The following is a 72,089-nucleotide window of genomic DNA, read 5'->3' as shown; positions in this document are numbered from 1 at the left end:
CCATGAAACAAATTTGGCAGTGGTGCCAGCTGGTGTATAGTAGTTTGCATTTGCATGAGAAACAAGCACAAAATGTACCTAAGCCAACCAGCATTTGATACCTGCACTGATCAGAGGTGAAGGCTGGGGAAGGGTTAGGTTTCTCTCAGTAAGTGCACACACAGAAAAAGGAAAGCCATTAACTTGCAAAGCAGACCATTGAGGATTGTTGCAGTTCCCCGAGTCTTTCCAAGACCATTGAATAATCTCAGCAACCTAAGTATTTGTACAGATTTCAACCAAGAGCAAATGAAGGCCTTATTGTGGATTCCACCTACAAGGGCAGCTTGTGTCTCCAGCCTTGTTCCTCACATTGTGATGGAAAGCTGTGTGAGTATCAACTGTCTGGCTCTTACATGAAGCAAATGAGGTTCTGCTGTTTGAACCTGCAAGGGATATTGCAACATCCAATTTCCATTGGTTTTGGACAAAACAGTAAACCTGAAGAGTCCCTTAGCTATATGGAAGGACTTATAAGATAATGAGGATCAATGGAGACAGGCAGCTGATTCCAGGGAAAGGCAGATCAGCTCACACTCATCTAAAGGCTGCAAAGTATAAATGATGGTGTTTCCACACACCAAAACCTGGTAGACTTAGTTTTGTCTGATATAAGGGATTTATTTATCCCACAGGCATAGCAGACATCCATGCTGGGTCTGGAAGCATAGCAGCTGTATTTATATTTGGCCTGATCTGAGTGAGTGGAACCTCTTGGAAGTGCACCACTGTGTTGGTACAATCAAATTTTCTTGAAGCCCGATTGAGCTGTGCTGTGTAGACTTATTCCCTTGAGTCATAAATACCTTAGGGATTTAGGATTCTTTTGCCTTTTACAGTGTAAATACCTTTCCAGTGGTTTATTACTCATGGCACGTGGCTGGTCACTCACTTCAGCACATGACTGAGTCACCATCCCTGGAGGTACGTGCAGATGTGGCATTAAAGGACATGTGGTTGGTCTCAGCAGTTAGGACAGTTGGACTTCAAGATCTTTTTCCAACCTAAATGATTCTACAGTTCTATTCTATGAATGTTTTAGCCTTGTGAGCAGCTTATAGAGGAATGCATGTATGTACAGAGAGCCTGGGACACACCCACCTCCTGCACCCCAAGTCCCCAAGTGGCTGATATTCTTCAGTGACTGCACAAGACTTATCAGAAGGAGGGGAAATCAAGGGAAACTGTCATTGTGGAAGAGCCACATAAAAACCAGAGATGGGTGTTCAGGCCACTGGAAGAGACAGTCTTCTGCTCTTGACTTACTCGTGTGTTAGCTTTCTGTCTGTGTGACTACGCAACACTGAATCATCGTTTTTCAGCAATCACCTGCAGCCATGAGCTTGGTGAGACAGTGCTGCTGCTGGTATATGCACTCCTGGAGTGGGAGAGAGGACAGTCTCTCAGCTGAAGAAGACTTCATAATTCTGCTGTTCAAGACAGATATTTACAACAGCCAATCTTGCTGAACACAAAATTGTGGCTGAAGTCAATAATCATATTTCATGTTCATTTGAATGCCTGATTCTATTGCTGTTTAGCTTTGCCAGCCTATTTAATGTTCTTTGGATGCTTCTCCAGCAAAATCCTGCCTGTTTTGCAGTTTGCTGCTGTTGGAACAGAACATCAGTTTGCAGCTGAGTTTTCTTGAAGCCTTTGTGCGGGTAAGTGCTTTATTTGTTGTAATTTTTTTAGGGGATGTCTGGGAGCTAGCTAGTTATGAAGGATAAGGCTTTGGAGCTTGATTTAATAAAGACATGGTGCTTGATTTAATGAATGTATGAGACATGTAAAACAGGTCATGCGAGACCAGAACTGATGACTAACACTGGTCATGTGAGACCTCACTCGTCCTTGGGCTGCCTCTAGTTGGAGATGCCTAAACTTGCCATGTACTTAATTAATTTGTCTAAATGAGGCATGTATTGCGTTAGCAAGTGCTGTAAGGTGGCCAAGATATCTGCACAGATATCTGCAAGGTCCCCAAGATATCCTGTGACACAGGACCTCTGGGACACAGGCACGTTTGGAGTGGGAACTGGAAGCCAAGGATAGTCAGGACATCTTAAATGACCCTGGATGTCTCTGTGTGGGCAGCTGAGTGGAGACCAGCCAGACACACTGCTCTGCTTGGCTTGGCATTCATTTTTGCTTGCCTTGGGAGCCTGAGCAGCCCTGCAAACTCAGCAGCACACATGCCTGAGCCTGCTCCAGCACCCTCCAATTACTCACTGGGTGCCCAAGGACAACTTCAAGGCAGAAGCTGGAGCACTTCTGGGGGAAAATAGCTTTGATCTCAACAAGCAAGAATTGCATCTGGGTCTGCTGTAATCCTGGGCAAGGGCTCTGACCACCAGTCTGCTCCAGCTGTTCTTTGAAGAGAGCATGGCTGTGGCTGCTGGGCTCCACTGTGTCCAGAGCTGCTGTCCCATCTGGGATCTGTCAGAGCAGAACTGCAGGGATTTTCTGCTGAGAACACAGGGATTAAGTATTTTGTAATGGCTGGTTACTGCTGTGGAATAGCATTCTGTAATCACTTGAATGTGGCCTGAATGGCTTCTGAGGTACATATGTGCTTTTTTGGATCTCAATCATGCCATCCTGTATAACATCTTGTAAACCTTTTAGTTCTTGTTATCTCAACAACAGGTCTTGATCTCTTGGCAGTGTGGGTGAGGATCTCACCTCAGTGTGGGGGAGGATTTTAAGAGGAAGGTGAGAAAAAAGGAAGAATGGACTCTTTGTGTCATTCATTAGTTTAATCTTCTCAGTTTGGCAGTTGGCTCTGACACAGTGACCATTCTCTTCTTGCTCCAGTAAAGCTCTCTTTTCTGGGCATTATCCCACTGGTGCTGGGAAGGTTGCTGAAATTTGCTGTTTCTCAGTTTGGGTCAGGGTATGTCATCCCAGCAGATGTCTGATCTTCTGCCTCATTCCTGGCCATGTGTGTTAGCTGTAAATAATGCTGCTCACCCAGCCTGCATGCTTTGCTACTTAAAACCTGACAAAAACAGGACTGCAGTGCAGTGAAACATAAAATGTATACTAAAGGCAAATTTATCCTCTGGGGTCCCTCAGTGACAATTCCATTGACTGCTGAGAAACTGATCCTAAATGTATGCTGCTCATTTAAAAAATATGGTTAAGGAAGAAAAAAAGCATAGCAAAGACAAAAGAAGGGGCTAACTGATAAAGAAATTTCAGAAGCAGGAGGAATGCTGAATTACAGTAAAGGACTTGATTGCTATGTAGCTTGGAAGTGCCTCATATTCCCAAGCCTGGAACCCTTTCCTCAGACTTGCAATCTGTATTGCCCTGGGAGCCTAGAGTGCTCCTACTCCCTCTTTAACCCCTCTACCCTTACCTGAGCCCTTCTCCAACTTCCTTAGTTCTCCATGGTATGATCCAGCTGAATTATAAACCCACTTTGTGGGATCCAGATAGAATTGCACGCATGAAGGACTGGTAAAAATCATGTTTTCGAAATGCTCACCATAAATTCAAATCCTTTGAAGAGTTAACATCCATTTGTTTTCCCTATGAAATAAACTTTCAGTATCTGTAGTGCTGCAGTCTCAAATCAAACACAAACCTTTGCACTTCTATCAATGGCAGCTGCTGATTAAAATCACAGTTTTGGTTTCCCAAGCTACATAATCCTACTAGTTCAATCTTAGACCTACTTTTCTCAGCACACTGTATCCATTATACCAGTGTTGTCCTCATTTTTGAAAGTTTGTGATTTTTGGCAGTCTGATAGCATCATCCTTGGAGACAGTCTCTTTTGCTGTGAAAGGGATCTGTTTGTTGTAAAGAGTTATGTGGCTCTGAGAGCTACATGTATCAAACTTAGCTGCATTAATTAGCTGATGCTGTGCTTGTAAACTGATCATAATGATGCTTATCACAATCTTAGTACCATTATCTCTGTTTTGCAGATAATGGAACTGAGCCACAGAATGGCAAAGCTCAGTGTAAGGCTCTTGAGCTGCCCATCCTGCTCTCACTTCTCCTTTGCCACTGAAACAGTAAGCAGCTTGGAGCAGGAAGTGTCCAAGCAAACTCTGGATGGGTTTGTCTGTGAATGAGAAAAGCTTTCTGGGAAGCTGTGGAATGATTGTTTGGAGTGCCAGGCCATGTCTTCTGGAACAGAGGACTCACATGTCAGAGGCTCTTTTGCCACCTAAAGTCCTAAACTCTATTTACCATTTACCAAAGTCCAGTTTACCATTTCCACTGGCCTTTATGGCTTTTTGACAATGATTTGGTGACTTGATACCAGTTGAGTGTCTCAGTGGATTTGCCTCTTCTGATGCCATAAACAAAGCTTCTCACTTAGTCAAGACACATTCTTTAGCATTCAGCCTCCAAAAAGGTCACTTTCTGAGACTTCTCACAGATAACAAACCAATTTTCAGATCAGTTAAAGGTTATTGTTTTCTTCAAATTGCACTAACACACTATTGATGACATCCAATGAGATGGTTCTTTCCATTCACCATGGTTCATGGTAGCAGAGAAATGTAATTGCTTCATGCAGTGGAATGGAGCAGAGCAATTGAGCTAAAAGTTTCAGGCACTCAGTTGGGTTTTAATTTCCTTGTTGCATTAGGACTCAACCAACGCCAAATAAAATCCAGATCTTACTTTTTTAATTGGCTGGATCATTAATTTGAAATATTATTAAAATTTTATATTATTATTAATTTTAATTATTTCTTACACAATTCACTTAAACACCAAGTGCAAGAGGTGGCTGTGGTACTGCCCATGTACATTTCTTCTGAGATTTTCATGGGCTCCCTCTGATAGTCAGGTTTGAGAAAGCTGACACCTCTGTGTTTTCTTCTGCTGAGCTGTAGCTGGTGTTGTATTGATCACTCAAAATCAATTCACCCATCCTGGGCAAAAGTACTTTTGCTAGCTTTTAAAATGACAGTTTCTCTCTTCTGATGTAGCTTCCAGTAATGTAATTGGAGGAAATATTCAGTCTGCAGCAAACCATCATTTTGATCCAAGCTGGCTGAACAGAGCATTGTGTTCATCCAAAAATGTTTGCAATTATGATTCCAATAGCATTCATGTAGTATTTCCTACAAGCTATTCCAGAAAGTATGACACTTTAGTTCCCTTTTATGAAAATCCTTCAGGAATACAATAATGTGATTACCTTCCAAGGGATTCATGGAGTTGTTCTCCTCAGTAACCCACCACAGCTCCAAGTACTCAATCCTCCAGGACAGACTGTGCTCAAGACTCCAGATTGATTATGCTGTTCATGACGCAGGAAGCTCTGCTGTTGTTTGGTTATTCTAAGATTAGCTAAAATTAGAAGTTGACCTTATGTTCCTGAACTAATTTAAAGGTAAAAATTCAAGTTACTGATTCTGTTTTCTTTTCTGGAAATATGATCTTGAAAGCCAAAGCTCCTTGAGCTGTGAGTCAGTTCTTAAGTGATTTTGAAATGAAAGCTGTCTGGGCCAATTGATATACAGGAGCAATAAACCCTCAGCAATCTCCAAGGTAATACCTTTACATGTATACTGGGCATCTACAGATATATAAGATTTTGAAAGCTCAAGAAGATGTCAAATCTTTGTTTTAAATGCTTGAAAACAGCTGGATAAATTCAGTAAACAGCAGTCAGAACTGCTGACTGCTTGGATATACCAAAAGCACATGAAGTTGAGGAGATACTCTTTGCATCTCTGGATGGTCTTGACATCTTAAAAAAAAAAAAAAGAGAATAAGAAGAGCAGGGAATACTGACTCTTTTACAGCAATAGGTTGGTAAGATACATTATTGATGTTTCAGAAAGTGTGTAAGGCATAAAGTGCTCACAGCCTTTTTCTTAATATCAGTTTTGGTTTTTCTCAGAGGGCTCCAAAACAAAGTATACCTAAATACATCAGTCAATAGTCAGTTCTGAAAATGTAAGCTGATTTGAGAGTATTCTGATACATCTTTCTGGAACCCCTTTGGGAAAAAAGAATATAGTTGGAATGCCCACATTCTACATCTAATTCTGGGGGTGAGCATGGTATTATTTTGGCATAGGTGAAATCAGTGGATATGAATGTAGAGAAGATATGGCAACAATGGCATTTTCTATGTTTGCAATACCATTCATTTCAGGCTCTCTGAGACCTTCAGAAAGATTTTAGTCCGGACACCAAGTGGCCAGGAGATGGTGTTAGTGATGTACTATAAACAGACACATGTGGCACAGAAAGGCAAAGTGACTCATGAAATCTGATGGAGACATCTCACCCTCCTCTGAATGGTGCCCATCTTTTGGACCCTTCCTTGGCCTCTTCTGATTATTTTCATTGTCTATAATAATTATTATTTAGTGTTGTTGTTTCAATATGGCAAGCAAGCAATGATATAAGGGCAAACATAATTTTCTTGTATCTTTGTCAATACATTCATTAACTAATAACGTAGATAATTTATTAACAGATAAGTAAAAATAGAATAGATCAAAGCCTACATCACTCTGGAATAGCAGATGTGAATGAAATAAGTTCAATTATCCAGATCTTTTTAACTTCTCTTGCAAGCCTTTATCTTGTGGCTAGGAACAAGTAGTTTGTAAAGATGTTCCTCTCTAGGACAACAAATGCTGTATATTTCTTTCCTTCTGCACCTTCTGGCAGGAGCTGGCTCAGCTGAGATCCCCAGCTGCAGGGTGACCTCAAGCCTTTCAGTCAGCTTTGTGAATTCCTGTACCAGTTCATTTCTCTACTTCCCAGTCTTCATTTTCCTCATGTGATTGCAACCCTTATGGTCTGTCCAATATGCCACTAAACCCACAATGTCTGAAGGTGTTACTATGTGATGTCACCTTCTGGTAGTCTCACCTTCCCACCTCTTTCCATGTTTCCTGTCCCACCACCCCACTGAGCTCAGCAAACACTGCTGCTCCATCAATCTCCTTCATTTCATGACTTTGCCCATGCTACTTAAACATGCCTGTGTGTGAAATTTTGGTTGTAAATCTTTCCTTCCAACAGTCCTTTGCTTTGTGCAGGGTTTCCATGGTGGTTTCCTGCTGGCTTTTCACCTCTGCTCCTCTCACCAGCAGTATGACATTGGCCAGAAATGGCTCTGCAGGCAGGAGGTGGTGTTGGGCAGACAGTGGTGGTCAGCTAACATGATTCCTTGGCAGCAGGCTGCTGCTGTGATCTCAGGTTAAACACGCATGGGTTTGCACTTTTCAAAGCTATTTTGATCATGACTATCCAAAGAGAAGGAAATAAAGGCTCTTGTGCTTCCTGCATTCCTGCACAGTCACAGCCAGCCTGGACCCTTCAGTCTCAGTCCAACCAGGCTCTCTTGAAGTGAAGGGAGGAGGCCAGGTACAGCCGTGCCCCAGGGGCTCAAAGCATGAAGAGGGAAACTGTACCTTGATATTTCATTTCTCTGCCTTCCTCAGGGAGGTTTCTGAAGCTCAGTGTGCAAAGGGAACCTGGCCCTGCCTTCCCTGAGGGGTGGACTGCCCTTTCCTCTCAATTTGCACACAGGAGGGGCAGTTCCTCTGGTTCTCTTATCTCTTATTTGCCTGTCCATGCCAAAGTTGGGGGCATCCTGACTAGTGGGCAGTGTAGCTCAGGTGAAGGGACAAGGCCTGGTATTTGTATCTAAATGCTGTATATAGCCATCTTATCTACAATGGTGATTATCTTTTAGATGTAACATACTGGACAGAGTGTCCTGGATGGCTGGGAAAAGAGCCATTGGGATTAAAGGTCACTGAGATCAATCATATGATGATTTATTTAAGTGCTTGACAATTGTGAGTTTTCTGCTTGGCAAGTATGCTTTTTTAAAAATTTTATTTTAAATTATGTGATATTCTCTGCAAGACTTTCTGTCTTGCAAATATCTTAGGTCTAGGGAGCTTGGCACCTAAATACTTTTTAAAAATTGATCTAAGAGATTTAGATTACTAACTCATATTTTTTAAAAAAAGTTAGTTAGGGATCTAAATCTAGTAATTTTCAGGATTGCATAACTGATGGACTTTTCTCCACTATTATTAGTACTGGAAAAGTGTCTTCCTCTATATTTGCCAAATAGATCTATTGAATTTTGAGTTTCATGCACTAAAGCCTTTTAAAAATTAACTCCTATCTTTCACCAAGTACCTTTTCCAATGACACTACTTTGTCTGCAGTGATAATTTACAATGAGGCTGTTGAGCTCACCATGTATTCTTCAGATTGGGCTTTATCCTGCAAGTACAGGAGCCTCCAGAACTGCTAAGGGCAGCTGAGAATTACTGCCCTGAGAATATTGGCAGAGAGGGCCATTTGGAAAAGCAGTGTTCACTCTGAAAAGGGTCTGTTGTCCTTAAGTTACTTAAAAATGAAAACTGGTAAGGAGATAATGCTCCATCCCATCAGGAAAGTATATCTTTAGGATATATCTATACTTCCATAGAATTCATTATTTCCATTTTTAAACCAAATTCTATAGAGAATGAATGTGAAAATATTGCAGTGCTCTTCAGGATTGAAAGTCTGGTATTTGATCAGTTGTGCTTATGAATCTGAAATTACTTCTTGTTTGGGAAAGTTTTCTCTGTCACAGAATTCTCTGAAGCAGAGCCCTTTTCTCTCAAGAGTGATATAGACTGAAACTAGGGAAAACACATTTATTGTGTTTCTTATTAAAGACTGCTCTTTAAGAAATTGAAAATGCCTGAGTGTGTCCATAAAATTGTGTTTGAATACAAAGGACTGGTTAATACAAAGTGAATACAAAATTGGAAATTTGTGTATGAGAGTGTAAAGAAGCAGAAAATAGGCACATGTGGTCAGGCTACACACATATATGGAATCCTAAGGAAAACAGCAGTAGAATTCAGGAAATATTTAATCAGTGGTTTGACCATACCTTTGGCTCAAGCTTGGTAAATATGTGACTACTCAAGGTAAGGATGCCAGAGCAAGAACATTTTTAACAGGTCACTGACTGTTATTTTAAATGGACTCCTAGCTTCATGGCTCTCTTAGATACAATGTTAAGAAATTCCTTGTGTGGAATGGCATCTTGTTCTGTTGAAATATTTTATTATGTTTACCAAGCTAACAAATCTTTTGATTGCAATTTAATTTCATACAATTTAATTGCTACTAGTAGGATACCCTTCAGGAGTTTACTATCTTCATTCTTGCTGGAATTCCTGTTGCTGTAGTGACGATGTTTTCCAAACATTGTTTTGGAAAAAGAAATCCAGGGTTCTCATTAATATATAATTATGATAATGAATTACGATAGCTTCAGTTTGTCTTCCTGTAACTGTGTGTGTAGCTACAATAACATAAGAGCCTTTAGGTAACATTTACATTAATTATATTAATTAGAGAGTTGTTAGGGTAGTATTACCACTTTATAGCCCTTGTACTCACTATTTTGATAGCCCATGTGCCAGGACATTGCTTCCTCCAATTTTGGTGAATAAGGACTGTCCCAGTTACCTGGGAAGAGGACTGTGAGTGCACCTGTGGCTGTGCAGCAGAGGACCCCATGTCCAGTCATCCCAAATGACCAGTTTCAGGGCATGGCAGCCTTTACTTTCTTCTGCAGACATGATGAATGTGAAATTTATTTCTGAGAAACTGGAAGAAATCAAGAAATAAAAAATAATTTGCATGTATTGGCCAGAGACATTAAACTGCATAAGACCCCAAATAAGACTGTGCTTGTGTTTTGCAATTTTATAATTTTTCTTTTTTTTTCCAGTTTATTTTTTAGTGCTCATAGTTATTGAACTTGAGAGTGTTAACTGCATCCATTTAGACAAAAATTAAAGTGAAGAGTTCTCTTCTTTTTCTATCTTATTGATAATTTCTTTTTGTCACTGTGATGGAGGGTACATATCTACATGCAGAATACATTATAATTTTGGAAGATGGAATTAGTCCATTTTTTATTCATTTCCCTTTTACTGATAGTGTTTAAAAGACTGCAGGATCAGCACTAACATTACAGTTGATTGAATGGCCTTGGTGGGACTTCAGTCACAGTTAAAACAGATTCTATTGCAAGGAAAAGAAATTACAGAGCTTGGTTTAGTGAATGATTTAAGACTGATACAGGTATGCATGAAGAACTAGGGTGCCAAAGCAGCTGGAGAATTCTGGACTGGTCTGGTAAGACAGAACTGGGATTCTGTCTGGTCTCCAAGACAGAACTGAATTCAGCAGTTGTGTGCAGATCTCGATAGCTCAAAAAACACAATTTTTAAAATTATACAAAAGAAGTGTGGTTTCCTTTAATCATTCTAGAAGGCTCTGAGAGGCAGAGGTAAAGGAGAAAGGGGCAGGCTGATCAGTCCAGGTACTAATTAGGGCCAAGGTCTCTTTTGGAAGTTAATGAGTTTCTAAATAGCTAACAAGCAGCTGATAGGGATCGGAAGAATGCTCAGCCTCTGCATCCTGCTTTTATTTCTGCCCTAAAATGGGAGATACCTTTAGGAGATACAGACAGTGTATTGTGGTTAAAAGTCTTCTATAGAAATATCTGCTTCTCAAGTGAAAATCCTTTTCTTACACAATGCAAGGGATAATTTAAATACATTTTTGGTCTCCTGAGATTCTGAATGATTTACAAGAGTATTTCTTCAGCCTTACTGCAGTGCTCAGGATAGGACTTGAGTGATTTGAACTTTTCTTGTCTCTCTGACCCTGCCTTTGTCTATGCTTCTGAAAGTGTCTGACATAACTGCTCTTGTTTGCACTTCTCCCTCATCCTTGTAAGCCAGGTGGCTTTTGCCATCTTCCTGACCCTGCTGGGTAGACATTGCACTAACACAGCTTTTGCATAGCATTCATTTGATTTTGAAAAACATTGAAAGGCAAAAGAAATGCAGCCAGATAAGTGAATGAGAAAAAAAGAAAAGATGGGAAGCCAACTGAGTGCAAAATGGGGGGATCTGCTCTTAGGGCAGACCAGAGAGGGTGTTCAGGCACTTCATCAGTGTGTGCATGGCTGTGCAGACACGGTGTCCTGAGCAGAGCCAGAGGTGCAGCCCGGTGTGTGTGTTGAGCTGTGAGTGTGATACACCCTTAGCTAAGCACTCACCTGGGATACAGGAATCAGCCATGCAGAGACAGTGGGGATTTACTCACTCCAGTTCCCAGCTGAGAAGGGTCTGGTATTCCTGAACCACTTGCATGGCAGATCTGACCTCAGCAATTTCCCCCACATTCCCCCCCCCCACCACGAGATTCTCTGCTACTCATGTCTTAATAGGTATTTAATAACATGCATGAGTCAGGTAGAATATTCTTTTATCTGCTCTAAGATTCCCTTTTATTTTCACCACCTTACCACTTTGTGGATCTGCATCAGGAAAGACCAGTGCATTTCTTTGCAGTTTGAAATACTTGTCATTCTTGTGGTGGCTCTTTTCTGAGTCGCAGCTTTTCTAACCAATATAGAAGTAATATTAATATAGCAACAAGTAATTAAAAAAACTGGAATCTATTTGGCTCACACTACAATTGAGTATGATTCCATAGCTGTAATTAACTAGGCAGTGTCTGGAAGTGTGTTGCATCCATCACCTGCCTCTCCTGTGCTAAATTTCTACTCCCTGTGTTGTTCTTACCAAGAGTAATGAAAAGCAAGGCTTGGAACAGAGACATTTCTTGATTGAATGCCATGGAGGCCAGGAATCTTCCTTGTGCTGTTCTTGGTAGCTTAAGTCCTAGGATCTTACCACTGAGGGCGTTCAGCCTTTCCAAATAAATTGCCTGCTATCTACTTTTTAGAAAAAATTAATTCTCTCACATGTGTAAAACAGGTAGCTGCTAATTCACCTAAAGGTTATAGTCTGCTTTTATGTGATGACAGTTTTTCTTAGATGTAATGGCCTAAAGATATGGTTTTACTTATGCCATGCTCACCCCTCTCTGGTAACTGCTTTTGGTTAATAATCTTTGGCTCAGGACTCTGGTTAGTAGACAGTACACATCACAGCCAACACCTATATAAACTGGTTATCTGAGCAGGATGTAGGTGTATGGGCAGAATGTGAACTTCTATATAATTCCCTTTAAATTGGCATATGAAAGGGAATTGCCAATGAGTCATGTGCTATTTGCAGATTGGTACTATCCAGAACCTGGTGCCAAGGAAACTGACTTATTCTCTGTTATTACTTTGCTATTCATTACATTGTGCAATACATCAGTTGCAAACATAAATACATTGTGTAGTCCATGGATAGGAATAAATCTTGTTATGTTCAAGTACGTACATGCCAGGTACTAGCCCTGCACAGGGAATTGTGCAGTTTCCTTGGACTTTTCATGTTCTATTCATAGTACTTTGATATTTTGGGGTGTTTTTTTTGCTTTTGTGTTTTTTTTTTTTTTTTTTTTTTTTTTTTTCATTTGGCTGCTTCATTTTTGATCCTAACTTTGAAGAAATGACTTGAACAAAATATTTTGGACTTTTTTCTGAAACTCACAGTGCTCACTGAGGGTCTCTCATGTATTTTCAGCTTCTGGGTATCTTTGACAGCTCCAGAAACTTTTGGGAGGACATAATTTCCCCTTGACTTTCCCACCAAGGTTCTTCAGCTAAGGTATGTTTGTTTGTATTGTTTTTTTGTATTGGTATTGTTATGTGTGGAAGACAGAAAGACTCTATCATATTATAGAGAATATGTAGAATATATTTCTGTTTTTTACATATTCTTGTGTTCAGACTGCAAAAAATTGGGGAACTCTGGGGTAGTACAAAACCCCTTTCCAGATCTGTGCTCAGGAAGGACTGTTGCTTTTCCTTGGATCTCTCCTAAGGCTCACTCCTGATTTGTGCAATGGTTTCTGTGAAACAGCTTTCTGATCCAACTGGAGACTGCTCCAAATCCATTCCCACTGCTCCACTGCTGGTTCCATCAGTCCTTGGTTGTTACTGGTGGGATCAGTCATTTAGCAGCAGATTCTGCCAGCTGTGCCCTTGCACTGATGGTGAACTTTGTCTTCATGTTAATTTAGGACAGTGACAGACATCATTCCATGCAACCCTTTTTTTTTCCCTACAACCTCTAGAGGCCCTGGGCACAGGCCAGCTGTGTGACCACAGACATGGAATATCACCCTGTGCCTTTGGCTGCCCTTCAGCCTCTGCCTTATATTTTTAGCTTTCAGTCCTCTTACCAGGAGAATTGTTTCTCCTTACAATATTTATACACACTGGGTAGATTAGCAGTTCTGCTCACTCCTCCTCTGCTCTCTAGTAAAAAGCAAATATTCAAAAATGACTCCTTAATTTTGATTAAGGAAGAATTTGTACTTCCTAACACTGCATGACAAAACATCTTTAATGTTTAAAGCACTTTGTTTGAACTGGCATCTAAACTTGTATGTCTCTGTCACACAGCAGGTGCTTCAGATCACTAATCTCCTGCAGTCCAAGCTGGTATTTATTCCTGTCCACACTCAGATCCTTTTACTTGGCATAGCAAAGCATGCCATGCACCCCACAAATTGTGCTGGTGAGCATATTTAATTGTACATCAGCAGATTACCTATAATTAACTCCATCACAGTGAGATCCTTGGATATCCTCATTGGGAGGATTAATGTCTTCTCCAAGGACAGAAGCAACCCTGCATGGAAGATGGAGCTGCAAGGTTCTGCTGGCAGAGATTTGATCTGGTTCAAGCCTTTGATGATCACTCTGAAGTTGTTTATATTTCAAAGTCCAGGCTTTGACTTCCTTGAGCTGTAGCACTGGGTAACTACAAATATCTCAGGGTTTCCTATCAGTCCTGTGCATCTAGATAAACTCTTCCCTGATTTGCTCTAATACCAGACTGTCAAGGTGGTCAGCTGGGATGAGGTTTGGCATGATCAGAAGTCAATGGTTTGTCTATGTTTGGAATAGTCACTTAAATTTTATATCCAGTGCAGAGAAACTGGTCCTTCAAAGCCTGTTATGAGTGATGCATCTGGATGCTTGAGGCATCTGCTCTGGGATCAGAAGGTCTGTGCCCTAGAAATGAATGTTTCTTCCTGGTGTGAGAGACAGATATAAACATCTAGGCTGCACTGGGTGAAGCTCACCCAAATGTATTGGTCCTTCAGTCCAGTTCAACTTTTCCTTAGCCTCTCAGTAATCCCTCAGTATTAGCAGGACTCAGCAGGACTTAGGACAATTTTCCTGGGCTGTAGGAGGCGCAGACAAAGCAGATGAAAGACCAAGGGGTGGCAAATCATTTATATCACTGAGACTTGTAAGTCACTCCAGTTTTGTGCTAATAATGGTTTTTAAAAAAAACCTCCAAATTATCACCCCTTCTGACTGTACTAGAGCACCACCTGCTACCTTGCAGACCTTGTAGGTCTCACAGATGCCCAGGGAGGCAGAATCAGAGCTCGTCTCAGGCTAGAGCTGGGGCTACAGTTGTGGTCACAAGGTATGCAATCCTTCCCCAGATGCTTAACTCCTCTGGATTAAGAACCCACAACAGTTTTCTGTGTTGCTATTTTAGACTTTCCCACTTGATTAGCACCATGTCTGTTTTCACTCATCTGAGTATTTACTAGATATATCAGCAAGTGGATTTTCCTAGGTAATAGTATATAATAATCTGATTTCTTATAGGGGTACATTTAAGAAGATTAAATAATGAATTTTCTGATTTGGAGTGAGCTGTGTCTATCCTCCTACCTTGTCTTTTATTGCCATTGCATTTTCAATCTTATTCTTTCCAAAATGAATATCCAGGGGTCGAAATGGAAATTTCAAAGGTGTGTTATGAACACTAAGGCAGCTGATGAAAAAATGTGAGAAATTCTCATAGCTTTCATTCTGCCTTGTTTCCTCTCCATGGAAAGTGTTGGTTTGAAGTATGGCACAGCAGCAGCCACCAGCTCATCCCAGTTGCTGTGGAGAGGTGTCTGCTGCAGTAAATGGCTGTTAACCTGGTGCTGAATGGCTGTAGGTTTTTGTTACCCCACTTTGCTGGATAGCTCAAATGTGTGTATCTGTGTGAGCCTGCAATTAGGACAGCTGAAACCACACATGCATAATGAGCTGGAAGTAGATTTCCAGCCTTGCACCATGGCTCCTGTGAGTAATGCATATGTCACAGGCCTCTTCAGCATCACTGAAATTCCTCTCCTGAGAGGGAACCATTCAGCTCAACAAGTGTTTGAGGGTCAGGACTTTAATTTGTATTAATATAATCTGTTAGTGCTTTTCTGCCTCAAATTGTCCTGCATGTCCAAACTTACTGGAAATATTGCTCTGTGTGTGTGCAACGGTGTTCATGTAAACAGAACAGAGAAAAGTTTGTCTGTGATCACAAACTCATCCACAGATTTCAGAGAGAGAAAATTGAAAATCTTTTCTATTCAGAAATATCACTGCAGAGATCTGGGGAGATGCATTTAGGTTCATGGGCTCCTATCTCAGGCAAATTCTCTCAAGGTGCATTATACCAGGGCAGATGTTGCAGAACATATGACAAAGATCCTGGCATGGAGAGGAGAATGAAGGCAGGATGCTGCCTTTGGACTGCATCTCTCCTCGAACACAGTAATATTGTTGATCTCAAGCTATCACTATTAAACTGTGAGCTCATCCTCTTTCTCCATTAGTGTTGCAGTATTTCTGACCTGACATCTTCATTTTTCAGCAAGTGATTGGGACAAAATTGCTCTTATTTTTAGATTTAAATGAGAGATGATTAAGAACAAAAATTCCCCATAAAGATTAACTTTATGCAATAATTCTATCCATTCTTTCGTGCAAAAATATCCAACCAGCTCTAGTGCAAGACACTATTAAAACCTGTTAAAAACACTTTTGATTTGGTTGGCTCCTATATGTGACTGCACCATATTAAGGTTAATGCATTAAATTAGTCTTAAAGCTTATATTGGTTACAGCTAAAATAGCCAAAATATTTCAGCATGAAGATATGAAAGGCTTTCCAAAGTCACCTGAATGGGTGCATTGTGTGATACTCTCTAGCACTGTTGAAACCAGTTCCAGTCCAACCCCTCTGATTTTCATTAACCTTGAATTGTCACCAGTAAAAGTTAAAATGTATTAAATACGTGCTGAAAACATCCTTCACTACGTTGCTGCAATGGTGCTGCTGCAGAATGTGTCTTTGGCACATTTGGTGCTCTGGAACTTCATGGCATTTGTTCTTGTATGCTTTTTCCTTGGTACTTTTATTGGTTGCAGGCTTTCTGTCATGAGGATTTTGTCTAGGTAGCTACAACATACCCTTGGGGCTTTAGAATCAAGAATAAAAAGATATAAATTGTCTTAGTGAAATTATGTTTAAAGAATTATCATGAAGTCTGAAGCAAATTAATGCTGCCTAAGCTCATTGAGTATGAACTTGAATTGGCATCAGAGAATAGTTCAGGTTGGAAGGGACCTTCAGAGATCATCTAGTCCAGCTTCCAAATGATGAGCAATATGGTAATCCACTGTGTTAGAAAGGTGGTAGTGGATGAAAAATGTTTGGATGGGACTGTAAAATGAGGTGTTTTAATGGAAAATATGTCAACATATGGGACACATTACTTTTCATTGACAGGTGTTATCCAAACCTGTTATTAATTGAGCAATCCAGCCTTGCTTGTTTCTTGCTGTAAAGGCTGCAGAGGCGATGACAGACATGTGTTAATCAAGTGTCAGTGGATCACATATTTCTCTCTTTTGCAGGACTTAACATTCATCAGTCTAAGAGCATCTCAAAATAACAGCTAATTATCCTACCCAACATCCTACCAGGCTGGTAAGTATTCTGCCATTTTACAGAGAGAAATAATGATAAAAATAATAAAATTTTCTGACTGGGAATCATAAACAATTACGTAAAGAACATTCTTCCTCCACCTGTGGTAAAGCACCCGCACAGAATGTATGGACTACTCAGCCCAGCAGCAATGAGTACCTCTACAGGAGAAACTACCAGGTGACATCCAGTCATCAAACTCAACTTACATCACTCAGAGTAGATGGTAACATGCCAGTGTCCCATGCAGAAATGTCACTGCTGGCTTCAGTAAATTAACAAGATCATATTCATATATTTATGGCTTGGGGATGACTTCTTCATGCATGTAAACAGGGATGTTTTGCTTCCAAATCAGTTTCAGGTATAATGTTGCCTTAAAACATGATCTGATAATCAAACTGTGAAAACCTAGAGGCATGAGTAGCTTAACAACATCTTCATCTAATTAGAATTTTATGACCACATGCACAATGAGGGAAATACAGTCTTACTCAGCACTCTGTGATTAAAATGATTGACTGGAATGGACATTTAGAAGCCTTGTTATGGAATATATTTATCTTCACAACCATAGTGGAAGAGCACTTGTTGTGCACTGAAAGAAGTTGCTGCAAGTCATTTCAACAGTTGGTTCATGTCCAGTAACACTTCCAGATGGGACCTCTTGACTATTTTAGCATGAATGCTTGAGAAACAATTGGATGCTTTGGGAATGAGGTTAGGTGATGATTTATATAGGAATGGTCAATAAACACCTTCGACGTATCACGAGCACGCGAAGCTTGTGCAATGATCTTCACACTTCTTACCCAGGATAACCCATGTTATCTGTCCATCCCATTTGAGTGTTGTAAGAACAGCTGTATGCTCTTATATATTCTGGTATCACAGTAATGGGAGCTGTAACTGCCTCAGCAAGACAGATAAAATAGCAGAGGGCAGAGATCATCCCTGGCACCTCTCCTGGGTACCTCCTCTCTATGGGTGAATCATTCTTTATCCAGGTAGATTTTTATATATGTCCTTTCTCATGAGCACATATGTGGCTGGATTGGCAGGCCATGGTAATGCACTGGTTATTTTGCTATATTTTTTGCATAAAAGAAAATACAATTAGAGGTTCCATACAGTGCTCAGGATACTTGCAGAAAATAAATGAGAAAATAAATGTTTCTCAGGTGTCTCAGAATGGAGCAATATGTGAAACAGAGCAGCCTGTTTTTTTTTCTGAATCACTGCCTGTTTTACAGTTATCTTTTTAAGTGCTACTTCTTTGCTATTTTTTAATTGAACACAAGAAATCCCTGACTAAAAATAAGTCTGTGGAATGATGTTTGTATGTACCTGTCAGTTAAAACAATACAATTAGGATGTTGTAGATGACAGACAGTTCTGGAATAACCAGTACAAAGAACACTTAAAAAATTAAGATATGAAGGTCAGAAGATGATACATAAATGCTTCATCACATTTCCCAGATTTTTTCTGTACTCATAGATCCTTCAGTTTGTAAGTAGAGGCTTAACTGAGCATAAAGAGATAAAATGGCAGTTTGCCAGTAGTAGGCAAGGAAAGAAGCCATCCTATGTGGCAGCACACTGGTTTCCAAACTGTAGGTGGTAGAAACCACTTTGGAAACCTATTTCATTAAAGAAAGAATGATGTTCCTGTCAAACACAATTACAGTGTTCTCAAGCATGGCTGAATTGGATGTACCTTGTAGCAATACTTCAGGAAAACACCTTGATCAAGAAAAGAATGCTTTGGTGATTAATCCCATTGACATTACTGTTGCCTAAAGGGTTCTGACAAATACAATGTAATTTTAATTAGGGAATTAATACAAATATATTCTGATAAATGGAATTGTTGGCATGAAAACAAACTGGTTTTATTTTTTTTTAACTGTGAATTTAAATGAGAGAAAAGACATGTTATCAGTATTTAAGCTATTTTCCTGTTTTTACTCACAGAAAACAAAATTGGATAATCATGTGAAAGATGTACGTTTTAAAGCCACAATTTGACATCAGTCTGCATGAAGTCTGCTTTCATTCTGGGGCTCTCCCTCCCCCATGTTTATGCTCTCCTTCAATAGCAGGAAACAATGCTGCTGCTCACAAGCAATGGGATGTGAGAGTCTGAGCACAGCTCAGACACCTCTTCTGATGGCTCTGCCACTCTGCACAGCTCCTGCTCCTCCCTCACACCCTTCCACTGCCACTGCAGTTGTTCCAGTGTGATGGTTGAGGAGGACTTCTCTTTCTGGTGGATCATTTCCCCTCTCTACATCACTGCACACCTCCCTGATGAGAGGGATTTATTTTGCCACCAGCATGTTTTAACCAAAAAATCCCAAGGGAATGGTGTGTTTTCTTGAGAGGTGGGAATAAAATGGCAAAAGTGAAAAAGGAAGGCTCAGGTCTTCTTAAACCTGGCCTTTGGGTTTTCTTGGGTAGGCTTTTCAGGGACTGAATGGATTTATTTCAGCATTTCCAAGTGATTGTTTTTGAAGAGATGGAAGACTAAAACAGGATACTCGACAGGGCAAATAAACTGGTGGGTTAGAAGAAAAGTTGAATGGGTGGATTTTTATCAGGCTGTGAAAAAGGTAAACCCCAAACTTCTTTCAGCTGTCCTATCCCCCTTAGTGCAGTCCAACCCTGTCTGCCTTAGTTATCCAGCATTATTATTTTATTGCTGTTTAAATATATTTGATTCAAAAATGTCACCTCTTTATCCATTATGAACACATCAGTCAAGGAAGCAAGCAATGCCATAGAGTAAAAAACACCACCTGTGTCCTATCTGAGGCCTGATGGTGTTTTAAATACTTGAGTGTTTTCTAAAGATGTCACTTAGTTAAACTGTGATAAACTACTCATCTTGCAAATAGAATTTCTGACCACAGAGTTATGTCTTGCCATCCCTTGCATTCTTCTTGGCTGAGGAAAAAAAATCTACTTTTTTATACCAGTGGAGATCTGGAGTCATCCCAATCTCTACTGATGTAAAAGGGAACAGAGTCTGTCCCATATAATATTTTGTATAGAGCTTCTACTTCTGCACTGTGAAGTATCTAAAGTGGGACTTGGAATGCTCCTTTCATTAAAAATGAAACATATTTACCAAGAAATTACATCAACTTTAGAAAATATTCTGAAGGTAGTGGAAAGATAACAGATACCATTTCCTGAGTTTAGAATAGAGGTGCAGATAGCCATAACTGTCTGACTTTAGGCATACCCTGCAACCTAAATTAACCTCTGAGATTAAAGTATTGCCTGAATTAACAGTTTTAATTAAAGGGCACTAATAAATTTTGTGCACTAAAAAATGGAGTATGTTCTACCCCTGTACTACATTTGAGAAAGTTGCAGTGCCCTGGCATCATGAAGACACACTCAGACATCAAACTCCAAGTGTCTGAACAGTGAGTGAAAAATGGAATGACAGGAGGAGAGAGGCCCAAGTAACCTCAGTGCACACAAGTATCTGTTTGCTAATGAACTGTTTGTTTTCCACCAAAAGTTTATTATTGCAATCAGTAAAGATATGACTTGAGTTGCACACACATTTTCTGGCAGCGTTGGTCAAAGTTTGTATTAATAGGTTTTGAAGGATAAAAACTTCACAATAAAAATCCACTTTGTGGCAGACTATTAAGGCCACCAGGAACAGAACTACAGAGCATCCCAGGAAATGGATTTAACACAAAAACCTGTTTTCTGCAGGTAGAATTTACTTTCTGGCACTGCTTTGATGATTACTCAAGATCCTGTGTGTGCCATGGATTTTCATCTGCCGGTGGTGTTTGCATTAAGTTGTGTAACTGCTCCTTAATGCCTGTTACGTAAGGATGCATAGATTGCAGCTCCCTGAGGTGTCCTGCACAAGCCACAGCTGATAGTGTGAGCCTGCTTTCAAAGGTTACTCTCGGCTGAATTAATTTTACATTAATTAAGGGCTCCCTGCAGAAGTTATGTGCTAAGTTCATACAGAAGTGTGGAGTATAAGCTCAAGTAGGGCTCAGAAAGTGCCTGTGGTTGTCCTGTAGTAGAGTATATAAGTTCTGTGTTATTTGTACCATACACCACTGTGATGCAGCTTTCCTGGTCAAAGGGGGGAAATTTGCTATTGGATTTTGCCATGCCATGATTTTACCCCAAGTATCTCATGCTATACGAGCTGAAATACAAATAACTTGTAGATAGAGAAGAGATCAGAAGACACACAACATTCATGCAACATTCAAAAGAGGGGTTTTAAAATTTATTTTATACTAAGTTTACTTTTTATCCCTTTTTCTTGTATTTAATTTTAATTAGGCTAAGTCAGGATCTGTACTGAGGAAAAAGACTAAAGATATCTTGGACACTGCACTAAATACAGAATGAAGTGTAAAATGGAAGAAATTGAAGAGAATGCAGATAAGAGAAATCTCAGTTTAGCAAAAATGAAAGTTTAAATCAGAAGGATTACAGACTCAGTTGGAATTTAAAATGTTTTAGCTATAACATTACCTCCTTTCCTTCTCTATCCTTAATTTAACACCTTTCTAAATGATTCATTTGAATTCCCATAGCAAACACAAGTTACATTTAAGGCACTTCTTCACTGGAGGGCTCTACCAGGTTATACTTTCTAGTGTGATCCTCTGAAAGTGCACTCCTTACTTTGTATGCAGCCTCTTAAAATTCTGAATATTAACTGACCACAGGGATATCAAATATATCTATGGTCAGGAAACATCTACATAGGGTCCCCAGCGGAACAGAAAAAGCAGGGAAGCAAAGACACAGTGGGTCATGCTACTGACCACAAAGTTGCAAAATGGCACACAGACTCTTTAATTGTGCATTATTCTGCTTCCAAATATTCTAAGTATAGACATGGATGGTTTTTTCTCCACATCTGCCTTTTTATGAGATTTAAAAATGCCTAGATTAGAAAATAAGTAATATTTCAAAATATATTGGCTCTTATTTTGAGGGCTCATCAGAAGCAGATAAGATATCTATGCCAGTCCTTGAAGTATTAGTTAAAATATAGTAACCAAGTTATTTTTAGTAGCAGGTATTGCTTGGGTAAACAAGCTATGAAATTTTGCTTCATGTTTCATCATACTGGGTAGATTACTGGTGGTACCTCCTGGTCCATACATACTAATGATCGACCAGAAGAGCTGAAACTGAATGAGGAATGGTCAAAAATGTCAGATGATGCCATAATGTAGGTTGGACTTGCTGATATTTGCATCATACCTCTCTTGGAAGGCTGTTCCAGAAATAACTTGCTAAGTGCACAGGAGCCTTCTTCAGTTTCTGATCCGGCTGGTGCTTCCCAAGTATTTTTTATGCATTAATTTAATTAGAACATTCTAAGCACATGTCAAGTAATAAACACTAAACACTAACTATTCACAAAAATGTATCTGAGCAATGTCACAGGTAAAAATGCACAGAAAGTTCTTTTGTGAAAAAAGCTGGTGGGGAAACACAACTGAGCTTGACTGGGGAAGCTCAGTTTAATCTCAGAGACACTGCATTAGCTCAGGATGAGAGGAACACTTTTTGCAAGGAAGAGCCATAGGCAAATGCATGCCCAGTATATTTTGACCACTAAAGCAGGTTTCTGAATGCACATTCAAAGTGCACCGGTCTAACAACAACAACAAAATGAAAGAATGAAAGAGGGGAAACTTTGGTTAGATATTAGGAAAATATTCTTCACTGGGAGGGTGGTGAGATACTGGAGCAGGATGCTAAGGGAGGTTGTGGATGCCTCAGTCATGGAAGAGTTCAAGGCCAGGTTGGATAAGCCTTGAGCAATTTCGGCCACTGGGACATGTCCCTGCCCATGGTAAGGGTCTTGGTACTAGATATCCTTTAAGGTTCCTTCCTAACCCTTAAGATTCTATGAATCTCTTATACCAGTATAGTCAATCCATAACATTAATGAAAAAGTTCTGTCACAAAATGCAGAGGTGGTTATCTGCAGTTTGCTAATGTTTTTCCTCAGTAGAAATAAGACACTGGCTTCAAGAGGCTCCTCTTCTTGTCTTTCAGCCTGAGTTCTCTTGCCTGTTAACAGCAATTCTAGTTTACCTGAACTACTATGATGCTTTCAGTAAATCATGCTGATAAACAGGTGCTCAAATTTGCTCAATTTTTTAATGCTGGATGAAATGTTTTTTCTTTGTGCCTCTGAAAGACAGGGCTTTTAAACCCAAAATCTGATATAATCTTCGCTTGTACCTCAGGTTAAGTTGATGACATTAAGTTGATTACAAAGGCAGCAGTCACTTCTCTCCCTCAAAAGACCTGGCGCAAAACATCCCTGTCCTACAGCCTGGGGTACTTTGCTTCTGGAAATATTTAGTCTCTCTTTGTAGGTAAAGGAAAAATAAACCACAGCCCTGTAGAAACTACTCTTGCTTTATTCATCCTGTGGAAATAATGAAAGGGGAAAGTGTAGTAAGAATAAAGTCAGTATGTATGACACTCCATTATCCTAAATCTGAAAGAGCTGTGGGGTGGCTTAGCTCACAAGCAGCTTTATGCATCCAGCCTGTCATGCTGTGACCCATGCAAGTTTCCCGAAGCAATGGCTGGTCATATGTGAAATACCAAGTTAGTAATATGTTCTGTTGTTTTATAAAGGGGAAAGACAGGACCTGCAAAAACATCATTTTCTAGAAAGTGATTATAACCTTTCCAAGGCCTCTGCCACCTCAGGTGAATAACCTGCAATAACTAGGCAATTTAAGAGTTTAGAGTATATAAATAAAAAGATTTCTGTTCTTATTAAGATATAAGGTACTTAGGAAAGTATTAGGTTATGCTTCAAACAGTGAAAAAAAAAACCTGTAAGATTTTATCATGATATGAGTTGAATATCTGTAATTTAGTAACTGAAAAAGTATACTTTTGCCGGGTCAGTTGGTATAGTTTTGGTCAAATGATCACCCACAGTTTTTGAAATCTATCATTGTAATACAAGTTCAATGGTTGGCTGGATCTTAGGATTTAAGGACATTTTTCTGCAGTTCCCAGATGCAAGAGACACATAAGTGGGAGTGGGAAAAATGCCTTTGTTTGGAAAACACACTGTGGGAAAATTGCTCAACATGATTTGAGTGTCAGAATTGGAATGTAACAACTGGTGTAGCCAGATAAGTGCAGAGAGAAGGCCAGAAGCAAAAAACTGCTTTTTGTCAGGGTTCTCAGTTAATTTTGTCATTGCTGAGACAACATTTATAGTTTACTTTTTGTTGATTGTGTTCATAGATAAAATTTCTGTTACATAAAATTATTTATGTGTATCTATGGTAAACTAGAGCATGGAGACCTTCTATTTTTTAGTGAAACTGACACAAAGGAAATATATCTAGACATCCATGGGGATTTTAAGTTCCTTCATGCTTTTTGCAAAGCCAAAATCAGCAAATCTATTTTGTTTGCTTGGAGAAACTGGGGAGCAGGGAGTGTTGCCCTTTGTAGGTGTCTCTCTGTTCATCTATATGAGATAATCACATAAGGGATTGGGAGTGTAAAGCCCTCATTGGAATATGTGGCAGACTGCACCAGGACCATTGCATCAGAGCAGAATGATGCCCAGACACTTTCATAACTCTGCCAGGTTGTTTCAGAAGATGTCCTCAAAATTCTATGGAAATTTCCCAACCATCAGGTCTTGTGTCTTTCACTGCAAAGGCATTAAGACTCTTCCAGTGTCCCTGCAGCAGTGCCTTGATTATGGTCCCAAATACCTGAAAATGAGGGGAGGGGTGGGATATCATGTGATTCAACACCTGGGTCACACAATCTGTTGCAAAGCCTCTTGTGCACAGTTGTTGAAAGAGCTGTCTGTGATCCCAACTTGCAGTATCTACAGAACTTTACAAGATGTGACAAGACCTTCTAAAGCCAACAGCTGAACAATAGAGCAAACCTGAGCAGTGAAAAGTGCCTTCTTTTGAGATACTGATGAAACACTTCCTAGAACCTCATATTAATTAGGGGTTGTGTTATTCTACAAAAAATTCTCAGTTCTGTTACTCAAGGATAAGTCACAGCAAATTTGATAAGATCATGATTTTGTGATTTTTCTATGAAATGCCATTTTTTTCAAAATGGCCCATACTGCCCTTAGCTCTTAGATTTCTCCATTTTCTATTATATTCCTTGCTTTCTTTTTTGAAAGGGTAGAAAGCAGTTCTGGATTCCTGGAGAGGAAGTAGATGAGAAGAAAGTCTTTGCTTTTTGCAGAGAAATTGACAAATACAAGCTTATTTGGCTTGACAATAGTTATTAGTGAAACTTGAAGTACCTGCAAATGCAATGTATCCTTTAAACACCAGAATCCCCCACACATATCAATTTTTAATGATTTACAAGTGTATATTAATTTGGAATATCCAACAGTATTTAGGACCTATATGCAGTAAATTAGTTGCTTCATCTGTTGTTTTTTACATAGAATGTCAGCTTTGCAAATACCCTCAAGAAACAAAAATGGAAAAGTGGAACCACCCTTATAATACGGCTGTTGAACCATTGTCCCCCCCTTGCTCACAGCAGGCAGGGGGAAGCCTGCATTGTTATGGCAGATAATTGCTCAAGGCACAAGTATGGGAGAATCTTGTTCCAAATTCTGCCATTCCTCATTGCTAAATTTAAAATGCTGGCAAATCCCTTTGGATAGTTAGGATTTTCTGATTTGTACAAAATGCAAGTATGTGTGTAATTTCTTGATAGAAAAATTGTGCTAATTCTGGAAGTGTAATAGTTAGTTATACTTGTTTTAATTCAGTTAGTTACACTGTCTTTTTGTTAGAACAAAAGCCTTTTTTGTACTAATGTGAGTAACAAGTTCAAGGGAAAAGCTAGGAGCAGCTTGGGCTAAAATGCCCTTATCTTTTCAAAATTACAGAAACACAATATATTTCATAGGAGCGAGTCACTGTACTCCTAATGAATTTTGTATTTGTTCTCAAGATAAGGGGGATGAAATAGAAAAGAAAAAAATCATTTGTCTTGAAAGGAGATATTAAGTATACCCAAAGCATTTTTACATACAGTCTTATCACTCCATTTTGTGGCCACTTGCCACTCTCAGATGCTCTTAATATATTGTATACCAAAGGCAATACTGCTGACACTGAGTTCTGCCACTGCCAAACTGCATATTCATTATTGTTCATAGTCATGTGAGGTCAAGTTCGGTCACTGCAAACAAAGAACCTTTGTCTGGACCTTTACTCCCTCCTCACACAGTTTTTAGTTTCCTAACTTTTGTAATGCTCCCCAAGTTAAAGTTTCTTTTTAAAGAGGATGCTGTGTACTCTTTTGTAAACATGTCTCCATTACTAAAAGTGACATCATGGGAATCGCTGGAAATGAGCTCAGAAAACAGAGCCAGGGTAGAGCCGATGTAGAAAGAAGTCCCCTTGTCCCTGCTCCCTCCTCCTCTGCACAGAATTGTCCAGCAAACAGGTACTTTGTTGAACTCTGCTGGAAGCTTCATGAGGAATTTAAACATAGGAAGGACTAATCATTATTTTAGAAAAAAAGAGTCCTGCCAGCTCTTTCTCCTCTGCAGGCTGCTATGCACAAATGTGGTCAGCAGCTTATTCACACAAAGCCAGGGTTCTGCTCATTTGCCATCATATGCAAATCACCTCCCTGGACTCATTGGCATGGCAAACACTTCAGTTTAAGGACTTTAAAAAGATGGATTGCAAAACTCAGGCATGCTCCCGCTCCTACTGAGATCAATGGCAAGCCTCCCATTGGCTTCAATGGAAGTAGGATAGAATCTCCCTTTTCTGGAAGTGAAAACCCAGCAGTATCTGGGCTTTTTGGAGCACATGCAGCTCTGAAAGTCTGTTCCTTCGGGGCATTCCAAAATTTTTCCCATTTGCTTGATTCCATGGCAACACAACATCACCATCAAGCTTTCAATACTAAAATGAGATTTTACTGCTAAGCCTGAGGATTTATACAAGTGTAAAAAGATCTTGCTAAGCTGCAATTCCCATTAGACTAATTCAGGATCCTCTTCAAATGAGTGACGAAATTATCTCTGGATTTATTTTACAATCAGCCAAAATTTTTTTAAGGTTAGAAAAATGGGAAAATTGCTCTACAATCCTACAAGAAACATTCTTTCATTATTACACAGAATCACTATGTTTAAGTAAAACACTCTATCTATTTACTATCCTTTTCAAAACAGTCTAAAGAATAGCCTAAGCAGTTTTCTCCTAAATGATACTAAAATCAGACTCTAGAGACTGCACAAAATTACAACAAAGCCATTGAGGCTTTTCTTCTGATTTTTGTGTTATTCATATCACAGAAATAATTCTTTTGCAACCAGAAAAAATATACCAGTGTAAAAGTGTACAATGAAAAAACATGCCAAAAGCTCCATGTTAGGTTTTAAATGTACTATAGTTCATCTTTTATAGAGGGAAGCAAAGCAGACAAGCTGGCTTTATGCTCAGTGGTTGAGAGTTTGCTCTGAGTTACACTGTAGCACACTGAAATTGTACAAGTCCCCTCTTTGATCCCCTATTTTTATAAGTGGAAGGGGAAAAAGATCAATGTCATTCTACACCTAGAGAAGGTTGTGTGTAAGCAGTATTGAGGGTCTTTTATAAAGTACCTACTAAAAAGCTCACAAAACAACACCAGAAATGTAGTGAAACAAATTATTTAACATCAGTAAGAATTTTAAGGGCCTTATGTTTCCTGCATCTTCTTAGACTTGATATATAATTTCCATCTCTCTTATATTCAGTTTTCATGTAATCTTGAATCATCTCCTCCAAGGTCATTTCTAAGATGATTCAAGCTCTGACTTCCCTCACTGCGCATGGACTCATGCTGGAAGCAATGATCAGGATGTGGGCTGCAGCATTTTATTGGGACTTGGCTTCTGTGATCTGCTCCTTATACAAAGAGAGGTACAAAAACACAGGATGCAACACTGGATTTCACTTTTCTGAGTGGAATTCAGAGCTTCCCCTTTTGATGCTTCCAACACCTCTGGGTCAAACCCTGAGTGTGGGATGTGGCCCTGCTGCTGATCACCAGATCAAAGACACAAATACTGGACTGCTTATTGCCCAGAAATACAAACTTTATATCAGTTGTACATTTCATATTAGTACATTTCATAGTTGTACACTTCTAACCCATATCTTATTGTATTTTTTTTATTTGAAAAGTAGGCGTCTTTAATTCCAACATCCACGTTGCAACAAAATAAAGTATTTTTCCTTGCTAAAGAAGGAAAATTCAGACTCAAAATCCCTTCTGACCCACAAACTGCAGAGTGCTCTTAGTAAACTACCAGCTCTAATACTCCAGTGGTATTCCCTGGAGGCACTCAGCTGTGGGAACTAGGGCAGCTCTCCTTTGCATGCAGCAGTTAGGTTTCTGTCTATCACATCTTACGCATTTTCTTTTATGTGTGAAAAGCAGTTGTAATTCTTACAATTCTAATTTGTCATAATTTCAACATCTAGAAGGAAGACCTCAAGGGGAAAACTAACACCTTGTGCTACTTAAATCTCTATGCAGAGTATTTGCATTCGTATAAACAGTATCTTTTATTTTGTCACTTTATTCCTGTACTGCACTGCTGTGATTTGGACATTCAAAGAAGAAATGTAGGCACGAGCCTTCCTGCTGGGCTGTAACTCAAGCCACAGAGAAATTGTCTTTAAATAGCTCAGGAATGCCAAAGCCAAAAACTACTCTCGCCCTTGTCTGGTTACGTGCAGCAATCTCAATCAACATTTACTTTTGCGCTCAGTAAAAGGCAAACTGGCATTGCTGCAAGGCCGGGCGGGCAGATCGATACCTGTCCCGAAATTTCCGCGATTGCTCGCAGCGGCAACTCTGAGTCGCTGCAAACCCATTTAAAGACCACTTCACATCACTTTTCCAGCGTTTTCCTGTTCAGCAGCTCAGACTTGAGAGCTAAACAGCCGTGAGTGGCCGCTCTCTCTGGGCCGGGGGAGGAGGGCGATGGAAGCGGTTGTGGAACCATGCGGCGGTTGTACCAGGGCCGGGCGGCCGGAGCGGGCGCGGGCAAGGGCTGGGCACGGCCGCGGTGCGAGGGCTGTGAGGGCGGCAGGGCAGCGCCGGGGCCCGGGGCCGGGCAGGGCCGCGCTGCGGGCCGGGCGCTCAGGAAGTCGCGTCAGGCGCGGCGCCGCCGCGGGCCCGGCGGGAGGGCTGGGGCAGCAGCGGAGCCGGCGGTGAGCGCGGGCCCGGGGCCGGCGGCGGTGCGGGGCAGTGAGGAGCGGGGTAGTGAGGAGCGGAGCAGGCGGGAGCGGGGCGGTGAGGAGCGGGCGGCGCGCACGGGGCGGGCGGCAGCCGGAGGCGGAGCGGGCCGGGCCGCGCGGGCGGTGCTGCCCCCGGCGGCGGGGCGGGGCAGCGCAGCGGCTGCCGCGTGGCGGGAGGGGCGGTGCGGCCGGGGCAGCGCGGGGCAGCCGGCGGAGCGGCAGCCGCGGCAGCAGCGGCGGTGCGCAGGGCGCGGGCCGGCTGAGGGGCGGCGCGGGCCGGGCGGCGGGCGCGGGGCCAGGTGGGCGAGGGGAGCTTCGGCCGTCCCCGCGGGGCTCCGGGGGCCGGTGCCGGCGGCTGTCCGCGGCCGGCACCCGCCCCTCGCGGCGGCCGGGGAGGCGCGGGGCGGCCCCTTGGCCGCGGCGGTGCCCGGGGCGCTGCGCACCCCCACCGCGCTCAGCGCCGCGGTTTTATTTATAGCAGGTCTGGTGAGCGGCGGGGCTGGAGCCCGGAGCGCTGCCGAGAGAGCCCTGGTGAGCCCGGAGCGCTGCCGGAGCCCGCGGGGATGGCGGTGGCCGGCAGGTGAACAGCGCCAGCGCCGCAGCGGGCGCTCGGGGGGCGGGTTGGCTCACAGGTAGGTATGCAGCGGCTGCTGCTGATGCTGCTCAAACGGGCTTTTAATTGCGTATTTTTTTAAGTTCATCTTTTGTATATACCGGTGCGGCCAAGGTCACCTTGAGCACGAGCGGGACGCATTTCGGTTCCAGCATTTGAGGTCTCCTGGCATTATTTTTGTATTTATTGGGAGAGTTACGTAGTAATTTGCCTGAGGACTAATTTAAATAAAAGGCGGATTGAATGTAACAGCCAGCAAAGATAAAGGGATGCCTTCGGTACTTAGGCGGTGCAAGGATATGCATGGTCTGCACGGTTATACTGGCTCAGACTCCAGGTTGTAGTGGGAGCTCTCTGCGTGTACGTATTGCGGGATGGGTTTGTGGCAGCTTGGGGAGGGCGCTAGGAAAGACTAAAAAGTTGGACTAAAGTTTTAGGTCTTGCTGATGCAGATGTTATCTCGGCATTCTGTGTGGGAACAATTTCGTTCCTGATGGTCCACAGCTTGCCATGATAGAAGTTTCCTTGCAGTGGCAGACGGAAGAGGAGATATTGCCTCTTTGCAGTTTCTGTTGGTGAAAATGCTGGGATTTTTATTTCAGTGGCTCTCAATAACAAAGCAGTTTAACATGTAGTCTTTTGCAAATACACTGTACAGTACTAAGTTGTTTTAGTATGTTTGCCGTTCCTTTTTTCTTTGGCCAAGGAAGAATTATTTACTGTGCTCATTATATGAGCTACAGAACTTCCATTTCAAAATAATTAGGCAGGTTGAGATTTCTGACTGCTCTTTAGTCCCACAAGACTGAAATGTCACTTGTCAGCAGCACGTTCACATTTAGAGGTGTGCTTTTTCATAGAGCACTCCTTCTTCACAAGGAATTTGCAAACTGGTTTGACTACAGCTAGACCAGACACAAAATATATACTGTGAGATAGGATTAGGTGAGAACATTAATGACAGTTTTTGTAGATCATAGGTGTCCTTGAGAAGGAAATTATGAAAGAGCAAGGTCAGAGTGCAAGAGAATGGTAAACTTATGAAAGTGTCTGACATGCGTATCCTTATGGCTGCAGGGTTTAATCCATGCAGTAAAGAACAGTGGAAAATTACAAGTGGACTATAGTGACCTGTTAAGGAAAGAACAGCAGGGAGAGAAAAGTATGCAGGAAGCTGGTTGGTGTCCTGTGTTTTTGGAAGTTAAATGTGCTGGGGTTTTTAGCTTATTAAAATCATGCCAATTTCTAGCTGCAAGGAAGCATCTTAGGAACTGAACTTTTACTGAAGAGTGAATACCAGTTTGCTAATTTATTGCTAGATGCCCCTCCCTGAAATTAGGTGTGTGTTTCTGTGCATGCATATAAATATATGAATATACAATAAAAAGAATATATATATATCTATATGTGTACATGTTATTATTTTGCAGTTTGTGATCTTCAGTTCAATTCCTGTGTCATGGATGAAACTGCTTTGTCCCTTGGAACAATAGATGTTTCCTATTTATCCACCTCAGCAGACTGCAGCATCAGTAGATGTAAGCATTCCACTGAAGAGTGGGTAAGTAAAAATTGGGAATGTTACTGGCCCTATTTACCTTACTATTTCTTCAATTTGAAGGTGGACTTTTTATTGTTATGAAGAATGAAGATAAGGAATTATGTCTCTCATGCATGATACAGTTTGGTTTTAATTTAACTTGAAACATGAGGAGGAACCAACAGTTCAATTCTGTGGCAAAGAATAATGTTGCTAGAAAAGAAAAATCCTGTCAAACTCTATTGATAGTCTTACAGTCATCTGGTGTGATGTTGCTAATCATTTCATATAGCAGTAAATGTAGATAATCCCATTCTGGAGTAGCCAAAGTCAAACAGAAAGTCAAATAGGAAGCTTGTTGCTCTTCTGGGTAATGTAGTTTAAAGTGTGCAGGTGAAAAGAAGTTTGATGCTGAAGTTGCAGTCATATAGGCATTAAAGCTGGAGCAGGAGTGCAGTCCAGGAGGCAGAAAATATTGGTGGATATAAATAAGGAGCCTATTAAAAGTCTGTGTCCTCCATTGAGTGAGTCTTGGGATTTGGAGGGGACAAAGGAGACAGCAGAGTGGCCTGGGTGGAGCCAGAAGAGCCACATGGGGACTGGGGTGGTGGTAGATGGTTTAGCAGCATAGGTCAGGAGGAATTAGACATGCATCTGGAGAGGAGGAGCTTGAACTTGATACAGAAGAAGAATTGGAAACATGGTCAGAGTTGAGGGAAAGGGCAGATGTCTTGGCAGCTGGGATTTCTATCTAGCTAGATCTAAGTTCCATGGAACAGCAAGCTGCAGTAACCAAGAGGTCTGTGAGAAAGTGGAATAAGGGCAGGCAAGTCAGAAGAGATAGAAAAGAACTTTTGTAAGAAAATGCTGGAGAGGTATGTCAGGGCTTGGAGGCAAGCAGAAGGAAGATGACATTGTTACAAAGTTGGTTTATTTTGGAGTTAGCATTAAAGGAGGTGGTAGAGGAGGGATTATGGCATGTTTAGCTTCTTGATAATTATTTCAGATGGAAGAGTTAGCCTTGGAATATTTGCCAGTTTGTGCTGCTTGCCAGATGTGATACATGCACAATTTAAGCATCTTCAGCGTTGTTTTTGACTTTCTGGGAGTTTCTCACTGGGCTGAGTATGTGATGATCTGCATTTGTGTCTTCCAGTCTTGGTTCTACCCTATTGCTCTGCCACTTAAAAGTTCTATTTTAAACAACATTTTGGTTTGGGTTTGTTTCTGTAATTTCTCTTCTAACACTGGAAGTAACTTTCTTCTCATTGTCAGTCAAGCAATAATTCAGTAGACTTTAATGGAAATAAATCAGGGTCTTTGAAAATATACTTAACTACAATTTTTGCATTATGTCCTAACACAGAGAATGAGTTCTGTGCATACAGTCACTCTGGATTTTTTTGTTCTGTAATCTTCAGATAGACAGTGTAACTTTGGAGAAGTCACAGGGATTCCTTTCTTATATCACTCTGCTTGAAACTGCTGAAAGTGCCTACAGAGTCCATGCAGTTAATATTTTTGGTACCTTGAGTCTTCTTGCAGCTTTACAGGGTGATATTCAGTTGAACTTTAAAATACATTATTCATATTGCAAGTACCTTTACATTACTGAGAATGTAGTGTACTGTTAATTTCTTTCAGTTTTCTCAGCTAGCAGTTTCTTTGGTGTTTCTTAATTACAGTTACCATTCCTTTTAAAATTTTGAGTGTCAACCCATGCATCAGTGCTTACATAACTGCAACACTGAGTTTTTGCTTGTATTTTTTTAAATTTTAGAGAAATGTTAGAAAAAAATTGTGCTTTACATAATTGAGGAGTAATTTTTGTGTGTCTGACAGCTCCTCTTCCTCAAAGCTTTACCACACACAGCAGAGCACATATTTCTGCATATTTACACAGTGGTCTTTTGTTCTGCAGGGAGAGTGTAACTCTCGTCCCACTCTGTTCCGATCTGCCACTTTAAGATGGAAGGAGGCTCTGCTGAGCAGGAAAAGGCCGTTTGTGGGACGATGTTGCTATGTATGCACTCCCCAGAGCCGGGTAAGAAGATTATGGAATGGATTATGTTTGACAATAATGCATAGTTGCAGTGTAATGAAGTTGCAGTAGTTTCCTTACTTTCAGAATTAAGGTCACAATGTTTTTTACTTCATGAAGTGCTATAGTTTTTCACTGTTGTTTGCGGTTATGTTTAATTTGTCGTGGAATTAAAGGATACCACACAACTGTTTTGATGCTCAGTCTCCCTCCTCTCAGTTGAGACTTAGTCCTTGGACAAAACTCTCCAGCTCCTCAGAATTACTACTGGGAAATGAGATGGCAAAATTATCTGGAGTGTTAGATTAATAATGGGAATTTGGAGCATATAAAAGTGTGAAAGTTTGCTTTTAGGACACTTTAGTTTTCTATCCACAGAATAAATACAATTTGGAAGGTAAGCAGTATGCTTCCTTTCCAACTTGCTTAGTCCTATACTTGTGAGAACAAGTTAATTTTCTACACCTGGCTGATTTTCTACACCTTCCTCTCTGCTCAGCCTGGAAACAAGGACTGCCAGTTGTGATAGTGGGGTTATTTGTCTGCTGGGAACAGTGTCAGGATGGTGGCTCTCGAGAGGTTGTGCAAGCTGATTTAAAATGTGAACTTTATTGAACGGCATTGGGCAGGCTTCCTGTAAGCTCAAGATGCAAAATGCTGATAAATGACACTATACAGTTTGTAACCAGTTCATCATGTAATTTGGTTATGTGTACACCCTGAGCTTTAGATTGCACTCAGTTACACCTTCATTGGCTGGGCTACAGGGAAAATTTGCCTCCCTCTTTGACCAAAGAAAAGTTATTTCACTCTGTTCCTCTGCCAGAACAGAAAATTGCAGCAGTGACATACAAATGTGGTATAGAAATCCAGATGTACTGTGAAGGCTGTGTATGATATGGACAAAAAGACAAACAATTAGATAAACTGAGACTACTTCAAACAGACAAGTCAAGTGTTTTGACTTACAAAAAGGTGTGTGTGAATCCTCAACTTAGGGCTTTATGCATTTAGTAATTAGCCTGTTAGTAATTAGGCTGCTCCTCTCAAACTGGGAATTATGCTTTAAAAATAAAAATCTTGTTCTGTATTTTGTCCATTTAATGGGAGACTGATTAACTATCCTGAGATCCCACTTAAGAAAGGAGCATGACCTATTAAGCCCTTTGTTGCCTTCTGCTGTAAGGAAAAAAATATCATCCCTGCACAGACAGTAACAGAGATAATCATCTCATTAGATTCTAAATACTTTTTTTGGAGCTGCCTTTTTCATTATTTTTCTTAAGAAAATAAATGAATGAGGCAAATTTCCTTAAGTGTGCTGACCATACTAGCAACTTGCCAATGCTGAGAGTGGAAATCTTGCTTCTCCCTCTCGTTTTCCTTCCTGCTCGCCTGAGGGCTGATCAAGTTCACTAACTAAGCAGAAAACTACCTGCTTTATTAATTTAGTCTATCTTACTTTTTTGTCTTGTCTGCATGAAGTTGGAATTTTAAAGGGTGTAATGAATGCTAGAGGTGCTCTAAGAGGCGAGGCATAGAGATCAGCAGGAAAGACCAGGATGTGGTCGTGGGAGCTGGGCTTCTTCTTTGTGCCAGCAGGGAGATCCTGTATTGGCTCAGTTGGTTTCACAGAACCACATGCTCTGCCTGACACAGGAGTGGAGAGGAGTTAAATAAGGAAAAGCTGAAGTGTAACAGTACTGCTGGAGGATGAGTTTCGTAGTGTGGTTTAACCTGACACTCAGAGCACTGGTATAGACAGGTATAGACTGGCATTCAGTGCTACTGTACTTTGTTGCTGATTGTTTGGGAGACCAAGAATAAGTCATCTTCTCTTTACCAGAATGTGTCATCAGCTTATCACATCCACAAAAAGTCACCAGTGTATAGGCAAAGAAATAGCATAACATTCAAGTTTCCTCTTAAGACCTTAGAGCAACAATTGGTTGATTGTACAGCATAGTTGTGCTTTAGCAGGGAGCAGAAGACTCTGCTCTCACTGTAGCACATAATTTCTACCTGATTTGCAAATAACATAGGACAGTCATATATTTTAATTTTGTGGTAAATGGTGTGTCCTAAACAAAATACAAACAAATGACTCTTACCTGACTCCCATTGCAGAATTGCTGGTGAGGCTGTTTTGCAGCTCTGCTGTTGCTGGTGACCATCTTTCTCCTTTGCTGTCCTTTTTTTTGTCTTCTTTGACATGTACAGTTCCAGTAGTTTTAGCTGTAGTTCACTGCTGGCAAGGTACCAGTTTTATAATTATATATCATTTGGGTAGAAAGAAATCAACCTCTTCATCAAGGTATTCACCTGGACTATGGAAGAGTAGAATTTAGGTCTTCCTGCTAAGGAATATTTGTTGTGGAAGTGCTCCTAAACTCGTCCCAGTTAATACCTTGGCATGTGGAGTTGTAACAAGGCAGGACTGAATTTGTTGTTCAGGCAGAGCAGGAATGTGGAGATTTGCCACCTAACCATGGATGAATATCCTGACCCTTGGGCTGTTGTTACACGATGCTTGTTCTGCTGGTAAACCGGATGCTACAGACTGAGCATCAAGTGCTCATGGTTACAGTAATGCCCAGTGTGGCTTAATAAAATTCTGTTTCAAAGATAAGTTCTGTATTATGACAAGTCTTGGTTTATATTGCATCAGAATCTGCTGAAATGTTGTGGCTTGAAGAGTGTTACCAGTGCAACCACACAGTAAAGCCTAGAGAATGTTTTGAAAGTATTGGACTTGGGACTAGTGATTAGAATTCCATTTTCATTTTAGGAGTTTGTGTACTGTATAGGCAGGTTCAACACTTCTTTGATTTTGGCTTTGCATATAGTACAAATGAAAAATATTGCATTATCTTAAATGTTATGATGAATGTAACAGGCAAAGCTATTTTTATGTAATGAAATAGTCCATCAATCTTTTTTTTTTTTTTTTTGTTTTACAGGATAACTTCTTCAATTCTAGTATTCCTTCTTTGGGTCTACGTAATGTCATATATATCAATGAAACACATACCAGGTATTGTAGCAAGTGTTTCTTTTGCTTTTAAGATTCAATGTGCTCTGATTTTATGACAGAGAAATCTTTCTTATGATCTGGACTGAATTGATATATATTGTGGTCCTAAAATGCAGAGATTTGGTGCTAACTTCAATAATGTGCCTGTTAAATCTGGCTGTGTGATTTGGGAACTGGGCAAAGTCCTCTGGGGTTATAGACAAAGAGTGTAGGGGTCAAACCTGTTTCAATAAAAAACCCAGAAATTTTTCACAAAAAAGATTCTTTCTCTTTCATGCAAATGGCAGTAGCATCTGTAGCATAATATTGAGGCCACCCAATTTATTCCCTTTTGCAGAATGACTTCAGGCTGCCCTTTAATTTACTGGGCAGATCTGGCTCACAAGTTAGGTGTTGACTATTACCACTTATGGCAATTAACCTGAATATGTCTTATGAATCTGTCTCTTCTCTGCCTCAGTGGCAGGGTGCAGCTTCTGAAAAGGGTGGTATAAATGAAAAAAAATCTAAAAAATGAAGATGGGTCTTTGCGCTATTGGAATCATATCTTGTGTTCTGGGATGAAGATACTGGAATTGCACAAAAATATTCTGTTCTTTGGAAAGTTAATAATGCTTGCTAAGTGTTTCTTGCAGTAATCATTAGCATAAGTAGGTCCTGCAGTGTTTGTTGTAGAGTCAGAGCAAACAAAGAGAGGCCAGCAGCCTGAAAGAAATGAGCCAAAATGTCTGAGGGAAAGAAAGGCAGCATTGTGTGTGCTGGAGAGGGAGAAAGCTAATGTTAGAAGCTGTTCTTTATTAAATTTGTATTAATTATGGGTATTTTAAAAGTTGAGCTTGTAGTTTAGAGTACAGAAAAATAACAGAAGTACTGTTTAACTTTTAAAAAAATCAGTTTCAAAAGTCTAATGGTTTAGAATGGTCAAAGATATTTGAATTGGAAATATTAGGAGAAAAAAATATGGGTTAATGAATTATTCTGAAATAAACACATCTAGCTCAGAATAGTGAGAAATATAATGTCATTATAGTGTGAAAATGGGCAATTTTAATGAAGTTCTGATGTCTCATGGGGCTTCATAGTCACAGTTCTCTGGCTTTAGAAAGCAAGAGGGGTTCTCTTTAACTGCCACCATGCTGTAATTGTACTTATCTGAGGTACAACTGCCAGTTTTAAATGTCTCTTGACTGGTCCATTCTTTGTTATTTTTGTCTTCTCTTATTGCTACATGATCAGAAAACAGATTTTTCCAATTAAGCTATATTATGTCTAAGCTGTAAAATGAATGTAGAAGCTTCATACTTTGACAGATCCCTGCAATAGCTGTGTGCTATATTGATATGTTCATAGTTACCAAAAATTGCTGTTGTCAGAAAGCATATCCTTTTCTTTGCTTTCTAGAAAAATCAGTAAGGCTCTTAAACTTTAAACAGAAGGGAGATAAAGAAAAAAGCAATTAAAACAGGGTCACCAGTCTTCTTCCCTGACAGCACGAATAGGTGGTTTGAAAATTTGCGTGATCATTCCGTGCCACTCTGTGCCCGTGGCTCGTGCCTGTGCACCCATCTTAATTACAGTTCACTCTAGGGCTTTGGCCTTTTGCAGTGTAAAAGTTCTGTCTCATCTTTCCTCGCTGTTTTTAACACATGTATAAATTTACTGAAGTGTGGTAGGAAGGTTTAACAGCCAAGATCAGTAACTAAAGTGATGACAACGGGTGAGACGTTGGCAGGGCTCCAGCATGGAAACCACCATGAGCTTTGTCACCCACAGTTCAGTTTGGGACACTCACTGGAGCAACAGCCAGGCATTGCACCAGCAGACCTCAGGATAGGAGTTTTGCATAATACTTACTGTTCTGGGCTTAGAAATTGCCAGAATTTAATTTTTCATCCTGCTGTTAATTCTGCCCCATCACAACAGCTCTGCTGTTTGGGTCCCAGGTGTTTGGTTTGTGTAAGTGGTGGCTTGTCCACTGCTGGCCTGGTAAATGAGGGAGGTGAGGAGAGAAATAGTAATGAGTATCCACTGTGGGGGAAGGGGTGTAAGCCATTTCTGTGTCACAGGCATCTTCTGTGATGTTTGATATTCCAAATAACGTTTTCTCAGGTGATTTCTGCTTGTATGACTGAAAGAATAGAGGATAAGTTTAATCAAGTCTCCAGTGTTTAAGGTAACTTATGTCTCCATAAGTTACCTTAAACACTTGAATTTCTACTGAGATTTATTGACTATTTTGTCCTTATACTCTTGATAAAACTTTGCTAGGAGAAGAAATGGAGAAAACACATGGGACTGGATGTTTGAAGACACTGTAAAGGAAGAAAAGCTAACTAAAAAAGTGGGTTTAGTTTTGATGGCTAATGCAAACATATTTTCAAAAGCATTTGTGAGAGTTTGCCCTGTGCTTACGTGAGCAGCTTTCCCAAGAGGACTTGGTGCTCCTTGAAGAAGTTGACAAACCTCTTAGCTGGGCATTTACTTTCCTTGGTGGAAAGGGGCACCAAATTGGAAATCAACACTGTCACTTCTTTTGGCCTCGCTGAGCTGGCGAGTTGGTTCCCAGGGACAGACAAATGTATATGCTGGTTTGGTCACTATAGTCCTGTGGTTCTGTGGCTGTTTTAAGGCCAGTGTCTCCCTGAATTGAAGGGGTGCAGTAGTTGGCTCAGATGTTTTGTGCTATGCATCAGTTGTTTCATCTATAACATGAAGATATTGGCAATTTACTGGAAGAAGCAGAAGCTTTTAGACAGGCATTTATAAAATTTTACTTACTTTTGCTTCTTAATTGTATTTTTAGTTGTTTTTAATGCTGTTGTTTTTGGAAGCAAAATATTTTGAGGATCACACTGAAATGCAATTCATATTCTTGTAGGTACAGAGGGTGGCTTGCGAGACGCTTTTGCTACGTCCTTTTTGTGCAAGAGAGGGATGTTCATAAGGGTATGTTTGCCAAGAATCTGACAGAAAATGTGCTGAATAGCAGCAGGTAAGATAACACAAAATTAACTCTTTAAAAAATTTCTAATACATTAAAATATGCCTTAATTTAGAAACTGCAAATTTTGAAAATCAGACTATTTAAAATACTGCAGATGCAGTACCTCTAGCACAGCTTTCAATTTCTGTTGGAATAGTAAAAGAGGGGAGTTTAAGGATTACAAGTCTCTAAATGAATGGTGTGTAGTGGGAGAACAGCAGACAGTACACAGAAAAATAAAATGATACATGAGAGCTCTTCAAACTTCTGTTTATCTAATTCATGTAAGTCATGACCACTGAAGTCATACTGCAGTCATCAGAAAATGTCAGTATTTCAGAAATAATAGGAAAGCAGCATTTTGGAGTACCCTGAGTGTACACCTGGAGAGTGCAGCAAAAAAATGGAAAAAGGCTGTAGAATGGAGTATCCAGCCTTAACTTTGTGGAGCTTGTTTTCTGTTTCATATGTCTCATTTTAAATGGCATCTTGAGCTCCTGATCAGCTGTTCAGGTATCAGTTTTCCTTGGACACAAAGAAATTCAACCACCTGCTTGCTCCTTGAGGCTACTTTAGTCAGAGGGCACACACTGCCTACATTAACATTCCTAATTCTCCTGAATTTTTAAAGCTTGAGTGACATCTGAAGATGATAGTGTTGCTTTTGAAAAGTAAAGCAGACTGTGTTGTGCTACAGTCAGGGTGTGTTAAAGCCACTTACTGTCTCATGGGTGTGTATTAAAGGGGGAAAATAGCCCTTATAAAATTTTGTTAGACTTGGTAAAACTGAGAATTCAAGGGCAAAAATAATCTAGAAGTTCAAAATAGCAACTGCATAAATCTGTCTAATGAGGTATGTGAAATTGCTGTGGCAGGAAAAAGAAAGCATTAATAAAAATGAGACTGCACCTGTTCCCTCTGAATTTTTAATTTCATTAACCATTTCAGAAAATTGGCAGTCACTTAATATTTTAATATTAGTACCTGTGAGTTGTGTATGTACTGTTTCATGTAGTCACCTTTGGGCCCATTCAATCATCACCTGCCTCTTAAGTTAGAGCTTACAAAACTGAGTCAAGTTTATTGCATTTGGAGTACACAATAGTTTAGTGTGGATGCTTTTTATGTTTGCAAGTTACTCCTGTAGTAATATGTAGCTCATTCCTAGCTGTTATTGTCTGTGTTTTGGACTCTTCTGTTGTGAGGCTGTCTCATAAACTCCACTTTTTAATGTTAGAGTCCAGAAGGCCATTGTAGATGAAGCTTCTGAGTCAAGTACTCCTGGCAGTTTTGTTCAGACCGATCCTAAAGCTATCAACAAAGTGAAGAAAAAAGCTAGGAAAATTCTCCAGGAGATGGTAGCAAATGTATCCCCTGCTTTAATCAGGTAAGAAAAATGTCTCATCAATATTGTCAGTGAGTGGAGGAATGGACAAGTTCTTTCTGCATAATGCCAACAAAAATAGTAGTTGTTCTTCATTTTCAGATGCAGCAGATGTCCTCTGCCTTTACAAGGAATATATTTTATGATAAGATTAAATACAAACTTTTCTTTTCTCACAAAACTAGTTTTGGTGCTAATGCTTGGACCAGTATTGGCATCATTTGTTGTTTCAGGCTCATATGGGCCAGAAATGCTATCTGCAGCATCATAGACCAAAAGATAATTTTTCCATTAGCCTATTCAGTCTTATAATTTGTAGATAAAAATATCTCAGGGAGAGTCTTTTTTTAGATAAAATCTTCTCCTGTGGTGTCTACATCTACTACTAAGGATGATTTTGTCTCTGTCGTGTTCCTAGTTCACAGCCTTCGCTGAGGTTGATACAAGATTTGTGTCATAACTGCAAGAGGCTGAAATGTGGCTACTAACCATAGGCAAAACCTTGTTTAGCAATTGGATTTTATAGTAATTTCGTCTGAATATAAGTTATCAGATTAACTGGCTTTGCCTTTAGTCATACAGAAGCAGTATAAAACAGAGAAATAAATGAAGCTTTTTGAGTTGTGTTTGTTTTCCCTTAGGTTGACTGGCTGGGTGTTATTGAAGTTGTTTAACAGCTTCTTCTGGAATATCCAGATCCACAGAGGTCAAATAGAAATGGTCAAAGCAGCAACAGAGGTAAGGGAGGGTGGGAAAATCCAGTAAGGTAGATTTCTGAAGTAGTTTCTAATAATATTTGCAGCACTTCTCTTTTTGTGAGAGTTCTGCTAAGTCAGTATGAAATGCAATTGTAGGTAGAACTGTATTGTATCTGAAATACCATAAAAACGCTGTGAAATAGTGTTCTTAATTGAATATATGCTCCTAGAGTTGTGTAACCTAAAATACTATGTGAACTCTGGGTTTACCTTTGATTCAGGATCAAATTTTAACTATTAGGCTGAATGATTATCTCAGATGACCTTGCATCCAACATCATTTCCGCTTTTTGAGCTGATGCAGCCAGCAATAAATTAGTAGATCTAGTCAGGATTTTTCACTTTCACTTTGATTTGGAATAAAAACTTTTAAGAAAAAACTTTTCACATTTCTTACTAGCAATCTGTTTCCAGCTTTTCAGTATTTATTGAAATTGGTCAAACGACCTCCTGAATGTTACCATTTTCTTTATACTCAAATGAATTAACTTGTCTTGCAGGATTTACCTTAGCAATATTGATTAGATAAATGAAACAAATAAAAAAGTTCCTGTTCTTTTCTGGGTTTTTTTTTAATATTGTGTTTAGGAAACTCACTATTCATAAATCCTTGCTAGTGTCTAATGGAAATACCAGTACTTTGGTGACAGTGAGGATTTTCCACATCACTTTAATTGTTTGATTAGTGCCTCAGGGCTGTGAGTCTGAAGAAACTGGGAGTATTTGTGTCCATTATATTAACAATGATTACATTGGTAATGTAATCATACAATTGAAAACTACAGTCCATGAAAACTAATACTAAAGGCAAGTTGACAAAAATGTTCTCATTGTCCCAACTGAAGGAAAACCAGAAGTATACAAACTCAATTATGGTAACTGGGAAATACCATCAGTTTATTACATGTTTCTTACCAACTGACTTGTTTCTTTTTTCCTTCTCTCCCCACCATAGATGAATTTGCCTCTTATCTTTCTGCCTGTTCACAAATCCCACATTGACTATCTGCTGCTCACATTCATTCTTTTCTGCCATAACATCAAAGCACCCTACATAGCTGCAGGGAATAATCTCAACATCCCCATCTTCAGGTAACAACCTCTCCTTATTTGAAAAAAGACTGAGGAGGTGGGATCTGATCTATTGCACAAAATGTCTTAAGTGTAACTGTTATTGGGCCATCATGTAGAACTTCTTTGGTTCCTATGACATGTTCAGAGAGGGAGCATCACAACATCCTTCTGAGAAGCTCTGTTACAACCTTAGTAGGGTAAGGAGAAAGGATATTCCTTTTTTGGAGTCTCAGAGTGGTTTGATAACTAAGGAAAGATGATATGGGAGAAAGAGTTGTGAATGGACAGCTCTTCATGCAGTTTAGTGAGCTGGCTAACGAACAGCAACAGTAATGGGTGAATAATACCTTGTGGAAAAGTATTCCACTTGAGTCTATGTTTAAATTATATTTCTGGTGGCTGAAGAACCTGAGATATTTTAGGTAATATTTTGCCACTGAGACAGAATTTGGGCGTATTTGATATCTAAAGGATGACTGGATATAATAGGAAATGATGAGGAAAGAAGGGGAATGCCTTGACTTCAAGGGTGTTTTACACCAGTAGGTGCTGGTCTGTAATAATCCCAGTGAAAAAGACATTCATATAAATTAGCAATTAAAATGCTAGTTCTTAGTGCCAACAGAATAAAGAAAGTTTAGCACAGATAATCTAACATTCCTTTAGGCACTGGGCACCCTGAGTTCTGCAGCATTCAGCAGGCCCATCATCCACACATAGCATTGTGTCTGCAGAAAGGTGTACTCCTGTTTGGTGTTTTGAGCCAGTAAAGGATTTTATTTCAAGAAAACAGCCCTATTCATCATTGCTTCTGTCAAGCAGGAGGGATATCCTCATGAGAACTTCTTGCTACACTATGAGATAAATGCAGGACCATGCAGGTGGTGTAATTGCTGGTGCCAAGTGGGAGCTGCCTGCAGATTGCTCTGTTAAAATCAGCTGGCTGAGCTGATTCTGCAGCTGAGGGGAGTGTGCGTCACACCACGGGCATGCAGTCTGTGCAGCACAGCATGGACTGGGGCCAGCTCAGGTGAACTCTTACATGGGTCACCAGCATCTCAGTGTGCAAGAGCCTCCCGGTCAGTGACCTGTCAAGGCACTGAAGTGGAGCCAGACAGTGCAAAGAAGCATAAGTGAAATAGAGAAATATTTGTGTAGTCCAATCATGTGCCAGTAGTGTAATACAGTTTAGTCTTTAAGAATTTCAGTAACTTGAATCCCTGTTGTGTGCCAGAAATTATTTGTTGGAGATGTAGTAGTTTCCTGTAAGCTGAAATCAATGAGTGTAATCCTTCTTTGGTGTGCAGCACATTGATCCGCAAGCTGGGAGGATTTTTCATTCGTCGGAAGTTGGATCAGAACCCTGACGGTCGTAAGGATTTCCTGTACAGAGCTTTGCTCTATGTGGTGTGTATTTCTTGTCTTTCTTTCTGTGGTAGCATTTCACTTGTGTGGCAAGTGGGAAAAGTGAGTTCCATCACTCTGAAGATGTATTTATTGGTTTGAATTTGTCTTAAGTTTTATGCTGCAAAAGGGGATTTATTTTTGTATGAAGGTTTGAATTTATATTGAATTTATTTGAATTGATATGGAATTTATTTGAATAAAGAAAACTGCATGCTCAGCTCTTTTGAGGATGAGCAGATATCCACCTTGCATAATCCTTATTAAAGAATGCGGAATTAATGCTCTCTGAGTTAACTTATACTTGTTTCTCTGATGCCTTTTGTTGTGAAGCATCTTTACACTGATTCACTTAACACAAGGGAAGTCTCTGTTCATTATGGGCTGATGTAATCCTTTGTGCCATTCAGTGTAGTAGCTGTATTTGCATCTTGGAAGATGGGATGTGCTGGGGAACCAGAAGGAAAGATGAATGTGAATCAACTGCATCAACCATTGCTAGATGCTTTTTGAACAAATGTCATTATGCTGCTTGTATATTCATGCAAATTCAGTTGCACATAGGTTTGGGCTTGTGTCAGGCATTAATTAATTACTGGGCTTTTTTCCCACAAGTACTCATGCCTAGTCATGATTTTCCATTGCTTTTAAAAGGAAATGGTTCCCAACAATATACCTGAAATATAATTGTAGGTTATTATATGTATGTATGCCAGTATCATTAGATACTTATTTTTTCTGTTTTCAATCTTTTTGTATTCAGCACATAGAAGAACTGTTGAGACAGCAGCAGTTTCTAGAAATATTCTTGGAAGGCACACGGTCTCGAAGTGGGAAAACATCTGGAGCCAGAGCGGGTCTTCTGTCGGTGGTGGTGGATGCTCTCTTCTCAAATGCTACTCCTGATGTCCTAATTATACCTGTGGGAATCTCCTATGATCGCATAATTGAAGGTCACTATAACAGTGAGCAGCTGGTAAGAGCAATCCAACAACTTGCTTTGCCTAGGGGATTTTCTGCTTATGTGCAGAAAATGTGTTACATAGTTAAAGGTTGTGCTAGTCCTCTGTTCATGGACTCAGGGTTCATGTTGAGCCATGAATTACAAAATGTCTCTGACAGGGAATGCTCAGGCACGGGTGACACACTTCTAAATGCAGATTCATGACATGATAAGTAGTATGTTCAAGGGGATATCTAAAGAAAAAAATAGTTCTCTAGATGTACTTGAAGTTATAAGGTGTGTCAAAAGCTTTGGGCTTGCTTTGTCTGCTGTTGCATGCATTTTAATTTTAAACATAACCTTTTAATTGCAAAGTGGAAGAGAAGCAAAACAACCACCTATGTTTTCTAGGGCAAGCCTAAGAAGAATGAAAGTCTTTGGAGTATAGCTAGAGGAGTCTTCAGAATGCTGCGGAAGAATTATGGGTGTGTCAGAGTAGATTTTGCACAACCGTTTTCCTTAAGAGTAAGTCTGACATCTTGAAGGTCTTTTTGAAGGTTTGACATTTTTGGTGTTTCAATAGTGGGACACATTTATTTGGGTTTTCTCATTGTGGGTTATCATCACTAGCATTATCTGCTGCAGTCCATTCTGGCAGAACAAAAGTATCCCTGTTTTTGATGACTGTTTGAGTCTTTGGACACATCTGTATTAAGCTGAAATAGTCTCAGAGTTGATATATTAGTTTTGAAACAGTCTAATTATTCTTACTGGTGGGGTTCTTTGTTTAACAAGCAATGTGTAAAATGATCCTTATCCTCTCTAGTAATTCTTTACATTGTAGAGACATTTGGAGTGGAAGGAAGCTGAATATTGTTTCCCAGTTTAATTTAATGACATCTGCAATGGTTGAGGATGGGCATTTATCTCACTGGATTTTTAAAATTGCTGAGCAAATTAGTAGCTATAACAGTGTCATAGGTAATATATCGTGAAAATCTGTATATTCTTTGAAAGTCATCATTCATTATTAGTTCACAACTGTTACTTAGTTTCTCAGGGAATGGGATAGTGTGCCTGTATCTGCCTGTACTCTAATTTTCTCAGATCTCTTTGCAGTATCTGCTGTACTAATCTACAATTCACTAATCTGTATTCTGCCACAGTATACCTTATTTTTAGTGTGACTTTAATAAGATTAAGCGCTGTAACAGCAACTTACTAGAACATTATTCAAATTAATTAGGTGTTCTTCTTTCTGCCCTACTTCTCTCAGAAAAAGCAGTAGGGTTGGAGAGCTTTGGAGGGTTCAGTTACCACAGCATGAAATTATTGTGACCAGCTGCACTGCATTATAATTAGTGTAGTACGGAAAGGTACTAATTCACTTCCAAAAGAGAAGGCTTGGGCTATTCTTGGTAGGGAGTTAACAACTCTTCTTGGATCAGTGTAAGGAAAAGAGGGTTATCTGCCCTCTTAATCTAGTGAAATGCTAATCACTCTGTACCTTCCTAGCAGCCTGTCAGGTCTCATTTGTACCTGTGTTCCTTATTGTGCTCTAGAATGGTGACAAATGACAAAAATCCTTAAAGTGTGCCTTAGCTCACATTTGCAGTAGTGTACTTGTGTCACTGCAGGTTTTTCTAAAGCAGATGAGCTTTGGGGGTTAATTTTGGGCATCTGCAGTTCTATGAGCACAGGCTTGGAAGCAGAAGAGAGTATGAAAGAGGCTGTGGAAGTTTTTTAAGCAGCTTTCCTGGGAGGGAACTGTTTTCCTGACCAGCAGGTTAAGTGGCTCTTTAGTTTCCCATTCTTTACAGAAACTGAGGGAACACAGTGTCCTGAAAACCGAATAGTGTAAATTTTAGCCTATAAGTAGAGGAGTTTAGCTTTTGAGAAATTTGGGATTCAGGAATTCCGATCATGCAGTGCCCTGCCTGCTTCCTGGAGGCTTTAGTTTGTGTCTTGCAACTGGAGTTTTGTACAGCAGTGTTTCCCCTTAGAAGTTCTCTCTTATGGCATTTGAGGAAGGCAGGAGTAAGCAATAATTACAGTCTCCATGCTGGTTCTGAATGGGTGCTAGGTTTTGCTCTCATTCATGTTAATGAGGCAGTTCCCATTATTTTAATCATGGAACTCATCTCAAAGGGGTTGTTCACAGCAAGGTGCTGACAGAGGTTATATGTTGTTTTCATTGCAAGTTTTTTTATGAAATACAGATTCCTTGCTGTGGGAAGCCTACTTTTTGTATAAAATAAAGTTAAAAGTGAATAAGCTGTTGAAAACTTTTAATATCTCTGACCTTATTACTGCTTTTTTAGTGTGAACTGCTTTTATTCAGTTGCATTTTTGAATAATTGCCTTTTTCCTGTAATAGCATTATCAGTTGAATGCAAGAATAAGGTGGAAAAAGTACAAAAAATAATGAGCCTTTTTTTAACAGGAATATGTAAACAGCCAAAGCCAAAAACCTGTGCCTGCTCCTTTTTCTTTGGAACAAGCTTTGTTACCAGCTATACTTCCATCAAGGTAGAGATATTTTTTGGTTGTTGTTGAAAGGGTGGACAGGTTGGGATTTGTTAGTTCTTTTATCTTTTTAGTATTCTGTATTACATTCCAAGCAGTGCTTGAGCTCCCCACAGATAATCTAATTGTTTATAGAAAAGTGCAAAACTTAGGCAATTCTAACTGCAATTTATTATAATGAGTTACATTCTTCCCAATGAGCTCTGTGGGGGAAAATGGCATGTTTAGGGAAAAGAACAGGATTTGTTTTTAAGCTTCACAAACATTTCACAAGGTTTTTGGAATAATTCCAAAGCAAATAGGACCTGTGAGTAAGTAGTCCTTGTTTTCAAGGAGGTGACTGTCAGAACTGCAGCACTGCTCAAGGGTTAGTTCTGCATTTGTTACATAAATAGACATTTTAGCTGTTTTTTCAGGGGTTATACAAACCAGTGTGGTCCTGGTAGGGGCAAAGTCCTGTACCTTTAGAAAGTTGTAAGTCCATACAAAAGACCATTTCTATTTTGTAGAGAAACTGGGCTCTGTCTTTCAGGCAAATTTGATTTTTCTACTATTGTCCATATCTGTTGAAGGAAAAAGAGCAACTGGTGTTACAGCAAGGTCATGAGTAGCCATAGAAAAAGCTTGCATTTTTTCTTCTGGTAGTCTTATCGTGGATTGTTGTGCAGTCTAATGGAAAAGTTGTTAGAGCTTTTTGCTGATAATGTTTTCTGCCCTTACCAGGCTGTAGTGGTATTTTGTGCTGTAGTTTATATTATTTCACATTTTGATCAGAATCTTGATGTCATCATGGTAATTTTTATTCTGCATTCAGACCTAATGATGCTGTGGATGAAGGTGCAGAAGCCTCGCTGCCCAACTCCAGGGATATCACCAGCGAACCCTTCAGAAGAGAGCTGATAGCCAACTTGGCTGAGCACATTCTGTTCAGTAAGTGTTGAAGAGGATCACAGAATCATAGGGTGATGAGGATAGGAAGGGACCTTAAAGATCATCTCATTTCAACCCCCCTGCCATGGGCAGTGACACCTTCCACTGGAGCAGGTTGCTGTTAGGTTTTGCTGACAGCATGAATTTTCTGTGTGGTAATGTCACACTTCCTTTGTCTCCATCCAGAGGATCATTTCATGACTTACATAATCTTGACAATTCTTCATCCTTTGTCTCCCTCCATTGTCTTCGAACTTCAATAAACTCTTTTTCTGATCAAGTAGAAATTTTTATTCTGTTTGTTGGACTAGTACTAAACTTTCTGTACTTTGAAGTGCTTGATTGTCATATTGATGCACTCATTGCTTCTGCCTTCATGTGAGGAGCTATTGGAGTGTCTTAATGTCATTATTTAAGATCATACATGAATTCATCTAGCTGCATGGGCCAGTGTTGCCAGGTTTTATAGGTTATGCTTCAGTCAGTAGGTCTGTGGCTTGTGGTACCAGAGATACACAGGAAGCAGTACTTACCTTAGTAAATATTTAGGCTTTATTTGGCCTTCTTAGTCCAAGTTACTTTGATTACTTTAATATTGTTTCTAGACACACATAATACACTTTGTAGTTCATTCAGTGGGTACAGTTCTGTGCCTTCCTTAATGTGACTATCTTTTAAATAGTGGGTACTGTTTAATTTGTAATGGTGTTTGGAATATCCCAGATGCTCAGCAAGTTTATCTTGTTCACCTCTAGCTGCTGACAAGTCCTGTGCTGTGATGTCTACCCACATTGTTGCCTGTTTGTTGCTGTACAGACACAGGCAGGTAAGGCTTCTGTCTTGCTTAAGTAGCCAAACATTGCTTTGTCCTTGTTAGCTTGTTTAAAAAAAAAAAGTATGGATTTTACTATTGCATGATACTGATTAAAAAGAAAGATGCATTTAAATTAAAGTGGATTTCAGGTAGTCTGAGTGCTGATATCTTAGTTAGCAGTGGATGCTTGAAAACAAGCCATTATTGATGGGATGATAATAAGTCCTCATGTGGAAATAGATCTTTTTAATTTAAAATGTTATGCTTTTTTTAAAGATTCCATGGCTTTCATTTATTGTATTAGGGTTGTTGTTTAGCTCTCAAAACGCATTCCCTACTGAATGCTCTAGAAACTGTTCCATTAATTTCCAAATTGATTTTGCTGTTCCTCAGTACTAAAATAATCTATCACAATGGCAGAATGATATTAATGTTTACCTGAGGTCTTTTGCATGAAAGTTGGTAGAATTTTTTTTCCTCCTACAAGTTTTTTTTTTTTAATTTTTTCTAAAAGTCCTTCAAATCCGAAGATTTTATTGTATATAAATTGAGAACAAATGGAAAAATATTGGTCACTTGTATAATCCTGCTTGTGGAGGAAGTGTTACCATTCTCATCAGTCCAGTCTTTCCAATTTCCTAAAATAGTGGAATCAGAGAAGCATTTTACAACATGATCTGACTCCATCTGGGGAGAAAGCAAGAAAAAGAGGTGCCTGAGGAAAGGCTCTTCCTCATGTTCCACATCAGTTGTTCCATTCTGTTAAGTGCAATATTCCCAGCTAATTGATCATTCACTTTATAGCATAGGTAATGAAAATATAATACTTCTGACATGGTCTTGAGGTATCTTGAGGTATTCAGGTCTCTGCAGGTTGTGAAATAAACCAAGAAGCAAAGAAAAACCTTTCATTCCCAAATAGTTCCATGGCTGTAAAATATAATTGCATGTAATTCAAACCATGTGGACCTACTTCATCAAAACCTCAGTGAAAATCAGTTTTTCTGATACAAGTGTTGTGCTTTGAATTATTGGCAGTTAGTGTATTGTGTTTGATGTATAGCTGATTATGTGGTTTACTGATAGATTCCTGTGCAGAAAATTTATTTAACTCTGATTCTGTGTTTATTTGTAGGGAACTGATCTTTCCAGACTGGTAGAAGATTTCTTCTCCATGAAGGAGGAGGTTCTTGCCCGTGACTTTGACTTGGGATTTTCAGGGAACTCAGATGATGTTGTCATGCATGCCATCCACTTGTTGGGGAACTGTGTAAATATCACAAACACAAGCAGAAACAATGAGTTCTTCATCACTCCCAGCATCACAATACCTGCTGTCTTTGAGCTCAACTTCTACAGCAATGGAATACTTCATGTATTCATTAAGGAGGCTGTCATTGGTATGTTTTGGGATTTATCAAGGAAAGACTTTCTTGTAATCCTTGAAGTCAAAGTATCTGCACAAAAATGCCCATCAGTTTCTCGTGTTATTTACTGTCATATATTTTTTAGTTTCCTGTTTCAACTCATGTTTACCTTAACAAACAGTTTTAAAGCAAACTTGTATTTTGTTTGAGGAAGGTTTCCATTCTTTTTTCCCCTCATCCTTTATCTTTCTTGGAAGTATTTGTGTATTGGTCACTGCCATAGGCAAGGCACTATCAGAGTTCTGAGCCAACGTGGCAAAACCTGTGTTTTGGTGACCGGTATTTTTATGAGATTTTGTTTTGATCTGACATTACTGGACAAAACATAGTGGTTAAGTCTGTCTTTATTCTTGAATAGCATGTGTAATACTTGACTCCTTTTAGCCCCAGAAGTGGACAAAACAGAAGTTTGATGTTTCCTTTGCCATAAAGCTCTCTGGAAAATTAAACTTTGCCTGTGTTTGTTTCTGCTCCAGCCTGCAGTCTTCACGCGATTCAGAGCAGGAGGTACAGAAATGGTACCAGTGGTGCTTCTCCCAGTTTAATCAGTCAGGAGCACCTGGTCAGAAAAGCTGCCAGCTTGTGCTACTTGCTTTCCAATGAATTCACTGTGTCTTTGGTAAGTAATTGCATTATTTGTCCAGTTTTTGTTCTGCTTGTTACTTAAAAATGACAGGATGCTTTCTACGAGTGTCACAGCTCTGGTCTGTTCACCGTCAGTGCAGTGTGATGGTGTTGAGTCCCAGTGGCTGCCACACTCTGAGTGCCACCTGCTGCTCCTGCCAGTGCTGAAGTGGGTGATGCTGGGATGGGCCTGGGACATTTCTGCTGTGCTTTAGGCCTTTCCTGAGAAAGGCAGCATTAAAAAGCCCACCTCAAGGTGTGGGAAGCTGAGAGAGCAGCTCCTCTAGCATATTTTGTGTCAATCCTGTGATTAGATAATCACAGCCGTATTTGCATTCTCCCCAAATGATTCATTTATTCATTTATTTATTTACCTAAAGAAACAAAAGTCTTTTTGAGTACCCAGCCTCTATGAGTTTGCACAGTTGAAATTGTGTTGGGAAGTAAGGCTCCATATTCTAAAGATATCCCTTATTTGTACAGGACTGCAGTTCTCATGTTGTGCCGCACCTGGTACTTAGTGGAAATTTTAAACATGGCCTGACTTCAGCTTTTGTTGTTACAAAACACTGACAAGAGTTGATGTTATCTCACTTTTCAGACACTGCATACTTCCAATTTTAAGTGCTAGATGTTATTTTTTCTTATGTGTAGAAGTTACTTAAAATTCTAGAGATTCTTCAATTAGTTCTTACATTTGTACTTATATTTGACTTGTGCATTTTTACAGAAGCATAAGCCAAATTTAGTATTTTTGCCTGGGTAGTAATGTTAGCTCATATACTGGAGTTCTTTGTAGTATTATCCTTCTGCTTTCAGAGTTAATAATTGATTATTTTTTTTTTTAACCAAGAAAATATTTCCTAAATTATTATGAATAATGTAAAAGAACTGGATTTTTTTATTCCATTTCAAAACACATAAGAGAATTTCTTGGAAATGTAGTTTCCTTTAAATTCCAAATAGATTACTCTTATGAGTTTCAATAATTTTAATTTTATGATGATTTTATTCCAGAACTGTTAACAAACTAAAATTTGGTTAGAGGCTATTAAAAAGAGAATATTTAATGTGGCTTTCTACCAGTGCTAATGCATTTTGGAAAAATCTTGGACATGTTTTAAATATCCTATTTCACTATAATTTTTTTTAATGTCTGCCAGGATAAACACAAGAGTGGTGCGGTGGGATTATGCTGATAAAAGTTTAACAGCTTGCATAAAAAAAATAATACTGCTATATCTAAAACATTCATACTGAACAGGGAATGATGTTGCTGTAATGGGTGTAATGGATGTGACTTTCTCACTGCATTCCTTTTATGTTGTGCAGCCTTGCCAGGTGATCTATCAAGTTTGCCATGAGTCAGTGGAAAGGCTGATCCAGTATGGCATTCTCCTGGTGGCTGAGGTAAAGTGGCAGAGATACTGTAGGAGTGGTGTACTGTACCATAGATGGTTTATGCTCCTTAGTTGTGAGACTTGTTCTAAGTATATGTTGTTACTGAAAGCTTGTACAGTGTGCCCAAGACTGAGACTGCTTCTCTCCTCTGTTCCTAAGTGTCAGACAGTTGGATACAGTCAGCCTGTGATGCTTCATGACTCTGTGTGTAATTTCATTTTACCAGTAAGGCTACTAAGGAAGACACCTATTTTTGTACTGTCTTCAAACTTGGGATTTATTTTATTATTGGAGCCCTTTCAAATGTAGCATAGCTACATGGATTTTTTTACTTTCCACTCTAAGGAGTCAGGAGTCCAGACGTTTTGTCATTCTTTAATTCCTTTGCATTGATCTCAGATTTACTGTAAAAGTCCTCAGCTTGCAGTTTTGGGGTTGTAGGGGGGGCACTGTATGGTGCAGTTTGCCAGAAGTGCACAGTGCAAAGAAAACCTTAGGAGTGGAGGCAGCTGATTCAGCATATCTTTGCTTCATAAACTTCTTTTTGTGCACAGTAAACAAACCTTGGCACCCAGGAGGAAGCAAGAAAAAAACCCAGTCTTTTCCACCAAATGTCTCTTCTCTCTCCTTTTCTCAATGCTGCCTGTAATTGAGTCTCACCTGCATCCATTAAATGCTGATTAATAAATGCATTGAGTCAGATGAGATTATAAAATAAACCTATCGCTTGCCTGGATTTGGAGTTTTATTTATTTACCACCTTGTTTTTGAAATTTAAGCAGGATGATCAGGAGGATGTTAGCCCCAGTCTTACAGAACAGCAGTGGAATAAAAAACTCCCTGAGCCATTATCTTGGAGAAGTGATGAGGAAGATGAAGACAGTGATTTTGGAGAGGAGCAGAGAGATTGCTACCTGAAGGTAATATTTTCCTTATAATGTTAAACCCTCTTGTGAGAGATATAAATTACTTTGCTTATTCAGGACAAGTACTGATAATTTTTTTTGGGGGGTTGAGTTTTTGTTGGTTTGCAATGTTAGTATTTTTGTACAGTCCATTTGTCTCCTTCACATGAGGAAAATAGCTGAAGAAACATAAACAATCTTTACAGGGGGGTGGAGGAGCAATGGGTTAGAGTCCTGAAAACTGATAAAGACTTAAGTACCCTGGATTTATTCTTTACATGCAGTCTAAAAGGGGCACATCCAACTGGTGTTTATTTTCAGCCTGTGTTTCACTTCATAGATTGCTTACATTGATTTTAGATACATTACTAGTTTTCTCAGAGCTGACACAAGCGCTCTTTAGGATATCTTGTTAACACGTGAAAACTCCTGTCTGTCTCTGGGAATGTAGGGCAGCCCTTCTGCTGGCTGCAGAACAGCATGATGTCTTTAATTTTATCTTGGGAAAATAGTAATACCCTGGAGGAGGGAAAAATAGTGTTGATCTGTGATATTAAGTGCCTGTTTTGTCCCTCGTGATAAACCTCTTTTTTTCCTATGCTCCCATTTTGTGCTGTGCCCCCACACTTCTTTTTGTATATGTTTTTGTGCTTTTGTTTTTATTTTGGTTGTTGTTTGGACATGTTATGCCTCGCAGGTCATTTCTGGTTTCCACTTTGTCACTGAACCTTTTGTTGCCTTTTCTTAGGTGAGCCAGTCTCAGGAGCACCAGCAGTACATCACTTTCCTGCAGAGGTTACTGGGACCATTACTGGAGGCATACAGCTCTGCTGTCATCTTTGTGCACAATTTTAGTGGTCCTGTTTTAGAGTCTGAATATATTCAGAAGCTACACAGGCACTTAATAAGCAGGACAGAGAGGAATGTTGCTGTTTATGGTATGTTAAACTGGTTTTGGGTTTGATTTATTCTGTTCTTTCTACCACAAGGTAGCCCAAATTGAATTTCAGTTTGTTTATCTCTGGGTTTTCTCTCTTGCAGCTGAGAGTGCTACCTACAGTCATGTGAAAAATGCAGTGAAAGTCTTCAAGGAAATTGGAGTAAGTGTTTGGTGCTCAGAGCTGGGGACTGTTAAGTTTCATTTCAATAATGAGCACAGTTTGGACATTTCAAGGACTCTGTTCAATGTCATTTTAAAATCAGTGATTGTATCTGTGGAAATGTATTGTGGTTTTGGAGCATTTTGGTTTCCTTTAGGCTGAGGGCTGTAAAAGAGACCACAAGCTGCAGAACAGGGCACTTCTTGCCCCTGGGAAGGCCTGTCTGGATGGATGGGTGACTAGACATTTTTATTCTCAGCAAATGAAGTTCCTCTGTTCTACTCTGTGTCCCTATTGAACAATATTGTAAGGCTGAGAGCATGTTCTGTGCTCAGTAACAGCTAAATTTAATTTTGAAGTCTACTTAAATCTTTAAAAAAAACATTAGTTATTGAATTTTGGCTTAGCAGTGATTGATGCTCCAGAAGAACCATCCTTATACACCTTCAGTGTTCACCATGAGGATACAGGTCTTCTTTAAGAGAAATATTCAGTATTGTGCTTTACCACTAGTATTTCAAATCATACATCACCCATTTAGATTTTGCAAGTGAAGTGTTATTCTTTCATCAGACTGTTATGGATTCCTGGATGCCACATAAGATACAGCATTATAATTTGGAAATTATTGACATTTATGTCAATTATGTCAATGTTGCTGGGTGTGGGTTTTGAAGTTTTTGCCTTTAAGTTCTAATGTATTGAATAATCCAACAATAGTTGGCCAAGTAAAACTATCTTTCTGTAGACTGAACAGCTGTGAGGAAAGCACATACTGAATCCATCATTTTCCAACAGCAGGATAAACTAAATAAAAAGTGGAACTAGATAATGTTTGCTGAGCATCTTTTATAGCATAGCATCTGAATTCTTGTTTTTACAATGCCTACACTTTCAGTTGGATGCCTTTGATTGGTTGTTTTGTCCCTCACTGTTAAGATTTGGCTGTTTATCATGCACTGTACTTATTTCTCAATTTCTTTCCTTCCATAACCCCTGAAGGGCTTCAGCCTTGAGTGAATTGTAATAATACCTAGAGGCATTGCCATCTAAACCTTCAAGAAATGAAAAGAAGGAAGTCTTGTAAACGAGGGAAATCTTAGTATAGACCATAACATTTTAATCTCAGAAGAAAGAAGATTGCTCTAACATGGTGATGCTTACATGTGTTCATGCTGTGCTTCAGGTTTTCAAGCAGACTCAGCAAAGGAAAGACACCATTTTGGAACTTGGCACTACGTTCCTACCTCAGAGCAACAGGCAGAAACTGCTGGAATTCGTCATGAGCTTCATGGTGTTATAGACCACACACAGCACCTTTGTCCAGAGACACGAGGACAGGTTTTGAGACTGTGGCAAAGCCTGGGGACATTTGCTAATCCTTCAAAGTGTAAGGTGCCACTGTCTGGGTAAGGCCTTCTCTGACTTGAACTACTGGAAGATAAGTGCCTTCTTACGTGTGCATTTATGGATTTCTTACAGTCCCAGTCCTGTTGTAATACAGCGATACTCAGATGACACTTTCGGTACAAGCAATTTAACATGTTGCAAAAAATAAGATAAATTATTAGACTTAGATGTAAAAAAAAAAGTTTTATCAGTGTTACATTTTAAATAAACTTTCTAAGACTGTAACAGATGCACAAGTACACTTATTGGTGTTCTGTAGCTAACCCTGAGATCTTGAGTTTAGTGGCAACACAGCTTATGGCTTAACCAAGTAACTTTCATTTGAATTCAGTTTTATTGTTTTAAAAAATGGCTTAAAAATTTTGCTTAGGCAAGCTATATACTTCATGGATAAAGCCATAGTTTTTCATAAGTGTTAACATAAATGCCAACATTCTAATGAAAATTACAGGTACAGACATCTGAGAATAATGATCATGTAGCAGATGATTGTGAGAAATGTCAGCAGGCACACCTTGCACTATTAAAACTGTGTAGTGCACTGGTAAACTGCACTAATCACTGCTGTCAGGAAGAATGTGAGAGTAGTGTTCATGCTTTTATTATGGCATCTGTCATTCAGCCAGATGAGTCAGGAGACAGTTGCCTGAATGTGAATATCTTGTAAAATCTTAGATTATTATTTAATTGAAAAAATAACCTAATAAGTTCAGGGGTTTTTTTTTTAATTTTGTTTGTTTTGGTTTGGTTTTTTTAATTAATAGGATGTCAGATTTTTTTAAGTGGAGTAAAGTCTTGATTTGGTGAAATAAGTTTTAATTTGACCCTAAAAATTTCAGCAATAATTTAGTCAATTCTTTGGAAACAAGTGTTCATACTATATTCTGTTGTTGAGCAGACCTAAATTGGTATGAAGTAGTACCTCTAGAAACACAGAAATATAAACAATGTACTTTAGACTGTGATCTAACTGACTTACAAATAAAATTAATTCACAGGCAAAACTGAATGATGAATAAATTCTGTCCTATGAAACAGGACTCTAGTGTTGCAATTTGATCCTTTTTCATGGAGAACTTGCACTGTAGATTTCCTCTTCTCTTCATGTGAGGGCAGATTAGATTGCAACCTGTAGTCCTGTATTTTAGTACAGCAGATTTAGCTGAAGCAATAACTTGGTGGTATGTGAAGCTGGCTTGCTTGTGAAATGTGTTTTCCCTCCTTTATGCCTTTTAGATGAGGGAAATTAAACATTTCCTTTGCTGCATTGCTTTGCTTGATTCTCACAACCTGGCCTTGTGAGCAGAAAATCCCCCAAACTTCATCATGTAATCTCTGTTGCTTAACATAAACATGGAAAATCATACTTGAATCCCAGCATTTGCACTGTTATGCCAGCACAAAACTGATGCACACAATTAGAGTTTGTGGCCAAGGAGCTTGCGTTTGTACTGCACATTTGTCAACAAGAATATTTCTGTAAATTTTTTTATTAAATGCTATTAATATTTGAAAGCTGCAATTTATAGTTTATTAGCATTATACTGTTAGCACTGTGAGATGCATGTGTTTTGTCACTAAACCAGGTGCTCTACAACACTTAAAGAATTTCTGAACCAAAGCTACATTAATATGGATAAACACTGACCCTTGAGTCGCTTGTGTTCTTATGTCCTTCTGCTGTCTCAGCAGGACTGACTACATCACTCATAATTTGTTTTGTGAAGGCTACCAGCTGTTTAGAAAACAGTTTCATCTCATAGTCACTGATGTGCACTGTTCATCCACCTGATGAATTCTCCATGCAATGTTTGTTGCTGATGGCTTCCATTTAATATCAAAAAAAGTCTAGGTGCTTCTGAATAACGAGCTCTCATAGTTTACTGCACTTCAGCAGATCTGAAGTGTACTAACAGCAATGTTTGTACATAAAAATTTTTTTTAAAAATGAAGCAATATGAAGCAAACAAAACTTGAGTCATTTTATTAAGAATGTTTTGCCAACGGAGGTATTAGTTACCATAAAACCCAGGAGTACTGTGGTCACTGGAGTGTTCTGGCTAGGTGTTGCAACTAAAATAATTTATAGCTTACATTAAAAAAATTAAATAAATCTGGTTAACATAAATCAATGAGTGGGTAATAATGCATGTGAATACACATTAATGGATACTTATATATGCAGTGGGAGGGCCACCTCTAAAACTGTTTTGGTTTTGTATGAAGAAACAAACCTGCATGTGATAGATTGGTACTACGAATCATATGCCACTGGAAGCCCTTGCATTCTGCAGCAAGTGTGTATGATGTATACATGTATATATGCTAGTATGTATGTTCTGACACACAACATCTATGCTTTTTCCTGAAATTAAAGCACAGAATGTAAAACTATCAGGCTGTAACAGTCAAAAAGACTAAAACCAACACTTGCACTGTATTTACACCTTCAGTGTCTTCTGATTTTATTAACTTTTCATGTTTGCTTTGCTGTTGAAATTCCAGGTCAAGTTGATTTCGGTCCAGTTAACCAGTGAAAGAGAAAGGACTGGCCCTGAATTACCACAACTGTATTTTAAGACTTTATAAAGACTTACATGAGTCTCGTAATTCTTATGAGCATAATACTCAGGTGTGCAAACCTTTTTGGGCCAGTGTCTTTTCATGCTGTGAGAAATTTAACCTCTCCATGCCCATCCTGTAGATGTCCCATTTTTAGAGATGGAAATGTGGGATTGCACTCCCTGTGTTCCATGAGTTCACTGCCTGTAGTCTGGGCAGGGCATTGGCTCTGTGCTCTGGGCAGCACAGGGCTGCACTCACCACCTCTGATCAGGAAGCATAGACACACACTTGCATTCAGCTGCCTGCCTGCTCCTCAGAGAAGTGCCCCAAGCAGCATGTGGAAGGAGGTTGAGCTGGGAGGTGATGTAAGATACCGTTGTTTTTGTGTTTCTGTGCTGATGAGCCGGGAACTGCTGACTGGAGAATGTTATTACCGTGTTTTACCTGTTATGTGTAATGCGTGTTTGTTGTAGAAGCACAGAGGTGTACTGGAGTCATTTTAATAAATTAAACTGTTTGCTAATATGACATTTAACAAGCTCTTCTAGTGTCCTTTTGATTTTTTTTTGTTGTTGTGGTTTTTTTTTAAATAACTCTCTGAGATAATTAATTTAAGAACTTTGTTACGCTGCAGGTAGTTTCTGAAATTAAACCATTAACATACCTCATTGTAGTTATGTCTCTGCCAGTGTATGAGCTGGTGCAGAGACACTTAAAAAGCAGGTTGAAGTGACATCCCAACTCCTGAGCCACTGTTTTGGTGCAAAGTTGGAGGTGCCATTTTGCCTCTCTGTCCCCCCATCCCCACAAGGTTATTGAGCGTGGAGTTCCTTTGCAGTTCCTTTCTCCTCACGGGGGTGTTTGTGTGTCATTCAGGAGCCTGGGATGGCTCTGATGCTGCAGACTTCCCTTCTTAGGGTGATATCAATAAACACCTGTCAGCAATTGTGACAGCATCTGGCAAATATGAATTAATTGGAATGGGGCTTTAATATAATAAAACCTGCATAGATGATCATTACCTAAATTGAGAAGGAGGGATGCTGCTTCACTCTTCAGGAAAGGAAAGTTCTAATCAGCTGATTCTGTAACAGGCCTCTAGCAATGTTCACATGCAAGCAAGGCTCAATTAATTGACAACTCAAGGCTGAAGCAGGAAACTAGAATTCAATTATTGTCAGTATCTTGAATTAAACCCAATTCTTGTTGGTGATGACCTTATATGTTATTTCTGTAAATGTCTTCCTATTTCTCAGTCTTTTGAAATCCCAAATGCCAGATAAAGCACTTATCTCTAGTCTTTGCTTAATTCAGTTTTTCTATAATAAAAGCTTGTCAGGCTTATTTAGAAGGATCATTGCTTTGAGCTCTCTGCCTTGTTCTCTTATGGTACATCGTGTTTTGAGTAGCCCTGTGTTTTCAAGGTAAGATCCACATTGATCTGAGTTGCTGCTTGAACCATTTTCTTTTCAGTCTTTATTTATAGATGTTCCTTGTGTTTTGCACTGCTGGGCAAGAATTATTGTCCTTATTTATTCTCCTGTAAGTTGGCCAGCCTGTTAATGTAATTATCCAAAAGGTATTATCATAGTTGATGCTATCTTTAGAATAAGGGACTTTATGTCTTTTCGAAAGAAACATGTAGGAAATGTTCATCACTGTGTGTTGTGCCAGAGTTCAGGCCTGAGAGACCATAAACCCCAAAAAGATTTTCAGCTTTCATCTGTCATAAAGCATTGGCAGTTAGAGAAACATAAGCTATTTAATTAATTGCTGAATAACCATTAGTTATAGAAATCTATGTGCATGTAATTATGCAGTGCAAAATTACAGTAAAAGACACGTAGCATAATTGCTGTGAGTAATTTGAATTAAAAGGTTGTTCTCCAGCACAGTAATTGTGTTGCTTGTTAAGCTGATAGTATTTGCAATGTCTTGGTCTCAAATGTTTTCTAGAGTGACAGTCCCTGAGATGGGAGAAAACCCAGATATGGAGATCGGATGATGCAAATTAGGCTCAAATATTCACTGAACCCATTCATGGCCTTAGACACATCACTTCTGATGCTATTTTCTATTTTAATTAGGAAGCAGTTTGAGGAACTACATATGTACAGGTATGAAGTAGATTTTTTCCTCTCCTTGAAACACAAGTCACAGCCAGAATTGAGAGAATTTTGGAGTTGAAGGATTACTATTAGGAGTGGACACGATTTTAGATCTGTTCTGAGTCTTTTCTGTTCAGTATCTTCATTAATGACCTTGGGAATGGAAGAGAATTTGCTCTTTACATTTGTAGGCAATAAGATCTGAGAGAGCCAGGTAGTCCAGTGGAGGCATCATGATCCCAGGGGTAATGATATGTTTTGGAAAGATCTGAAGGCAAAAAAAGAAGAAAGCCCTTCCAGCCAGGGAAGTACAGTGCATTACATCTGAGAGAGGACCAGCTGATGTGCAGGCACAGGAGAGGAAATAACCCAGCTGGGTAGCAATTCTTTGGAGAAAACTCCAATTTACTGGCAGACCACAAGCAGAAGGTGACTTAGAAGGGTCCTGCTGCCATGGAAAGGGAAGTGTCATGTAATGATACCCTTACTCCTGCACATGAATGACAAACACAGGGCAAAACTTGGCCATAAGGTCTCAGCTGGGATACCATGTTCTGCTTGAAGGATGCTGCAGGCAAGATGGAAGAGGAAAAGGAAGATTTTCCCTTCAGCCCCCTGTATGGAGGAGAAAAGAATCTGGATTATACCCTGGACATGGAATACCCAGATTGGATAAAAGTAGTGAATTAGTCTTCAGTTGCACTGAAAAGAACCAGGGTAGATAATGTAAAAATTTTTTACTGTGAGCAAAGTGCTGAGATAGATGGCCTAGGAGGGCTGATGTTTCCTTTTCCTGGGAAGCTCTGGGTCCCTGTCCCTGTTGGCTGGACCTTGCTGTGTGGTGTTGAGCAGAACAGACAGGTGAAGCTCTGCCTTCCTGGTCTGGGCATCCTTCCTGGGCAAAGCAGAAATGGGTTTGTACAGAACCAGTTTGGTCTGGCTGCTTTGGCTGGTGGTCTGGTTGATTCTTTGTGTTCGAGATCAGGAGCAGCTGTAGTATGAATTATACTTCTCATCCCTGTAGTCATTGAGGAGTAAGATATATGAGGGCTTTATCATGATTGTTCTGTAAAAATGTTTTCTTAATGTTTCTGCTGGTCAAAACACAGATGGAGAGCCAGCAGGGAGCAGGAAAGGACTGGGGAAGGAATCAGACATCACATTGTCTTACTGTGTTGTGTGAGCCTTTTCATAGACAGAGGTGTAGGAGTCTCCTGCCTCAGCCAGTAGTAAAATCCCTGGTGACTGGAAAAGGGGTGAGGAATCCTGCCCCTGGCATTTTCTTTTTCCAGAGTGTTCCTGGCAGATAACAATAATAAATTACAAATTAACCCTGTAATCTGTTAACAGTTTACAGTTTAACTCTGGCACTGCTTTGGAAATACTGAAAGGCAAGTGATATTTCCTGAGCTTTGGTTTACTGCTGGCCTGACTATTGCATTATCTCAGGAGTTCAGGCTCTAGTGATTGTATCTACCCAAAGAAAACAACATTTATAAATGCCACAGACCTGACAGTGGCACTCTTTTAATGCATTTTCACTGGAAGAGTTTCCAGGATCCCCCCAAAAGTACTCAAGCAGCCTCTTTCAGAGAGCCCTGTGCTGTGTAGTTGGTACCTGGGATGGTTTGTTGGCTGCTCACTGTGGCATGTCTGTAAAGCCAGTGTCACACCTATGATTTGGTGTCCCTCTTCAGATGATGCTGAAGAAGGGCTGAGGTTTTGTTCCCAGTTAAACATTTTGTATATCTGTGGATGATTTCAGGGGCTCACCTTACAGCTGTGTTAATGTACAGGTTTTTCTTAATTTAGCTGAAGTCTAATTTTAACCATGCTGTTCAGCTCCTTTAAAATCAGACTTCCTCTTGTCTCTGCAGGATGGAGAAGGCCAATTAAACTACTACCTGTCAGAAGGGAGTAAAAGCCTTTTTCTGTGTTTAGATTTCCCCTTCATTAAACTAAATTACCATAGTTCACCACCTTTGCCTGCAAATCTCTCACTTTGCCTCGCTGGCTGGCCATTTATAGCCTCCAGTTTCCTTAGTGTATCCTCGGAAAATGTTTTTTAATCCCCCAAAATAAATCATTGTGCGTAATTAAATGAATGTTCCCTTTTCTAGGAGATGAGGAAGTTTAAACATGTTTTGTGTTTCCATTTTTGTAGTCATTAGATGTAATGTGAGTTAATTTTGGTACTGGGCTTTAAAACTCCTCCTTTCTTTCCTCAAACCTGCAGATTCTGTTCCTTTTACCCCGTAATGTTTCTTCTTGTCCAAGAGTCTAGGAAAACTAGTTCACATATTAGGAGAATTCCATCCCTTTACCAGCTGTAATCATTAACCCAAGTTGTAGTTTACAGAGGTCTAAAGCAAAGAAGCATGAAAATATTAGAAGCTGGTATTTCTGGGTATACTCCTGAGAGCTGGGAGAGCAAACCAGGGCAGGAGGTTGTGTGTGTCTGTTTGTCTTTTAGCTGGTTTATATGAAGTTATCCTTTTGTCGATGCAGATGGCAGTAAAAATGAAAAATGTTGGAATCAGTGACACATGTAGTTAATTTTCTGAACTAAGTAAATTAAGTACAAATTGGTTATTAATAATTCAAAGGAAAATGCTAGATAAGAAATTGGAGCACCTATTCTATCACTTTCAACTAAAAGATCAGTCTGAGCACAGCAGTCCAGAGCTCCCTTATCTCTAATTAAAACCCCAATTCTTCATCTATTAAAGAATCAGATCTAAATGATGCAGCAGGCCTGAGATGTTGCTGCTGCAGTTGCCTGATGTGTCGAGCTGGGCTGCAGATTCAGCTAAGCTGGAAGGTGGGATTGTGCAGGAAATTTTGGGTGGGCAGGACCTCCTGGAGGTAACAGTGACACAGTGAGACTCCTGGTCCAACTGGCTCAGGCTGATTTTCTTCTTCAATACAGTCTCTCTTTCTTCAGTTCTCTCTGTTGCTCCTGTGTGACTACAGGAATGTCCTCAGTCCTCCCTGGAACACAGATTTCTTTCTCCCAGCTCATTCTCACACAAGGGGTTAACCCAGAGTCTGGCTGCTCACTGCTGTGTAAACAACATAAGGGGGTTCTCCTTAAATTGCCTAAAACCACTCTTTACCCACTGTTTGCCTGCTTTAACATTCAGGCTGTATCTTTACAAATTTTGTCTCAGATCTACCACAGCTACCATAAAAGGAAATAAAACCAGGCTTCCCAAAGCAGATTCGTGGTTGCAACTTATGTCTATGAGTAGAAAAAAATTCCCGATGGCTGTAAAACGGGATTTGCATTTTAAACTTTTTTTCTTTAGAGAAGTGCTGTCGTTTTGCTCATAGCAAAACACGGATGAGCCCAGCTCCATCCCCAGTGTGTCCAGCAGATGGTGGTGGAGCTTCATCTACAGCTGCAGCTCCCTCGGAGGGACCGGGCACCACCATTCCCAAACTACAGTCCCCAAAACATCATTTCCTTGGCAGCCAGCTGCAGTATTTGCCGGACATAGGAAACATTTCATTTGGAGCTGGTTTTATCTGTTGCTGGGATTGATTTTTATGGTCTCAGCAGTCGGGCTGTGTTTGACACCTGGCACAAACACCACCTTGAAAGACCATGTGGAGTTTACTTGTCTTCAAGTGCAAATGTGCATTAGGAGAGAAGCTCTTCACTCATCTTCCTGCACTCTCTGGTGCAGACAGGCGTTTTAAAGGAATGAAACTATCACTCCAAGACCAGACCTGAGCATGGCTCAGGTTTGGAACCATCCCAAATGCAAGACCAGAGTTCTGGGTTGAAGGTCTGCATCAGACCCCCTCCCCTTACATTGTGTAAACCAAAGCTCCTAACAGCTGTGGGAGGCAGAGAACTGAATCTTCTGCAAGGCACGGGGAGAGGAGAGGGACTGGCAGGGCTGCCAGCTCAGCTTATCCCCTTTTAGATATAAACCTTCCTCTGATGCTGCAGGGCAGCTCCAAGACTCTGTCTGAGTATGGGTACGAGGTGTTATCGCAGTATCACATCATCTTCATAATTATTCTGCAAAGCCTTACAAGCACTAATTTAATTTTAAAGTATTCTGCAGGCTTTCCCTTGTGAAGATAACCTTCTTGATCTCAAGTATCCCAGAAAGAAATCATTAGAACACCAGTGAGCATGCTAATTCATCAGCACACAGAGGTTTTTTACTTAAAAAAACCTCCTGATGGCCCCTCTAGTGCAAAGCAGATTTGAACCTACCCCCAATAAAAACAGAGGAGCCCAGTGAGTTTAAGAAATCCTTTAGGCAGGGGGGACAGTGCTGCACAGCTCACAGATGTGGGGCTGGACAGGGAGATGGCTGAGGCTGTGCTGAGCACCACTGTCCCAGTGTCCAGGTGGCTTTGTGCATCTCAGGAGATGTCACTTAGGTGCATGTCTTGACAAGACTGTTGATCCCAACAAATCCTGCTCTCTCCCCTTCCCTCTCCCTCCTCAGCTCCTCCCCAGGGCTGTGTCCCCTGTTCCTGGCAGCTGGCTTGAGGCTTCGCTGGGGGCACAGCTGAATGAAATTCTGCACCTTCACCCCCTCCATCCCTTTTATGGATTATTTTTCAGGCACATCAAAGTCCCAGCTCAGCTCCCTGCAAAGCACCTCTGGTCTCTGTCAGCATGTTTCTGGACCAGAAACATGGAGCTGGCACCAGGGGAGAAAAGTGAAGGCAAGATGGGTGTGACGGTGTTCACAGGAGTCCCAGGATGAGGGAAGAGATGAGAATCTTGACTCCATGTTTCAAAAGGCTTGATTTATTATTTTATGATATATATTATATTAAAACTATACTAAAAGAATAGAAGAAAGGATTTCATCAGAAGGCCTAGCTAAGAATAGAAAAAAAAAATTAATAACAAAGGTTTGTGTCTGACCGAGACAGTCTGGACAGCTGGACTGAGATTGGCCATTAATTAGAAACAACCACATGAGACCAATCCCAGATCCACCTGTGGCATTCCACAGCAGCAAACAATCATTGTTTACATTTTGTTCCTGAGGCCTCTCAGCTTCTCAGGAGGAAAAATCCTAAGGAAAGGATTTTTCACAAAACATGTCAGTGACAGATGGACCCACATGTGTCCCACACTTCAATCAGGGTGTGCTGCCAAGGCACTGTGGTTTGGGAGCTTGGTCCAGTGGTCCCTTGACTTGATACAGAGCAGGGACAAGATCATTCAGGTGTCTGCAGGAAGCAGCTGTGGGCACTGTATGTCAAGAAATCAACCAACTTCCACCTTTCCATCTGAGAAGCAGCTCGTGCCACCCCTCGTCTCCTCCCGAGATGGATCAGACAGCAGCAGGCGGCTGTGGGGACAGGCAGCCACAGCCCAAGGAGCCCTGAGGAGCCTCAGGAAGCCTTTCCCGAGGGGCTGGAGGATGTCAGCACTGCCTGTAGGGGCAGACAGCCCCAGGGTGCTTGCTGAGTTATGCCATTGAATCATCCCACATTAGACAAATCCATGGGCTTGATGATTTCCCTTTTCCAGCACAGCTGAGTGGAGATGCAAACACACACACAATGCACTCTCTATAATTTTCCTCTGCATGGTGGATCTGACCTGAAAAACAAACACATGTTTCCCTGTGGGCTGTGATGTTTCTCTGCCTGGTGCTCGTGTTTGCCAGCTGTAGCACATCCCTTCCAGGCTGGTGCCTTTGCTGAGATCCCCACTGCAGCTCTTTGGTAGTGCCCTGCAGCAGGGTGGGACCATTTCACTCTGCTCCAGCCTCACTTACACACTGCTTCATTTCTCTGCTGGCACCAAGAGCTGTTTGCAAGTCAGGCAGAGGTAGAAGCATCACTGAGAGGCCTCAAGAGCCTCAGTCTGGTCTGCTCTGCTTGTGGCAGTGCTTGGCAATTTTAAGGAATGAGGTTCTTCAGACAGCTGGGGTGTCTGTCTTCTTTTCCAGACAATTTCCAACCAACCTGCAGAAGCCTGTGTGCTTGCAGCTGTTCTAAGGAGCTCTCCTGCCACCACAGTGCAGTTCAGCCCTCTCTGGATGCAGCAGGCAGGGGCTGAACCCTGAGCAGCCCCTCAGTGCCCTTGGACCAGCTCCTGCCTGAAGCACCCTGAAAGGGCTGGGGGAAGATGTCTGGTGGGGTGGTTAGAGGAGACAGAACACAGATTCACAGGAAACAACATTTCATTGGTGCTGCTGTTTGTGCCTTGCCATCCCTTACAAGTATAAATAGGTTATCTGCTTTTTTAGAACTCCCTGTGTTACTGGCTTCTGGGCATTGACTGTTTCCACACAACCCATAGGGGACACAATTGCTGCTGGAAAATGAAGGGGAAAAACGAGTCTTTAATTTGACCTGCAACATCAGAGAATTTGAAAAATGGTGAGTGTTTTTATAGAGCTTTTGTATCATCACCCTTTTCAACTGAGCATCCTGAATGCTTTATAAATATTAATTAAGTCTCATGGGCTCCTCTGAATTACGTAAAGACAGAATTGCCTCATCCATCAGAAGAGAGGATTCAGAAACTGCTCAACAATTTGAGGCACCATTAAATGACACCAGTTCAGTGAATAAGAACCTAACACCCACTTGAAACTTCTGGGTAGGAGAAAAATGAGGCTACTGGACTATATCTTTTCACTCTTGCAAAACAGTAGTGTTGGGGCATGAAGGGCTACATGAAGACTTCTCTTCTCTTCTCTTCTCTTCTCTTCTCTTCTCTTCTCTTCTCTTCTCTTCTCTTCTCTTCTCTTCTCTTCTCTTCTCTTCTCTTCTCTTCTCTTCTCTTCTCTTCTCTTCTCTTCTCTTCTCTTCTCTTCTCTTCTCTTCTCTTCTCTTCTCTTCTCTTCTCTTCTCTTCTCTTCTCTTCTCTTCTCTTCTCTTCTCTTCTCTTCTCTTCTCTCTCCCCTTCCTTTGTGGAAACCTTGTCTCCCTGGGTAATCTTCATCTAAGGGCAGAGTTTCAGAAAAGAAGGAACCCAAAGGGAAAATGCTCATAAAATCTTCATTCCTCCTGTCTCTCCTGGGATGTTATTGATGGCTGGCACCAGGAGCTGCTGCTCCAGGAGGGAGGAGGTGCTGGGGTGGTGTGGGAGTGAAGGGAACTCCATGGAGCAGTGTGGAGCTGGGAGCAGGATGGTGAGGCCAGGCATGATGTGTGAACCTCTTGGGCAGCAGGACAGAGGGGTTTAAAGGACTGCCAGTCCTGATATCAGTGTGCTCCTTTGGGAAGGAATTTCAGGATTATTCCTCAGAATCACAGAGGCTCACCCAAAGAGGGGAGCCAAGAGCAAACTGCAATTACATTCCACATGTTAGATAAATCACTTACCACAGCCAGCTGCAGAACTTGGGCTTGAACTCTGGGTAATTAAAACACTCAACTCATAGTACAGACTGGCATTTCATGAATTCAGAGAGGCATCAGATTTTCACACAAATTTCTTATATCCTACTGTAATTATTCTTGTTTGCTTTCTCAAATGCCTGAGAAAGGTATTGGATTGTTTCCTCAGCTGGACATCTCCAGCCTGTCTTCCAAAGCTACTCTGGGTAAATGGTTTCTAAGAGGACAACAACAGACCAGGATAAAAGTAGACAACAGACACAAGCTGCAATGAGGGAAATTCCTGTGGGACACCAGGGAACACATCCCCAGTGAGGGCAGTGAGAGGCTGGTGAATCTCTGCAGGGCTCAGACACCAGGCTGGACAAGTTCTGAGCAGCCTGGCCCGAGCTGGCTCTCTGTCGAGGCAGGCAGGGGATGCTGAACCACCTCTCACCCAAAATGATCCCATTATTTTGCCCCTGTTGGGAATTGGAACAAACCTGTGGAATCTCTGTTTTAAATCTCCAGGCCATCCTTAGACAAATTAAGAGACACAGGCAGCCTTTGAGACTTAATTTTGTGTTGCTGGGAGAATTATGATCCCTGTAAGGTCGAGATTGCTCTGCATTTTTAAAAATGTAAAAGTGAAATCAGTTTTCTTATTGTATTTCATTTCCTCACCACATATGAATTCACCCCTGCTGAGTTTTAATCTACTGTGAATTTTCTGGCTTTGTTTCCTGCAGAATTTCTTTTGAAGAGCCCTTGTAAAGAATTGCATGGACTTTGAATGGAAATGAGGAGTAATTCAGGGCATAGATCTGTTAATCCTGAAAGCCTCAGTGCTGCTTCTTCACACACATCAGGAAAATATGCAAAGTTACAGCAATCAGTTACAGCATGGCTGCAATGAATCTGGTGTTAGCTCAGGCAAGGCACAATGCATGAAGACTGATGCAGGAGGAAGGTGGTGAAAGTGAATTTTTTTTTTATTTAAATGGTCCCAGTTCAATCAATTCTGTCTTCTTGGCATGATAACCCAATCATGATTGTCTCTGTGAAACAAGAGGATTGACACCCCTTTAATGTGTAATTTCATCTTACAGCAGTTGTTTTCCTACACATAATGTTTGTTAAGGAAAGCTAACAAAACTTAAGTAAATGAAAATAAAGTTAATTATAAGGTAGAATTTTCTGTCTTCTTCCTCTATAGAATCTGCATGCCTTTTTTGGTTTTTTCTTTAAAAAAAAAAATTTACTTTTTAAAGAAATGCTGCATCAATAGCACCTAATAAACACCAATCTCTTGCCTTTCCAGTCAGGAAAAAAAGGAGTGTGTCAGTACATTGCAAAGAAACAAATGGTAACAAAGGAGTGCTGGGAGCAGCTCAGTCAGGTTATAACTTTGCCCTCATCCAAAGGAGTTTGTGAAGAACACTATAAATTTCCAGTGACATGAAGAAGGATTTTGGCAGTGACTTACCATTTGTCTTTGTTTCAATTAATGGTTCAGCTCCCAGGTAAAATAACAGAAAGCACAGACATACTCAGAAATGCTTTCATTTCTTTCCTCTCGTTGTTTTTCATACTTTGATCATCATGCATAGCAAACAATGTGTCAACACTGCCATTAAAAACCTCTGGTTATGGTTTTATACATGTGAACTGTAACAAAAATTTGCTTCAGGCTCCAAATTTGCAGGGTCTTGTTCATGAGATCCTGTAAAACATTTTATGAATTCATAAAAATGTGTTAGATTCTGCTCCAGCTCCTGGATTCAGTCTCTTGAATCTCTACCACAAAACTTTGATAATGTGTTTTCAATACACTTTTATTAGTGAATTTCTTGGAGAGCCAATTATAAAATTGTGATCAGAGTTTCCTTATAGCTCTGTTTCTTCTTATCACAAATTAAGAAGCAAGCTTGCTGTTTCTGCTGTGCTAGAAATTGATTCTTGACTCAGGTAATCAGCACACTCTTTTTCTCTCAGAAAGGTTATCACATACTTGCACAGCTCCCACATTTCCCTCACTTCAGCCTCTCCACTCAGTTTTAAATAGTTCTGGAAGGATTTTGGATGGCATGGGCAGCCTGGCAGCAGTCTTTAAAGTGTTACTGTACCTACAAAATCCCCCTGGGGAGGATTTTAATTCAGCAGAGTGCCTCTCCAAAGTGGTTGAGGGAATTAGGTTGCCAGAAGGGAAGAACCCAGGATTTTGATTTCCTCAGCAGGGCTGAAAAAAGTGAATTATCCACGATATTGTAGAGTTAATAACCACAACCCTTAACAGGGCTCTTTAGTTTCTGTGGAGTGTCAAATGCAGGACTTGTCCTGCTGTGAGAAAACCAGGTCTGTGTCATCCTGCCCCTGACAGCAGCTTGGGGCATGGGCTAGGACCTGAGTCAAAAAACCCTCACAGTTAAATAACTTACCTTAAAAATGAATTTCCAGATCTCCAAGTTCATGCCTGAGAGCCAGGCTGAAATGCAGGGCAGCTTTTACTGTGTGATCTCCTGTGCCCCTCACTGGTGCAGCATCAATGGGTTTCAAAGGCTCCTCAGTGTTTGCATGAATTGCTCCTGCACACAGACAGGCATTTCCTCTACCAGCCTGCAAGGGCTTTCCAATCCACATTAACTAGATTATCTCTTTCCTTTCATGAGGCTATGTGCAGGAGAGCTCTGTTTCTATATCCCACTTGATATTTTACAACTGTATCTCCCCCTCTTCTCTTAAAACTGCTGTTTCTGCTCTGCAGCTGCTCATTTGGATTAGATGTTGGGGTGTCCATCAGTGTATGAGAAAGAGATATTCAGCATGGTTGTCTATAGAAACATGACATTTATTGTTTATTGTTTCTGATACCGAATTATGTTGTAAAGTTTATTTTTTCTGATGGTCAATTCTACTCACAGACTGCCTTTTAGCTGGGGGGCACAGCATCACCCTCTGTGCCAGGATAATTTTTCAGCCAATGTCATTTTTACCCCTCACTTCTATAGCAGAGAAGGATGTAAGTAGTGGTAGGGAGTGAGACTCAGGAAAACACAACAGGAATCAGCTCCTGCTCCCTGCTGAGATTTGGGCGGTGGGGATGTGCCCTGCATGTGGTGTCTGTGTGTGTGCAGGAACAGAGAGTCCCTCCTCATCCTCCTTGGCAGGGTGGACTCTGACCCCATGAACTCAGGCTGTGTTACACTTTTGATTTCATAAAGCTGCTGCCAGATTTGGGGAAGAAGTTAGGACTTTCAAAGTGAGGACTTTCCCTTCAAAAATAAAAGCTGAAATTCAGAAGCAGGTCGGTGTTTCATCCTTTAATTTCCCTCTGTCCTGCCAGGATCCTCCTTCCAAGAGCAGACTGTCAGGGTGGGTTCCAGGGCTCCATCTCTGCCTGGTGCCAGGCCACAGCTCTGGGAGTGCATCCCTCCTGCTGGTCCCAACACTGCCCTAAAAGCCTAGAGCAGATTTTTCTCCCCATCATTCAGGAATTAGGCTCTTGGGTTACTTGGTGGCCTCACCACTGGACTGACATGGTCAATGGCTGTAATTTTTCATGTAATTTTTCATGAAAACCACCCAGGACACTGAAGGTACTTTGAATCCTTTTTCCTGAAAAAGAGCTAGTGTGGCAGAAAGATGGAGTTCTCTTGTTACTTTGCTCTGCAGTAGATCCCTGTTCAGATGCTGTAAGAAAGGAGTTTTACCTTTTTTTCTTTCAATACTGCCCATGTATGAAACTGTCTGAAAGCAGGAAGGAAAATGACCCTGAAAGGAAAGAGATGGGAGCAGATTTCTTGTCACCTGAATAAGGAAGGTGGCAGGAGGAGGTTGCTGCCCTTTCAGTACCTGTCTGCTCAGGTTAACAAATGCTTCAAACCACATCCCAAGTTTGGTCTCCTGCAGAATATTAAAAACCACATAACTGAATCCTGTGGAAGCTGTGTTCTTTAGCAAGCTCCTGTGTTTGCTGGCACCAAAAATGTGCTCTATCCCTGCAGGCAGAGGGAAGAGCACCCTGGAGAGGGACCACAGGGTTGGAAGGGAGGCACAGCACTGCTGAA

The 72,089-nt window shown here is 40.3% G+C and overlaps 1 protein-coding gene across 8 annotated transcripts; it reads left to right on the top strand.

The window, feature by feature from the left end:
• The first annotated feature begins 28,818 nt into the window (after positions 1–28,818).
• Positions 28,819–59,138, top strand: GPAM (glycerol-3-phosphate acyltransferase, mitochondrial). Of its 8 annotated transcripts, none has more exons than XM_084210026.1 (22): positions 28,819–28,829; positions 29,603–29,756; positions 31,168–31,298; positions 33,199–33,321; positions 36,279–36,352; positions 39,231–39,344; positions 40,573–40,722; positions 41,361–41,457; positions 42,433–42,569; positions 43,859–43,958; positions 44,719–44,931; positions 45,310–45,423; positions 47,342–47,427; positions 48,239–48,354; positions 49,110–49,180; positions 50,304–50,568; positions 51,072–51,214; positions 52,552–52,629; positions 53,400–53,540; positions 54,274–54,463; positions 54,567–54,625; positions 55,812–59,138. In XM_084210026.1, exons 3-22 carry the CDS (start codon positions 31,197–31,199, stop codon positions 55,926–55,928), a joined length of 2,490 nt encoding a protein of 829 aa, XP_084066152.1. In that variant the 5' UTR covers positions 28,819–28,829; positions 29,603–29,756; positions 31,168–31,196; the 3' UTR covers positions 55,929–59,138. The 8 variants fall into 8 exon arrangements, with proteins under 8 accessions (XP_084066152.1, XP_084066154.1, XP_084066158.1 ...); XM_084210032.1 differs by lacking the exon at positions 28,819–28,829 and adding an exon at positions 29,287–29,363 and having other exon boundaries at positions 29,603–29,704; XM_084210030.1 differs by lacking the exon at positions 28,819–28,829 and adding an exon at positions 29,387–29,423 and having other exon boundaries at positions 31,168–31,275.
• The last annotated feature ends 12,951 nt before the right edge of the window (positions 59,139–72,089 follow it).

Source organism: Fringilla coelebs, assembly GCF_963513975.1.
Source record: "Fringilla coelebs genome assembly, chromosome: 8".
NCBI classification, from domain to species: Eukaryota; Metazoa; Chordata; class Aves; order Passeriformes; family Fringillidae; genus Fringilla; species Fringilla coelebs.
Note: the sequence above shows the minus strand (reverse complement) of the source record. Positions and strands in the feature narration are given on the sequence as shown.

Bases quoted from the DNA above. Each gene is read 5' to 3' on its own strand.
- GPAM (XM_084210026.1), top strand. From the start codon at position 31,197: ATGGATGAAACTGCTTTGTCCCTTGGAACAATAGATGTTTCCTATTTA. The intron at 40,723-41,360 runs GTAAGAAAAATG...GTTTTCCCTTAG, and splicing joins GTATCCCCTGCTTTAATCAG to GTTGACTGGCTGGGTGTTAT. The intron at 50,569-51,071 runs GTATGTTTTGGG...TTTCTGCTCCAG, and splicing joins CATTAAGGAGGCTGTCATTG to CCTGCAGTCTTCACGCGATT.